Genomic DNA, 72,089 nt, shown 5'->3' with positions numbered 1-72,089 from the left:
GTGTTATAATACGATGAAAGAAATAGGAATACACATGTTTTGTATGAAACAACTTTGACAAGTTTTTATTCATGAACTTTAACAAGTTTTTTTGACTATTACATGTATTAAAATACATCTATAACTTTCTCGTAACTGTTTTTCTTGCAACAGATTTTTACATAATATAAAACAAACAAGGTTTTTCTTCATAACCTGTTTCAGTACATAGTCATGACCCTATCTTTATATATTAGGAAGGGTTTGAGAGGTGACTTCGTTTATGAGTTTGAAAGATGACTCTGTTGTTCTTATGGGAAAAACACTATGATGAATGTCTTGTGTTTGTTGAACACAATGATGAATGCTGAAGACTTCGTAACTTTTTCTCAACACTAGTCTTTTTGTGGCCGACTTTTGTTCGATATTCGTATCTGTTTTTCTACACATATCTGTGTATAATATGTAGTCCCCCAAGTATTTGAGCGGTGAAGTATGAAGCCTCGAGCACTTGTTTATTTCTTTCAATTTGGTCCTTTTTCCTGAAACAGAAAAATATACGGGACTCGAAGGTGCGATTATAGATGAAGACTGTCTAACTCGTGTGTATTTCCATTAGATTAATTGTAACCCTGGGCTAGGAATTTTAGAATACTCCATTTTGCCTTGCAGGCCGTGACTCATCATTTGGCACGAGTTAGGGTTTTTGCCTAGCATCTAAAATCGTTAGTAGAACTTTAATAATTCAAAAGAAAAATTTTAACATGGCGATACCTGACCGTGGGTACTTTCTCAGAAGTAATATCTCTTTAAATGGACGGCATTCCAATGTGAGGGTAAAACTTTGCCGTCCATTATCTCAAACTCGTATGCTCCTTTTCCCGCAATGTCACGAACTCTGTATGGTCCTTCCCACGTTGGACTTAGCTTTCCTGAATTAGTAGCCTTTGCAGATTGGAACACCTTTTTAAGTACGAAGTCCCCAATTTTGAAAAATTTGAGGCGTGCTTTCCTATTATAATATCGTTCAATTACTTGCTTTTGTGCTGCCATTCTTACCAATGAAGCTTCTCTTCTTCCTTCAAGCAAATCAAGGTTGACCCGCAGTTCTTCATCATTAGATTCCTCCGTTGGCTGAATGTACCGTGTGCTTGGTTCACCTACTTCAACTGGAATTAAAGCTTCCGCACCATAAACCATTGAAAATGGTGTTTCTCCAGTGCTCATTTTTGTCGTTGTACGATAAGCCCATAGTACTCCAGGTAATATCTCAAGCCAATTACCTTTTGAATCCTGTAACCTCTTATTCAAGTTATTGATAATGACTTTGTTTGTGGATTCCGCTTGTCCATTACCCACTGGATGGTATGGCGTAGATGTTATCCTTTTAATATGTCAACTTTGAAGAAATTCTGTGATTTGAGCTCTTATGAATTGTGGTCCATTATCACACACGATCTCCTGTTGGTGCTCCAAAGCGGCATATTATATTTCGCAATATGAAGTCCTTAACTTCCTTCTCTCGTACCTGTTTAAATGCTCCTGCTTCTACCCATTTAGTGAAATAATCTGTGAGTACAAGTAGAAACTTTACCTGATCCTTTGCTTGTGGTAGCGGACCTACGATATCCATTCCCCATTTCATAAAGGGCCATGAGGCTATAACAGGATGTAGTAACTCAGCTGGTCTGTGCATATTATTGCCGTATCTTTGACATTTATCACATTTGAACACGAAACTGTTTGCCTCTTCTTCCATCTTAGGCCAATAATATCCTGCTCGAATCAATGTTCTTACCAGTGACCTTCCCCCTGCGTGATTTCCACAATGTCCTTCATGCACTTCCCTCATCACATATTCTGTTTGAGAAGGTCCGAGACACCTTGCTAGTGGTCCAGCGAACATCTTTCGATAAAGATTTCCTTGATATAAACAATATCGAGCAGCTTTTTTGCAAAGCGCGTGAGCCTTCCCTTTGTCATTAGGCACGGTTCCGTGCTGTAAAAAAAATAATTTTGTTTCTCCAATCCCATGTTAAATGATTAAAATTTACCTTATTCTTGTCAGGTTCGAGAACGGAATGAAATAAATGTATGACTGAAGCATTTGTGTCATTTGCTACGTTAGCTGCAGATGCGAGATTAGCTAAAGCATCTGCCTCCACATTCTCATCTCTTGGGATCTGCATTACCTTCCAAGTTTGGAATTGCTTTATTAGTTCCCGTACCTTTTCGAGATATTCTTGCATTCGAGTTTCCCTGGCTGTATAAGTCCCCAGTATTTGATTGACCACGAGTTGAGAATCACTCTTGATTATAATTTGTGTTATGCCGAGTTCTCTTACCAATTCTAAACCTGCAATTACAGCCTCGTACTCTGCTTCATTGTTAGTTATATAATGATATTTTATAGCTTGCCTAATAGTTTCACCCGTAGGTGGTATGAGAACTATACCCAGACCTGCTCCTTTTACATTAGATGAACCATCAGTGAATAAAACCCAAGTCCCCGGGTTTGCACCATTAAAAACTTGTAATTCTTTTTCTGCTTCTAAATGCATCCCATGACTAAAATCAGCCACGAAATCAGCTAGTACTTGAGATTTTATTGCGGTCCTGGGTTGATAAATGATTTCGTATTCACTTAGTTCTATATCCCATTTTGCTAATCTTCCTGACAGTTCGTGTTTATGCAAAATATTTCGAAGCGGAAAAGCAGTAACTATAACAATGGGATGACATTGAAAATAAGGTCTTAATTTTCTAGATGCCATGATCAAAGCTAATGCTAACTTTTCTAGCTGTGGGTATCGTGTTTCAGCATCTAGTAAGGACTTACATAATAAATAGGAGATTGTTTACCTCGGTCCTCACGGACTAAAACAACACTTACTGCAACTTCAGACACAGCCAGATAGATGAGAAGATTTTCTCCCACCTTTGGTTTTGCCAATAACGGTGGTTTTGACAAATAAGCTTTCAAATTTCTAAGGGCTTGTTGACAATCTTCATTCCATTCAAAACAATCTTGCTTTTTGAGTGCAGAGAAAAACTTAAAACATTTTTCTGAAGATTTGGAAATAAATCTCCCCAAAGCTGCAATTCTTCCCGTTAATCTTTGAACTTCCTTTTTATTAGTAAGGATATCAGGGATTTCTTCTATTGCTTTGATCTGAGAAGGATTTACCTCAATACCACGGTTAGAAACAAGAAAACCCAAAAACTTACCTGATGAAACTCCAAATGCACATTTTTCTGGGTTGAGTTTCATATTAAATTTTCGCAAAATTTCAAATGTTACAGATAGATGAGAAATATGATCATGAGACTGCTGGGTTTTGACGAGTATATCATCTATATATACCTCCATTGTCTTTCTTAAATGTTCCTGGAACATTTTGGTGACCAACCTTTGATAGGTTGCCCCAGCATTTTTGAGACCAAAGGGCATTACTTTATAACAGTAAGTCCCCCTGTCTGTGATGAAAGAAGTTTTTTCTTCATCACTAGGGCCCATTTAATTTGGTTGTACCCTGAATATGCATCTAAAAAACTTAAAAGTTCATGTCCTGCAGTTGCATCAATTAATTGATCTATATGTGGTAAAGGAAAAGAATCTTTTGGACAAGCTTTATTAAGATCTGTATAATCTACGCAGACTCGCCACTTACCATTTTTCTTAGGTACAACAACTGTGTTGGCTAACCAATTAGGGTACTTTACCTCGCGGATTGACCCAATTTTTAATAGCTTTTGGACCTCATCTTGAATCACCTGGTTTTTGAAAGCCCCTTGCTTTCTTTTCTTTTGCTTTATTGGTGTAAAGGATGGGTCTTCGTTTAATTTGTGAGTCATCACATCCGGTGGTATCCCTGTCATGTCAGCATGGGACCAAGCAAAACAGTCCACGTTAGATTTTAGAAATTCAATTAACATACCTCGCATGTTTGAGTTTAAATTAGCTCCAACATAAACTTTCCGTTCAGGCCAATGCTTAAATAATATCACAACCTCGAGTTCTTTGATGATTGTTTTGATATTTTCATTCTCCTCAGGTTCTTGAATTGTATTAGGTCTCGAGTCTAAATCTGTTTTCTCTTGCTCAGTTGAGGTTTGATTGCTGGCACCTTCAACTGTTTCCTGTAATTGCTATTTTTCTTTGTTTACAGTGCTCGTATTTGTTACAGCGTTGATACTCCTGGCTGTTTGCTGATCCCCTCGAATTTGACAAATCCCCCACGGTGACGGAAATTTAACAACCTGATGTAGAGTTGATGGAACAACATCCATATCATGGATCCAAGGCCTCCCCATGATTATATTGTAGGCCATTTCCATATCAACTACCTGAAATTTAGTTTCTTTAACAACACCTGCAGCAAAAGTTGTTAGAATTACCTCTCCTTTTGTTACCACACTTGAATTGTCGAAGCCTGACAAGGTATGCGCCTTGGGTATCATTTTGTCTTCAGCTTGCATTTCACGTAATACCCTTAGTAGTATAATATTTACGGAACTCCCTGGATCAATCAAAACTCGTTTTACATTAGTATCATATACAAGTAAAGATATTACCAGTGCGTCATTATGTGGAGTTATTACTCCTTCGGTATCTGCATCATCGAATAAAATACTTTCATTTTCTAAAACCTGCCGTACCCGTTTCCCGTGTGTAATTTTTACTTTAGAAATCTTGTTGGAAGCTGTGTAGGTTATGCCGTGAATATCTTCTCCCCCACTTATCACATTCACTGTTCTCTTGGGTGAATGAGGCTTTGGTGGCTCTTGCCTATTTTTCATATAGGCTTGTTTACCTTTTTCACTAAATAACTCAGTGAGGTACCCTTGCTTCAATAGATGATCCACTTAACTCTGCAAGAATCTACATTCTGAAGTTTTGTGCCCGTGATCATTGTGGAATTCGCACCAATGATCTGGATTGCGTCTATTTGGATTTGCCCGCATCTTTTTTGGCCATCGTACCTTATCTCCCATGCTTCTCAAAACAGCCACGAGCTCGGAGGTAGTGACATTAAAGTTATATCTGCCGAACCGTGCCTTTAAACTTCTGTCATCATCTCGTGACTTTTGTCTGTTCCGATCATTTCTGAATCTTGATGAAGAACCAGAGTCCCTGTTCCTCGATTTTTGATCATATTGCTGGCTATCTTGTTTTGACCGTGAGTCTTTTCCCGCAGGTCCTATATATGGATCGTACCTATTTTTACCTGATCTTTTTTCGGTTTCTGATCTTCTGGAACCGCCCCTTTCTTCATGATGAAACTTAGGTATAATATCTTCTTTAATTCGCAGCTTCGTACTGTACCTGTTGTAAACATCATTCCACATGGTTGCAGGGAATTTTCAAAGGCTTTCTTTGAGTCTTCTCGTGGCTTTAGAACTTTTGTCATTTAAATTACTTGCAAAAGCTATTGCAGCCCGGTTGTCAGGTACACGGGGTAGAGTCATTCTTTCACGATGGAATCTATCAACAAAGTCTCTGAGCAATTCTGAATCCCCTTGTTTGATTTTGAAAATATCTTCCATTCTTTTCTCAACCTTTTGAGCTCCCGAATGTGCTTTAATAAAAGAATCTGCAAGCTCAGCAAAAGAATTTATAGAATTTTCAGATAAAAGAGAATACCAGGTTAATGCACCCTTGGTGAGTGTTTCTCCAAATTTCTTGACCAGTACTGATTCAATTTCTTGTTTGGTCAAGTCGTTGCCTTTAACGCCTATTGTAAATGCAGTCACGTGGTCACGTGGGTCTGTAGTACCATCATATTTCGGGATGCCATGCATTTTGAACTTTTTCGGAATTGGAAGGGGAGTAGCACTTGGCTTCCAAGGTTGTTGTGAGTATTTGTCCATGTTTACTCCTTTTATTACAAGCGGAACTCCAGGGATTTGCTCAATACGCTCATTTTGTTCCTTAATCTGTTTCTGCAAGGTTAGTACTAAATTTTGCAAATAGGAATTATCTGAATTACCTGGTCCCCCTTCCTGTGGTTCACTGGTGGTTCCTCCATTTCCAGAATTAACAATACCAGAACGAGGATTCTCCAATATATTATTATTAGGAGTTGGTGTGGGTGGTGCAGCAGGCAATCGACTAACTAGAGCCTGAAGAGCTTTGCCGACCTGTGCATCAATTAGCTTTTGTAAAGCTTCATTTGTACCTCCTTCAAAGTGTTCAGATTGTTCTTGTTGATCAGCACGGGATTCCGGAGCAGGAGTGCCTTCACGAGATTGACGTGGTGAATCCGGAGGGGAGGGAACCACGTCAATGTTCGGTTGGTCACCTTGATTTTGATGGATTTGATTTTCATGGTTCCCAATGTGTTATCACTGTTATTGTTGTTGTTGTTTGACATGTTGATAAAAGACGAATAAAGTGTAGCTTCAAAGAAAAGATTATCAGTTTTCCGGTAACGGAACCAATTTGTTTAACCAAAAAGATGAATCTTTGGTCAAAGCTAAAGACAAATAGAAATTCGGGCTACTGATAATCAGGAGACGAAAAAGAAATAATAGACTTTTTGAGAATGACAAATAAGCAGTAGATAAGTTTGTATTTTAATGTAATGTTGATGGTATCCTCTGTCTTTACAAATGACCTGACCTCCTCCTTTTATAGTTGATCCTAAATAAAGGAGTAATACATTAGCCTTAATGAGACAATTATGAGCAATAAATGACATTAAATAAGACGTTACACAATCATTCCTATTTAATACCAATTCTCTAACGTATTGGGTATTTAATATTGAATTTGGACTCCTTTTTGTCATCATATCCATGTCTTCAATGCCTTCTGATCTCTTGGCTTTAAATGACCTAAATAGGTACGAAGCTTGTATTATTCGAATTGCCTCTCGTGCCTATTTAGCTTTCCTTTCCCCGTATCTGTTGTCACTCGTGCCTCTTAACTGATTATCATGTTTTGACCAGTCCTCGTGTCATGCCACATCACCTTCAATGTAAATTCAGTTTTTTTCCAATACAAAAGGGACAACAAAATATGATCTCAAGGGGATTTGGAGAAAATCAATAAGAGGGATCAAAGGGAAGAAATGCAGGGAGTTCATTACAGCGATGATAGCAGCTCGGATATACAAGATTTGGTGGGCAAGGAATGAAGCACTATGGAACCAAAGAGTCCCTACACCGAGGATCATCTGGGCACAGGTCCAACAAGAATGTAAGGTTAGAGTAGTTCCTTCGTTAAACAGGAAATATAGTAGGAATGAGAGGGACTGGATAGACCAATTGTGTAGGAAACAATGACAGAGTAGAAATAGAAATATAGAATAGGGAGAGAGAAATAAGAAAAAGAGGAGAAACAGATATGAGCACTTGTATGCTGGGATAAGATATTGTACAGTTTTTTATTGGGTGTTGGTGATAAATAAAGATTTCTGTTTCACCAAAAAGGTATAATATAAAAAAAATGTCAATGGGAGTAAAACCAAGTAATTTGTTGTCATTTATCAAATAATTGATAAATATTATCAAGTAATTTCTAGTTTGACAAATTAATTGAGGGGTGTTGATGATTCTACTAGTGATGCGTACAATATCGTGTACAAAAAAAAAAAGGTTGGGTATACTCTATTTTCCATTGCATTTTGAGTGTACTTACAGGCAACTAAACTACTCAAATTAAAGTCTCTACACATATTTTCTAATTAAATTGTTCAATAGCTCCACAAAGACATGTCAGCATGATCAGATTCCATGACATATCCGTCTATACATTGAGGTGGAGGTAGCATTAGCCCCTCGGCCATATTCGCAAGTAATCTCGGCATGCAGAAAAGAGCCTCCTCGTCCATAAACAACACATTATCAGGCAATTCTGCAACCACCTCTTGTATGGCTTGGTCAACAATAATTTCCCTAGAGTTTTCTCCATCGGATTCTAATGGCCGAAATGCTTCGGCGGCTTCAGCGGCCGCCTTCTGAATATCCTTGGCGGCCGATGAAGCTGGTATTGGTAACCTCCAAGCCGAGTCAGCAAAGTTCAAACATGCAGACCGACCTCTTAGAGCTATCGCTGCCACGTCATGAGCTCGAGCCGCCATTTCTGCGGTAGGGAAAGTGCCTAGCCATATTCTTGATTTCTTATTGGGTTCTCTTACTTCACAAACCCACTTATTCGAATTTCTCCTCCTTATTCCCCTGTATACTGGATGTCGAGTTTCACGAAATGTTTTCCTACCTGCACGTTTCTTTGGATAGTTCGAAGCTAACATCACTTCTTCATCAGAATAACTAGGTGTCCCTGAGCTGCCATTATCAGACGATGTTGAAGATTCAGGCAGTATTTCAGCTGGCAACAAAGAAGTTGACAGTGTAGGAATTAGTAGGTCGAAATAGTAGTTTCCAAAAATATCCATTCTTGATCGGTGGAGAGTACGTATTGGAAGTTGGAAGTGTACTGAGGAAAGTTTGAGAGTGGATGATTCAGTTTAAGGTTTCCTTTTGAGTCAATAAATAACATTACGAAAAGCTATTTATAGTGATATGATAAGTGAAATGTTGCATGCATAGGAAGAAAGCTTACGGTTTAGACACGAAGGAACACGGAGTGAGTTAGTAGGAGACAGGCTGGGCGCCTATATATTGTGAACTGCATATATTCTTGGTTTTTAAAAGGTCAAAAGTATTACTGGGGCCTAGCTACTTTATGAGACAATCAACTAGGTTAGTTTCAACACAAGTTCAAGATTTAATTTGTCTGTTTGTTTGTTGAACACGTGTGATTTCTGCTGAGCTTCAAAACATAACAATATCTTTTTACCTTGTAATTACATGTGTATTTAGTAATCAAACAAAACCATAAAATATAATTCCTCCGTCTCAATTTATATAAACCTATTTGGGCACGGAGTTTAAGAAAAAATAAAAAACTTTTAAATTTGGGGTGTAAAATAGGTATAAATATTGTGTATCTATAAATCCTTGCATAAAGGTAAATTATTTTCAAATAAGAAAAATGGTTATTCTTTTTTGCACGAACTAAAAAGGAAATAGGTTCACATAAATTGAAACGGAGGAAATATATCCTTTCTGATTGAATATATGAGACATAATATTTTGTTAGTATATTAAAAAATAACATATTTTTATATGTTTAGATAATTTAAATTTAAATTTTTTATTTTACATTGAATAAGAAACTTTTATAATTATGCAAATATTATGAAATATTTAATATTATAAGTTTTAATGTATTATAATATACAAATATTATGATATATCTAAGATTATTAGCTTAAAAAGAAAATTCTTAAATTTTGTGTCTGATAAATTTCGTCATCTAAATTGAAACAAAAAGAATACGATTAAATTTTGAAGTCTAAGGATGAAGGGCAAGGTTGAAAATAGGATTTTTTACATTCATATACACTATATGAAACTATATTACCCTCCCTACTCTAGTTTTACTATAATTACATTTTATATACCTAATTACTATTTATGTATATTTTAAGGGAATTCATGATATTAATTAGTGTCCTAAAATAACTCTACGTATATTCCCACTCCTCCCACGTTTCTCTCTCCACATCCCACCCCCCTCACCCATGTATCTTGCACTCACCCACGATTTTCTCTTCACAAATCTCAGAAATCCTCCATTAACGCCTATTTCATCACTTTTTCAAAAATCAGATGAAATTTTTACTCTTATTCAAAATTCCTACCTCCATTAACGTCTCTGATTAGCTTGATTTTCAATGAAGAAGAAGATATCTACGTTAAGCAAATGAATTCTTTCTACGTCTCTCTCTATATCTCAATCCTTAATTTCAGTAATGTAAAGCAAAGGAAAAGAGAGCAGCAATTCCATCATTGACAACCATTAAAAAGCTTTGAAGCTTTGAATTCGAATTTGGTTTTTCAAAAACCATTATTTGTTTGGATTGGGTGTTGTTGCAAATAATTGAGAATATGATTTGGAATTTATATCTCAATTTGAGGATGTTTTGGTGAAGATTAGACTTGATTTTGGCTGAATTTCAGATTGAAACTCGAAGAAGAAGAAGAAGAAGAAGAAGAAGAAGAAGAAGAAGAAGAAGAAGAAGAAGAAGAAGAAGAAGAAGAAGAAGAAGAAGAAGAAGAAGAAGACGTGATATACATTATATTTACGTAATTGTAGAAAAATTGTATTCTGTTTATATATTAATTATTGTATGAAAGTTGAATAATATTGTATAAAAATTATATTTAAGTTGTATGATATTGTAGTTGTATATAACTGAGTAGAAATAATGTATGAAAATTGTGAATAAGTTGTAGATAAGCTGTAGATAAGTTGTATAATATATAATTAGTTGTATGAAATTTATTTTTACTATGTATAAATTAGATATAAAATATACAAAAGACATATTGTATAAATTTTGTATTTAAGTTGTATGTTATTGTAGTTATATTTAACTGAGTAGAAATAATGTATGAAAGTTGTAGATAAGTTGTATAATATATAATTAGTTGTATGAAACTTGTTTTTACTATGTATAAATCAGATACAAAATATACAAAAGACATATTGTATAAAATTTGTATAAAAATTGTGTTTAAGTTGTATGATATTGTATAGTTGTATATAACTGGATATAAATAATGTATGAAAGTTGTAGATAAGTTTTACAAGCCTATGACATAAGCTTTGGGATTTTTTCGGTATTTAGACGATTTGTTATTCAAAATTCATCCAGTATGAATGGACCCAAGTTCATCTGTTTTGGATTTCTGCTTCGTCTAATTTTGTAATTGATGATGGTACTTCTCATGCTTTTTCGGAAAATGTCTCACCTTCAAATTCATTTGGTTCTCATCAAGACAAGCCAAGTTATATAGATTGCTGGACTAGTGGCATGAGTTCCTCTTCATATGGTGGTAATTTTCTCGGTTATAATCTATCTGTTCTGCACCTGAAGGACCTTTGTTTCCATAATTTCTTTATCTCCTTTTCTCCATTCTTCTATGGTTTCTTTGATTCAGCGAACCGATTAGTATAGTACATCAGAAAAATAATAAAACTATACTTTATTTGGTTAACCTTTATAATTGGGCTAACCTTTCCCCTGTAAATAATTGGTTAACCTTTATAAATAACTCAGATCACTTCTTGGAATTTGTCACTCCTTAGCTTTATATGTTTTGTGTCTCTTCTTTTCGTAACTTTGCATCCCCTGGATGTTTTAATGATATTTCACTTCACGATTAGTATAGTGCATCAGAAAAATAAGGAAAGAGAAGAAGAGAAAAAAAAGGTAAATGGTGTAACTAAATCCCTTAATTGAAGGCACTAATAATAGATTGGGAGCCTTTTAAGGTGGAATGTATATATGTTGTAAACAAAATTTATACAAGTAAGATAATTTACTAAACATAAACATTTAGGGTAATAAAGTTTTCAATAGTGTATAAGAATAAAAAAAAATCCTTGAAAAAAAAAAAGACGTACTTTGATTGAGGACTGTGACGGTGAGTTGCTAGAGCCGCCCCAATGACTACATCTTTCGAGGTTAACCAAATCCAATTGAAGAGAAAAGCGACAAAATAAACCTTTTGAAAATGATTTCATTGATCCCTAACTGGGCTCCAACACACGGGATTGCCAGTTTAGACTTACTACTCCTTGATCACTTTCCTCTGGTTTTCCACGGAACGTGTTCACCATTATTTTCTTCTACTATCCCCTACACGGACTCACTAGTTGTACGGAATTTGGTAGGATTCCTGATAATTTGCTAGTATCCATTGTTTATTGAGTAAATTACTCTATGAATATTCAATCAAACATATATTTTTTGGTTTCAAAATTAGATACTTTAACCATTTATATAATGAAAACCTTCTGCAAAATATCATGTAGGGTTTCAGTAATTAGGTACGGTATTTAGATATTGCTCTTAAAATATAGCGGATGCATATATCCGTTATCAAAATAAACTAAAACAAATTAAAGAGAAATAAACAAAAAGAAGGATGAGATCGGAAATGAGAACTTTCTATGTTAAATATATTAGGGGCATTTGCATCTATACCCGCTTTTTCGGTCACGTTTTAACTTGTACCGCTTTGCAAAAATATTGCAAGCGTACCTACTTTTTTCGTTTAACTTCAGCATACGGGGCTGAAGTAGCAAAGACAATCACGCAAAACTTCAGCATTCTAGTAGATGAGACTGAAGTAGCAAGTGTACTGAAGTTTTTGTTTGTAATTGCTGAACTTAAGCATAGTAGCTGAAGTTTTGTTCTCTATTTGCTGAAGTTTTTATTTGTAATTGCTGAAGTTTTTGGTTTTCTAACTGGCGAAATTCAGCTCTAGAGCTGAAATTTTTGTTTTGTAACTAGCGAACTAGAGCTGAAATTTTTGTTTTTGTAACTGGCGAACTTAAGCTCTAGAGCTGAAGTTTTTGTTTTTGTAACTGGCGAAGTTTTGTTTTGTAACTGACGAACTTCAGTTCTAGAGCTGAAATTTTTGTTTTTTGTAACTGGCAAACTTCAGCTCAAGAGCTGAAGTTTTTGTTTTGTAATTGGCGAACTTCAGCTCTAGAGCTGAAGTTTTTGTTTGTAACTGGCGAACTTCAGCTCTAGAGAAGGAAAACAATTCAAAGTTGAATAGCTAGAGCTGGAGTTTTTATTTGTAACTGACGAACTTCAGCTCTAGAGAAGGAAAACAATTCAAAGTTGAATAGCATCACAATTTAACCAGCTATAATATTTTCTCCTCCAACATAAGGCGTGATACGAGGTCATTTACCCTTTGGGGGATGGGTAAGGTGGCGTTACAGAAGGGCAATGAACTGGTAACTGGGTTTGATGAGACATGAAAATGGTGGTTGAGTTGACTCCGTGCTGATAAAGAGCATAAAAATGAAGAAGAAGAAGAAGAATAAGATAAAGGTGACAACTTGATCAGTTATTGGGTGTCCCATTTGTATGTTTAATGGTGTTTCTACTCGCTTATATATTTGTGGATAAAATTAAAAATAAATAAAGATACCACTTAACTTAATTTAGCCAATGATGAATTTGATCCGTGATGCTTTTATTCTACTCCTTGTTCACAACAGACTTTAATGCGGTTCTATAATTAGAATATACAAGATTTGTTTGAGAAGGAGAAGGAGGAGGAGAAAGGGGGCTGAAGTTATTTAAAAAATGGGAAAAAATTAAAACTTTTAAAAAAAATGGATATAGGTTAAATGAGGGGGACAAAATAGGGCGCCCGTGCAATTTTTACAATATATTATTCCATCCGTCCTATTTTATGTTACAACATTTAATTGGATACCAAATTTAAGAAATTAGAGAAGACTTTGACACGTAAGTCTAATATATGCACAAGTTCTACAATTGTCCTTTCAAATGAGGGGCGATATGAGAATTTCACATGTCTTTTTATTTTTAATGAGTGATTGTGAGAGTCATTAATGATAAAACTAGAATGTTAAAACTAAATAATTTTCAAAAAGATTAATGTGCCATTGTTTTTAAGACAAACCAAAAAAAAGTTGTATCACATAAATTTGGGATCATCAGAGAGAGTATAAGTTTTAGAAAAGATAAAAATAACATACATGCATAATATGCAAAAAGAATATGTTAATGGGAGTAAAACCAAGTAATTTGTTGTCAATTATCAAGTGTAATTGATAAAGATTATATATCAAGTAATTTCTAGTTTGACAAATTAATTAAGAGGTGCTGATGGTTCTATTAGTGATGCGTCCAATCGTGTTAAATATAAATTCTTTTAAAAATAAAATTTAGTCTTTTGAAATTATATTAAAAGTACTATACATTCTATAGTTAAATTTTTGCAAATTTGAAGGAAAAAAATTTGTTTAACTTCTCAAACTAATTATGAGAAAATCTCACTTTATGCATATTAATTCCAAACTATTTACCCTTTAATGCCCAGATCCAAACTATTTACTACTCCTACCCATACTTCCCAAACTATTTACTCGCTAGTTGTTCTCAGAGTCAAGGCTTCAATCACAAAAAGCTTAGCTTTACTAAAACAAAGATTGGATACAAATTCTCTCTGAATAATCACTGTTATATACAAGAGAATTTTAGCATACATTGGAAGGTGACCAACTGATAATCGCAATCGAGGTTATTTGAAAAAATTGAACTAGGCTCTGGCCCCTTCCTCCTTTCTCTAATTGAGTAGTTTCCATGAACCATGCGATCAGAATTACATGTGGACAAAACTTACAAAGCCATGGTTTGGATACTTCATTAAGTACAAGAGCAGATTACATCCCAAATCTAAATTTTTGTGTGTATTTGAATATCCACCATTGTTGGGCTTGAAGCTCAATTTTATTTTTGAAGATTTTTTGTTTGATTCAAAGTGGGTGCTGTTAAATATTGCTTATAGTACCTTCTAGAAGTTCATACTGAAATTTGATAGCATTTGGACCTGATTTGAGGTGATTGAGATCGAAATTTTCAATTGAAAATCGAAGAAGAACACAGCTACAGTATACCTCTACGGTATACAATATGCTGTAGGAGTATATAGCTATACTGTAACAGTACACTATTATAATTTACAAAATAGTATACCACTACAGTATACTAATATACTATAGGAGTATATAGTTATATTGTAGTATACAAATATATTGTTATGGTATACTGTAATAATATGCAAGATATTGTAACAATATGCTGTAATAGTATACAATATACTATAATAGTATACTTATTACCCGTAAATTCACTTGCCTTTTCCCTTTTAATTTGTTTTAAGCTTTTACCTAGCGTGAGCGGCAAATTGAAAATGCAAAAATAAATAAATTATTGTATGTTATATAATATATATATATATATATATATATATATATATATATATATAGTATGCTATATAACGTAATGGTATACTCTTACAATTAGATCCTTTTAGAATTTTTTAAATTTTTTATTGACAACTGATATTATTTTAGTTTAATAATTAAATTAAATTTTCTTTAACTCATTGCGTATAATTGTATACCCTGTTGATATAGCTATATACTATACCGGTATCATGTGTTAGTTAATATTTTTTTAGTTGTATTAGCTACATTTAATTGGTACACAATTTGATTTTTCTTTAGTAATAATATAAAAAAATAATAAAAAATAGTGAAAACAGTAAATGAAATTAGATTATGAAGAGAAAAAGAATATAAAAAAAGAAGTTAAATGAAATTAGAAAAGGAAAAAATAAAAAAATAAGAAGAAAACGAGAAAAAAGAAAAGGAGAAAAGAAAAAAAAGAAAAAAGAAAAGAAAATAAGCATAGAAATAAAAAAGAATTGGAGAATAAAGAAAAAATTGCCCACAAAACCTACTATTGGTAGGAAATGTAATTAGTTTATGGGTAGGAAAACAAATGGGTAGACACAGATAAATAATTTTGTTTTTGTGGGTAACTTTGTCAAAACCTCAACTATTATAGTACCTCATAGCTATAGGCTCGTAGTCACTTACTTTAGAAAGTGTTGCAAGGCTGCAACCATCTTGGGCTTGAATGGCGGAGTAGTTACTTATAGTAAAAATTGTGTGGGGTAGTCACTTTTTAAAGTGGTATTTACTTTTTATCCAGTATTTTTAAAGCTTAGCAATAGTAGCCACTAGTCAATTAAAATTAATATGAAAAGACTGTGTTACCCTTTCTTCTATCTCTTTCAAGTTAGGGAGAAGAACTGTGCCGCCGTCTGTGAGACGGCGACTGCCGCGGACTCCATTGGATTCTCTTTTTGTAAGGTGTCTCTGACTTTGGATGATAATTTCTCATATAATTAGTGGGTTTACAAAGGATATCCACTGATGACAAACATCTTCGTTTTGCATACTGCTACTTGATAGTGTGTGCATAAGAGACTTGCTAAAAAAGATTCATTAGCAGAAGTCATTCTTTTCCCTTTGAATAAAAATTTATGGCAGATTGAAGCAACTTTTCCCTGGTGGCGGTAATAGTGTAGTTAGCTCTTGATGAGTGCAAGTGATCTTGTGTTCGCCTTTATATACAGAGGAAGATTGTAATCCAAATTAAGGTCGAACTAGGACTTTCCTAATCTAATATCCCTCTCCCTCTTTTGTTTGGTTTTTGTTTGAGAATGTTATTATTAACATTTGGAAATCCTTGCCCGACACAGAATAGGACAATAGTTAGTGGGGTTGATCAAAAATTACAATTACAACTTTAAAGTTACAAGTTCAAAAATTAAGGACACTTAGTCCTGAATTTCGAGTTCCAAGTTTAAAAGTTAAGGACAATAGGTCCTAAACTTAGGCTAAGAAGCCCAAAAGTTAAGGACAATAGATCCTGAACTTAGACTAACAAGTTCAAAAGTTAAGGGCACTTGGTCCTGAACTTACAATTATAAGTTCAAAAGTTAAGGGCACTTGGTCCTGAACTTACAATTATAAGTTCAAAAGTTAAGGACATGTAGTTGTGAAGTCCTGAAGTTAAGTTCAAAAGTTAAGGATATGTAGTCCTGAAGTTAAGTTCAAAAGTTAAAGACATGTAGTCCTGAAGTCCTGAACTTAGAGTTACAAGTTCAAAAGTTAAGGACATGTAGTCCTGAAGTCCTAAAATTAGGTTCAAAAGTTTAGGACATGAGCAGAAGGGTATTTTCGTCCGGGCAGTTAAAGTTTATTAAAGTAGTGGCTAAAGACTAAAGACATTTTAAACAGTGGCTTAAAAGTAAATACATGTGTTATTAGTGGCTAACCGTGTACTTCCCCTTACTTATAAAAGCACTACAGTTTGAAAATTCAAGTATTTTTTTCGGCATCCAATTCGTGGAATAATAACAAGCTTCATTCTTTGTTAAAAGGCCCAACGTATATGGGTAAAAACGGGCCCACTGAACATCTCGGTTTCCCGGTAAGTCAAACGGAGCAGGAATGAATCGAAGTCAGAGCAGAGCCCCGTATCAGGGCTAGGGCAAAACACCTGTCCTCGGGCATATCACGTTCATGCCCTCCGGGTCTGGTTCAATGATTAAGACTTCGGAGAGCAATACCAAACGGCTGCACACAACTAACAAAGGGATGTGATGTCCGTGCCCTACTGGATATCACGACGTGAATCTCGACCCATATCGGCAGAAAATCAGTGATTAGCGACATAGAAGATTTTTACCTTTCTTAAAATTTTACTTAAGGTAAAATTCCCCTACTATATAAAAGGGAAAGATTATTATCCATGGGACACATTGTAACATGCATATCAGGGCAATTTATTTCAATTCTCTTTGTTGTTCAAAGTTCTTATTTTTGTTCTTAAGTTCTTCGTAAGTGCAAGCCTGGAATCGAGGGTAGGTTCTTCATCGAGCCATCAACCGAGCTCAAAATCACCCTTATCATTGGTTTGGTCATTTATTACGTCTTTCATTTGCTTAATCTAATGTCATTAATCACTTGTATTGAATTAATCTATATATCCTTAAAACCACATATAAATTCAATTGTTATCTGTTTTTTAGGGTAAACAGTTTGGCGCCCACCGTGGAGCTAGGGATAATAGCGGTAATTTGATCCAAAATTTCATAACACACTCTATTTTATACTTGTTCTTTGAGATTTCGATTTCAAGTCAAGTTAAAAATGTCGAACTCTCAATCTGCTCATTTGAACGTCGATGTTGAGTCCGACCACTATGGCGAGAACAACAATGTAGTGCCAGCAACGAAGTGCCTCCTCTTGACCCTAATGGGATCAATTTACGGGTGATCTTCGAGATGTTACAGGCTCAACAAGCAGCGATAGCCCAATTGCAGAACCAAATCCGCGCCCCCAGTAGAGTTGAGCCCGAACTATCCCGGGAAAACACCATAGAAATGAACCGGCCACGGAAAGGCCGGGTGAAGTTTAACCCAGAACCAAACCCGAGATAATAAAGATGCTTGAGGAACTGACAAAGCGGGTGGAATCAGGAGAAAATAAAATCGAAGCCAACGATAAAAAAGTGGAGACATATAACTCCAAGGTTGATCAAATCCCAAGAGCTCCCCCGATATTGAAATGCCTGGATTCCAAGAAATTTTTTCAAAAACCTTTTCCTTAGAGTGTAGCTCCGAAACCAATCCTAAATATGTTCCGTACGCCCGAAATTCCAAAGTACAATGGGACTACAGATCCAAAGGAACATATGACCTCCTACACATGTGCCATTGAGGGAAATGGCTTAGAGGACAACGAGATCGAGTCGGTTATACTGAAAAAGTTCGGAGAAACCCTATCTAAAGGATCAATGACATGGTATCACAACCTACCCCCCAATTCCATTAATTCATTTGCTATGCTTACAGATGCTTTCGTAAAAGCTCATGTCGGGGCCATTTAAGTCAAGACGAGAAAATCAGTCCTTTTCAAAGTAAAACAAAGGGATAACGACATGCTCAGGAAATTCGTGTTGAGGTTTCAGATGGAACGAATGGACCTGCCTCCGATTGAGGGAAATTGGGTTGTTCAGGCATTCACTTAAGGGCTCAACCCCCAAAGCTCTTTGGCTTCGCAGCAGCTAAAATAGAATTTGATAGAGTACCCAACAGTAATTTGGGACGAAGTCCATAACAGGTACCAATCAAAAATCAGAGTCGAGGACAATCTACTCGGGGCCCCTTCTGGGTCCGTATATCCCATCAGAACTAATGACAGGTCTAAAAGAGTCGTCGATCATGAACCAAGACCAAGCAGAGATCGGTATCAACCATATAGCGGAGATCGTAGGGGCAACGGATCCTCACATAACCCTGCGAGGAATGAAGAAATAAGCGATCGAAGTCATAATAGCTGGGGACTCATGAGCAAAAACGGTTTTGACAGGCCGCTCGGGGATAGGGAGGCACCGAGGTTATCGGAATACAACTTCAATATCGATGTCGCCGACATTGTATCTTCCATCGGACGCATCAAAGATACCAAGTGGCCTCGGCCTTTGCAGTCTGATCCTGCCCAAAGAGATCCCAAACTGATGTGCAAGTTCATGACACTCATGGGCACAGGACCGAAGACTGCCGACAACTAAGAGAAGAAGTAGCCCGAATATTTAATAATGGACACCTCTAGGAAATTTTGAGTGATCGAGCAAAAAATCACTTTAGGAATAAGGACTCCAACAAGCAGACCGAGCAAGAGGAACCTCAGCACGTCATTAACATGATCATTAGTGGAGTCAACGTCCCCAGGGACCGATGCTAAAGCACACTAAGGTGTCCATTACAAGGGAAAAATGAACTCGAGATTACATATCGGAGAGGACCATCTCTTTCAATGATGAAGACGTTGAAGGCATCGTGCAACCGCATAATGATGCCATGATAATTTCTGTACTCATACATAAATCTCGGGTTAAGTGTGTGTTGATTGATCCACGTAGCTCAGCCAATATCATCAAATCGAGGGTCGTAGAGTAGTTGGGTCTATAAGACCAAATAGTGCTAGCAGTTCGGGTCTTAAACGGATTCAACATGGCATGTGAAACTACTAAAGAGTAGATAACCCTGCAAGTGAACACCGCTGGGACCATTCAGGAAATGAAGTTCTACGTCATCGAGGGGTATATAATGTACAACGCTTTATTCGAAAGGCCATGGATTCACAAAATGAGGGAAATACCCTCGACACTACACTAGGTATTGAAGTTCCCCATACCTTGAGGGATCAAAACAGTTTACGGAGGGCATCTGGGTGCAAAAGAAATATTCACGGTCGATGAGGTGATCCCAATATCCTCACTCTCAACATCAAAGAAACTGGAGTCGGTTAGTAAGGAAGAAATTAAATAGCAATTACCGACACCGGCCCCGATCGAATCGGAGAAGCAAAAGACAGGCGAGGGTCATGACTACAGAGTTCCTAGATCGTTCATCGCCCCTGGCGATTCTGATGCCACCAAGTCGATGGTTGAGGAGCTGGAGCAAGTCGTACTAATCGAGCACTTTCCCGATCGGAAGGTATACCTGGGAATGGGTTAACTCCCGAGCTTAGGAAAAATCTCATTGAATTCCTTATAGCTAACATAATTTTTTTGCTTGGTCCCATCTTGATATTGTAAGCACGTGATTTTTGCCCAATATGAGAATTACTCCCAAAAAATTCAAAAATAAAATGATTTTTCTTTGGTGTGCAATTTTGTGATATTTTATGATATTTTTGAATAATTATTTGTATTTGTCTGTGCATGTTTATTTGTTAAATTATTAAAAATACAAAAATATGTCGCATTTTGCATGTAGGATTTAATTCTACAATTGTTAGTAATTAAATGTGTTTTACAAAAATTAAAAATTACAAAAATAGGCATCGTTTGCATTTTTAGCATTTAATGTCCAAATATACAATTTTATGCTTAATTATTACTTAATTGTGCGTTAATTATTATTGGGAGTTAATTTGCGCTTTTATAACTTAATTTAGTTCTTAATAATAGTTTAAGTATTTTTAATTTAGTTTTAGAAAAATAAAAGAAGAAAAAAGAAAACAAAAATACAAAAAATCGGAATTGGGCCTCTTCTTCAAATTCAAGCCACAAGCCCAAAAAATACCCAATTTTTCAAAACGACCCAGTCCATTTCGAACTGGGTCGACCCAGTCCATAACCCAAAAGACCCAAACCCCCTTTGTCTTTCATTTTTTACAAAACAAAAACAAAAACATAAGAAAACCAAAAAAAACCCTAAAAACTAAGAATCCGCCCCCTCCCCTTGGCTCCTTCTTCTCAAAATTTTCCAAACACCCCAACGTCCATGGCTATACCCCAACGTCCATAGTTGACCTTCACCAGCCTCCCTTCCAACCAACTTCTGCTCCTCCTCCTTCGTTCTTCATTCAAACCACCAAACGACACAACCACTTGCAAGCTCGAGCTCGACATCCATGGGCGCCGCAGTCGTCAACAACTAGTCCGTCGTTGCTACTCCATTCCAGCTACTTCTGTGTCCTCACTCCAGCTGCTTCGTCCGCTTCTTCATCTGCGCCGTGCGTCGTCCATGAAGAATGCCACTGATTTGGCTGCAATGGTCGCTGCTACTGTTTCAGTTTTCTTCATCGACGACCTTAGCAACATGTCGACCTCCCCTACTGCTTCTGCCATTGTCGTCCATGGTGGCTGCTTTCAGCTCCTTCACGTGACCAAACGAATCCCCAGTTGCCTTTGTTCCTTCACTTCTACCGCGTCAACTGCCGATAGTGCTTCGGCGTGGCTTCAAGTTGTTTCTTAGGTTCGTGTTCGTCGTCGTTTGGTCGAGCTTTGGTCGAGGTTCGTCGAAACAGTCCATACATATTCGTGTCGATACAGTTAGTAGATTTTGAGTTTTATTTTTGTCCGTATTTCGTTTTGATATTTCTCGAATCTAAAATCGATAGATATTTGATTTCTGGTTTTGTTCATGTTCATATGTTTCGTTAAGTTAATTTTCAGATTTCAAAATGGAAGTTTAATTAGTTGTTTTTCATATTTATTTCATGTTTGTATTATTGTTTAAGTGAATATTTGTTAGTTTAATGTTTGTTAGATTCAAATTGAAATTTAATTAATTATTTCTTCAATTTGTTTCATGTTGTTATGTATTTTCCAGAAATTATTAATGTTGTTTGAGTCGAATTCGTCATGTTGTTTTTGTTTAAAACAAATTTAATTCATGTCCATACTTTGTTTGATTGTTCTTGAATCCGAAATTTGTATAGTTTGATTTCTCGTTTATCATTTATGATTATTTCTTGAATTTGTCTCATAATCTTGTTTAAGTTTAATATAGGAATTGTTTGTTGTAATGTTGTTAGAGTTGATTTGAAGTTCAATGTTATTGAATTTAGAAATCTGAATATACTTGTTTGTTGTTGTTGTTGTTGTTGAATCTGAAAATAGGTTTGTTTGTTGCTAAAATATTGTTCAATCAAATTTTAGTTGTTCTTTGTTGTTCAATTTGTGTTCATGTGATTTGTTGTTGAAATGTTGAAGAAATCATGTTCATGTGATTTGTTGTTGAAATATTGAAGAAATCATGTTCATGTGATTTATTGTTTAAACATTGTTAGAAATTGATCATATTGTCTATATTTTGGTTAAGTTTGATTAATTGATTGTTATAGCTGATGGGGGTAATTTGGTAAATCGCAGTACGTTTGGGGGTAAAATAGTAATTGTAATAAGGTCGGAGGGGTAGTTTAGGAATTGTACATATTTGTAATTTTTTATGTGAAGCATGGGGGACAAAATGTAATGGGGTGAGTTGTGATATAGTTGTTTAATATAAAGGGGGGACAAGACAAATTTTAGTGTGGGGGAATCTTATATTTGTTTATGTTAGGCATGAGGGACAAAATATAATGGGGTGGTGTGATATATTTATTTAATGTAATGGGGATGAGTGGAAGATAATGGGTTTGGTAGAGAAAATGGGTTGATTTTAATTGATTAAAAGATTTATGGGATGAGATATATATAGAAGTCTTGAATCTGATGTAGAGAACATACAGATAGACAGAATACAGATAGAGAGAACGAATCTGAAGATAGGAGAACATAACAGAAAAGAGAGAATACAGAAATAGAGAAAAAAAAGGGCTGAACATTTAAGAGAAAGAAAAATTCCGAAAAATATTTAAGCTTTCAAATAAATAAATAAAAAACTAAAAGAAAAAATCTTTTGCTTTCTTTCTTTGTTTGAAATCAGTATTAATTGTTGTTGTTTCATTCAAAGCTTGTAGCTTTTGTTTTTGGGATTACTGCTCTACTGGTTTGCAAACTCTTTTCCTGGATTGTTACTGTTGCTGGGCTGTTGTTGCTGTGATGTACTGTTATTACTGCTGCTGATTCTCATATTCATTTTCTTTTGCTTTCAATATCAGGTACACAACTGAAAAGCTGGTTATTGTAATCCGAATATGAAGCATGAATACATATGAAGAATGAATTTTGAAGTTTTAATTTCGCTTTTCTTTGTTCCTTTTGTTGATTGTATTTAAGCTATTTCATGTATTATTGAATAATAATTGGTAAGAAAAAATAACATAAGTTAGTCTTTAATCGGTTTGGAAAAATGGGTTAATTCATTAAGTTATGAAGGTTTCAAGATTATCAACAGTAGGTTAATCATGAATAAGTAGCTAAATTTAGCTAAGGCATGAATTTAAATTAAATTTCGTAAATTAGGCATTAAGGCATGATTTGAGTTCAAGCAAGATTAGAAGAACGTTTAAGTCTAATAAACTTTCTAATAAGCTTTAGTAATTATAGTTAAATCTAGTTTCAAATGGTTGTAAATAATTAATATCAATAATTTTTTTATAACAATGCTGAGTTGTATTTGATTCTTTTGGATATTAGTTGTTGAACTTTTATTTTTATTTATAATTTCGAAATTAAGAGTAAAATTCCTTTTTCATCAATATTTGTATTAATCTAGCAATTAGTATGTCATGTTTTCTTAAAATAAAAAAAGGCTAGTAATTCATTAGGATTTTCTTTCTTTATTTTAGAGACTAATTTTTATAGAAAAATGTAGTCGCTTTAAGATTTGTCCATTAAAAATAAATGAGATGAGCCTCGCTTAATAAAATATATAGATTGCGGGGTCCTCAATAAATGTACATTTAATTGCTTAGAATTAGGGAGGGGCCGTTTTAGCAAATTTCACGGCCCTACCCAAAATAATGATACGCTAGTCGCTTTAGGCGCGTATTTAATAATGTTATTTTCTTAAATACGGGTGTTCATTTATGTAACCCAAATCCAAATCTCAACGGAGTCGAAATGTGTTGATAACCACGGGTGCATTGATTGCGACGTGGTTTGAAATACGTTTTCACAATGTTGCAATTCTTCGTAAAATAATAACAATAAATAAAAAATAATAAAAGCGGCTAAAGGATAAAATTTGCACATAAGTTTATAATACGTATTACATCAGATAATCAAGCCGAATATAACAGTTGAGCGACTGTGCTAGAACCACGGAACTCGGGAATGCCTAACACCTTCTTCCGGGTTAACAGAATTCCTTATCCGGATTTCTGGTATGCAGACTATAATATGGAGTCATTCTTTTCCTCGATTCGGGATTAAAATTAGTGACTTGGAACACCCTAAATCTCCCAAGTGGCGACTCTGAAATAAATAAACAAATCCCATTTCGATTGTCCTTTAATTGGAAAAACTCCCTACGCCCCTCGCGGGGGCGGAAAAAGGAGGTGCGACAGATATGACAAGGAACCCGTCGGAAATAACCACTCATAAGCTGAGCTTGGATCCACAGTTCCACCTGGTTAAATAGAAGAGGAGGCCTCAGTCCGAAATCAATAATGCATTCATCAAGGATGAGGTATCCAAAATCCTTAAAATAGGTTCCATTCGGGAAGTTAATTACACGAATTGGTTAGCTAACGTAGTGGTAGTGCCCAAAAAGGGGAATAAATTTAGAATGTGCGTAGATTACAAAGACTCAAACAAGGCGTTCCTTAATGAATCTTTTCCTTTGCCTAACATTGATCGAATGATCGATGGGGCAGCCGAGCACGAGATACTCAGCTTTCTCGACACTTATTCTGGGTACAACAAAATTCGGATGGAACCGGGCGATCAAGGAAAAACTTCTTTTATCACTAAAATTTGGCACCTATTGTTATAACGTAATGTCGTCCCGATTAAAAAACACTGATGCCACCTATCAATGCCTAGTAAACCAGATGTTTGAAGAACAAATAAGAAAATCAATGGAGGTTTACATTGACGACATGTTAGTTAAGTCCCTGCGAGTAGAGGACCATTTGAAACATTTGCAGGAAACCTTAATATACTGAAGAGATACAATATGAAGCTGAACCTGGAGAAATACGCATTCGGGGTCGGATCCGGGAAGTTCCTTGGATTCATGGTGTCCAACCGAGGGATTGAGATCAATCCCGACAAAATCAAGGCTATAGAAGCTATCACTGTGGTGGACAGTGTCAAGTCCGTTCAGAGGTCCTACAATAAGAGCCATCAGTTCTTTTTGTTACTAAATAAGAAGAATAACTTTTCATGGACCCCGGAGCGCCAACATGCTTTGGAAGAACTCAAACGGCATCTCTCAAGTCAACTCCTTTGCCATACTCTGAAGGTGCACGAGCAATTGTACCTGTATTTGGCGGTATCCGAGTAGCGGTAAGTGGAGTCTTAGTCCAGTAAGAGGAAGGTACGCAATTTCCTGTCTATTATGGCGAGGCCGAAACAAGATACCCTTACGTAAAAAAATTGGCGCTCGCTTTGCTAAGCGTCTCTAGGAAGTTAAAACAGTATTTTCAATACCACCCCATATGTGTTTTAACTTCTTACCCACTAAGGAACATAATGCACAAACCCGAGATTTTAGGCCGATTGTCCAAATGGTCCGTAGAGATTAGCGGGTACGATATCGAATATCGACCCCAAACCTCCATCAAATCTCAAATTTTGGCGGACTATGTGGCTGACTTCATGCCTGCTTTAATACCCGAAGTCAAAAGGGAATTGTTGTTAACCTTGGGGTCTTCTTCTGGAATCTGGACCCTTTTTACGGATGGTGACTCAATCACCACGGGGTCCGGACTCGACATCGTGTTAAATCCACCTACGGGTAACGTAGTTAGGCAATCTATTAGAAATTTGAAATCGACTAGCAATAAGTCCGAATATGAGGCTATGATTGCAAGTCTTGAATTGGCCAAAAGCCTGGCGGTCGAAGCTAAGTGTGACTCCCTTCTTTTGGTAAATCAAGTCAACGAGACATTCGAAGTAAAGGAGGAACGAATGCGAAGGTACTTAGATAAATTACAAGTAACACTGCATTGATTCAAAGAATGGACCCTACAACACGTACCCCGGGATCAAAATAGTGAAGCCGATGCTCTGGCTAACCTGGGGTCATCTATTGATGATGACGAATTTAGCTCGGGAACGGTCGCAAAGCTCATGAAATCGGTAGTGGAAGAAGGGCACGTGGAAATAAACTCAACAAGTTTGACTTGGTACTAGAGAAATGAGTATATAGACTACTTGAAGACTGGGAAGTTGCCATCGAATCCTAAAGAGTCGAGAGCTCTACGCATAAAGGTGGCCAGGTTTAGCTTGCCCGAAGATACTTTGTACAGAAGAACATTCGATGGCCCACTCGCCATATGTTTGGGGCCGGGAGACACCGAATACATCTTCAGAAAAGTTCATGAGGGCACCTGCGGAAACCATTCAGGGGTAGAATCATTGGTTCGGAAGATAATCAGGGTCGGCTATTACTGGATCGACATGGAGAAAGACGCAAGGGACTTTGTACAAAAATGCGATGGCTGTCAGAGACATGCTCCGATGATCCATCAACCCAGAGAACTACTACACTCGGTCTTGTCACCTTGGTCGTTAATCACGCCCAACTATACCTTATAAAAAGGACACACAGACGTTGTAAATATAATCTGAGTATTTAGCCTAGAGTCGAACCCACAAGGAATTAACCTATCAATTACTCTCGTTAGACTTACTAAATTCCACGGAATCAACTTCCCAAACATTGTAAATAATAATTGAGAGTATTTCTGCTAACTACGAATGAAAGTAAATAAGCAACTAAAAACTAACTATGATTAAGTGTAAACAATTAAGAGAAGGTTCTAAGGTTATGATTTCCCCTATTGATGGAATTCCTTCCGGTTATGCTTCACATAGATTCACCAAATATTCTCTGTCAATCATGAGCACTCTTATTACCGTAAATCTCTCCCAAGTAATCACGACAATTTACTAGACGCACTCTCCCGAGTTACGCTAGCTAGCTTTATTTATTACAGCTCACTTTAGATTGCACTCAAGGCTTTGTTATCCCTAATCCCGCCTTTAAACCCTCGGTTATTGATCCCTCATATACTTTGGGAGTGGTGTTGTTCAACAATTACCTAATATGCACTCTTTCCCGAGTTATGCACACTAAATAGGCACAACTAATTGAGGATCCTATCAATTAACTACAACAAGCACATAGTTGAACAAATAGAGATTAAACTGGGCAAACTATATTAACATAACAAGAAGTTCATCTTTCAATAAGTTCCATCAAAACCCTAGACTAGGAAATTAGCTACTCATGACAAAACAAGATAAAACTACTAAATTATTCATAATGGGTAATTGCAGTAATAAAGAGAAGATAGAAGAACTCTAATGTTTTGTTACTCTTCACATACTTGTTCTTGCCTCCAAAGTAGTCTAAAAACAAGCTTAAACATGTCTTGGGCGAGCTTTTAAAGTTTATAAGGGTTTGGAACAAGTTTTCCCCGAATTACACTTTGGTCCAAAATTTTGTGGTATGTGAACAGTTCACCGTGGTCGCGGCAAGACCGCGACTCGACCGCGGTGAACGCTGAACATTCTGACTCGAGTACTTGATCTATCGCGGTTCCACCGCACCTCAGTCCATTTTTTGCTTCTTTATGCTCGGGTACTTCTTGGTTGGGCGTTTTCTTCACCTTATTGACTCCAAAACACTCTGTAGTGCTTCCTCACTTAGATTATTCCCTGCGAAGTAAAAGAACACCATTTAGAGCATTTTGTTATCAATTCGCCTATAAAACAACAATAAAGCATGGTAATATTAAGGTGTAAATATCATCTATATAGCCTAATATCAACATCCCACACTTAAATCATTGTTAGTCCTCTAGCAATCCACCACACTCTATCAAAGTTCCTTCCCTAAGCTTTTTTCTTAACGACTCACACTTTGAACAATTTACCAAAGTTGCACCTAGTTGTGAACAACCTTTGCCTCAATAGTCGAATCTTTCGTACCATGAAATATTCGCACTTACTCAAACTACTCTATACAAGAGTCAAGACTTGCCTTTCCTTTGTGAATCACATGCCCTCACATCACACAAGGGAGTAGTTAGACAATCGATATGATTAAAAACAATTAGGAACTCAGATGGACAAAATTTGCTCACTCTCCAAAAGAACATTCACATGCCACAAAGATGCACCATAGGCTTGCCCGTAGTGTAATACTCTACTAATCGAGCCTATTCAGTCTAAGATCAATTAGGACTTCACTTGGTTGTAATGTAGGCCAAGGGATGGGTAGGATATATTTGGATATAGTGACTAGCCTCCCTAAGCACTTTTAATACACAACACATTAACATTCCAAATCATTCTTATGCCAACCAGATATTCCCCACAATTCATTTATAACAACCCATTCCTTTAGGTGCATTTGCCTCAAGCTACCACTTATCAACTTCTACATTTATTTATTTTTTTTTCTTTTTTTCATGGCGCTTCTTCTTTTATTCTTCAAAACTGCACCTTTCCTCTATTTCATTGGCTCCACTCAAAACCAAACCACCACCCCAAACTTTAACTTTTGCATATGTCAAACCCATTCAAGTGTTCATGGGAGGTAAAAGGGTTCAAACAGAAGGCTATTCAAACAATTGGGTAAGGTTCGCAATTTGGTTGCCAAAGAAACAGGCTTATAGGCTCAACAGGGTTAACTAAGATGTATTCCATTCAGGTGGGTTTACGTTATATATATCTGGCTAAACAAAAAAATGCCTATATCACTTCTAAGACTGAATGAAGCTACTATTTCGCTTTGCAAATACACAGGGCAAGTTCTAGGCATCAAATGTAAAGCATAGAATACAGTATAACTCACACACACATGGCACATGATTCACTTCGAATTGATTTATCAAGACATTCTCTTTTGAGTGTTCAAGTCAGCTACAAACACACAACTTTAAGGCACTTTTAGCTAGAGTCAACCATTGAGACTAGGCGCTACACTCTAGTGTCGATTGTGTTCAGGTGTACTAATGCCAAAGGATTCTCTTTCTATTCAGCTCGTAGCCTATCAATGCTAAATAAAACTAAAAACAAAATAAAAAAACTACCTACACATGGTTCAAGCTAAACCCTTAGAAAAGAACCGTGGCCCAACGAAAAACCAAGGGGGAGTTACTACACTACCTAAAAATAAAATAAAAATCATTTTGGTATTTTCTCTAGACTAACTTCCTTCAAGAACTATCTCAAATATCCGTCATCAGGAAGAGTCCTTATATATATATATATATATATATATATATATATATTTTGTTCGATTTATGTCCCTCAAGAGACCTGTTGAAAGGTATCCGTCGTTGGGCCAAGTCGAAGTTAATTACATGATCCTACCCTACTAATCAATCAAAAACAAAATTAAAGCAATAGCATGCAAGGTTACACAATCTATTTACAACACAGCCATCCCCCACCCCACACTTAAAAATATGGCATGTCCCCATGTCAACAAATAAAGAGCAGATTAAGGAGGGGGACTTCCCTGAAGATCAATCCTGAGCAGAGACGGTACCAGGATCGAGGTGACATGCTCATCCTAGCGCTCGAAGCCATCCCATAATCTTCTTCTCCGACTCTGCCTGTTGAGTGGTCAGAGTCTTAACTCTGGTGCCCAAGTCTGTGACAGAAGTGCGGAGACAAGCCATATCCTGCTCCAGGGCTGTCATGCGGGTACTGCAGCGGGGCTGTGAAGGGCCCACCTCATCAACTCTTGTAGGTGGTGGGATCTCAGCTACCTCAACATCATCATCATCAGATTCATCATCCGATTCATCAACATTCACTACCGGCTCTATCCCAATTCTGATTTTTCTTGCGAGGAACAGGTCTTTCAGTGGCAATTTCCCATCAACTCTAGGGTCTTCAAGGACTCTAGCAAGACGGCACAGCCTGGTGACTAGAGAAGGGAAGTAGAAGCCTTTGAGCAACTCAGGTGATCTAATGAGCATCTCGTATGGAGGAGCCGGGCCATATCAAATCCCTATGGGCCATGAAGCAGTAGATCGCCACCGCTCGTGGTAGATTGACATCGGTCGTATTGCTAGAGGGCAACAACCGACTGTTGACAATTGTTAGCCAACACTTAGCCTCCCAATTGAGAGACTGGGAGTTAGGTATGATCCTGTGCTTTATCCATATGTAATCTCTGTCTGGCACACAAATAGTTTCAAGAAGAGTTGCCCACAAGGCACTTGATTGGTTAAAGGTACGATAAGCATCAGCTTCCCCCCTGAACACTGGCAGCCGGTACACCCTGCGGATGGCCTCGATGGATGCATTTACCCGGGTATTGCGTACAGTAACAACCCCATTCTCATGTTCCAGGCAGTTAGCATAGAACTCCCTTACCATCTGAACATTGGCTTCCTCCGGTACCTCAAAGAGGATGTCTAGCTGACACCTCCTCAACTCATTGAAGATATTCGGGCATTCCACCTCTAAGGCTTCTCGGTCAATATGTACCTCATGTAGCAATTTCTTATCTGCCTTTGCATTGTACTTATCCTCCGACGGTTTGGAGACAAACCTGGTGTTGTCAAACTGTGGTGCACTGGCTTGACCCCTGGCCCTCGAGAGCTTCCCGGTTCACTAGCGGAGGACACAGTGTTGCGTCTCTTCCTACTACGGTTATGCCCATTTTTTTTATTTATTAATTTATTTTTTTATTTATAGGAAGTTACATAAGAAAACACTAACAACAATATTAGTGGGTTGCCTCCCACGCAGCGCCTGATTTAACGTCGCGGCACGACGCAGACAAGCGCATTTAAGGCTCGCTCGGCCTCTGAGGTTCCGTCAGGTGGATCTCTGACACTTCCTTTGGTTCTTTCATGCCTATGTATAGCTTCAATCTCTGCCCATTGACTCTAAATGTGTGAGAGTCTTTCTCTGAGGCAATCTCTACAGCTCCCTGAAGGGAATACGTTGACCACTCGAAATGGACCAGACCATCGTGACTTAAGCTTACCAGGGAACAACCGTAATCTTGAGTTATAGAGCAATACCATGTCCCCAGGTTTGAAATGTCGCTCAACAATGTTCTGGTCGTGCAACCTCTTCATTCTTTCCTTGTACAACCTTGTGCTCTCAAAAGTAAGATGTCAGAACTCGTCAAGCTCATGCAATTCAGTGATTCTCGTTGTGCCTGCAGCCTTAATATCCAGGTTCAGCCGTTTTAGTGCCCACCAAGCTTTATGTTCAAGTTCCATTAGTAAGTGGCAGGCCTTCCCGAACACCAACTTATATGGTGACATACCAATTGGTGTTTTAAAAGAAGTTCTATAAGCCCAGAGTGCATCATCTAGCTTTTTTGCCCAATCAGTTCTTGTGGCGTTCACAGTCTTGGTTAGCACACTCTTTATTTCTCTATTAGACACTTCCAGCTGTCCATTGGTCTGTGGGTGATAATGGGTAGCCACCTTGTGGCGTACATCATACTTTGCTAGCAACTTCTCAAAGGCTCTATTGCAGAAGTGGGTGCCTCCATCACTGATAATTGCTCTTGGGGTCCCAAAACGGGTGAATATGTTCTTCTTCAAAAACCCCACCACCACTCTTACATCATTAGTGGGCAACGTTGCAGCTTCTACCCATTTGGACACGTAATCCACAGTAACAAGTATGTACTTATTGCCAAAGGAGCTGACGAAGGGTCCTATGAAGTCAATCCCCCAGACATCAAACACTTTCACCTCTTGAATCGGGTTCATGGGCATCTCATGGCGACAGGAAATGTTCCCGGTTCGCTGACATTCATTGCAGCCCTTCACCCATTGGTGCGCATCTTTAAACACTATTGTCCAAAAGAAACCGGCCTCTAGCACTTTTGTAGCTGTCTTGACTCCTCCAAAATGCCCTCCATACGCTGACGCATGACATGCCTGCAAAATAGAAGATTGTTCTATCTCGGGGACGCACCTCCGGATCATATTATCAACACATATTTGAAATAGGTAAGGTTCATCCCAATTATACATGCGGCAGTCACGATAAAACCTTTTTTTTTGCACAAAGGAAAGGTCATAGGGAACTATACCGCTGGCTAGGTAATTTGCAAAGTTTGCATACCATGGCACTTCCTCAAGACTAGTAGCGAGCAGCTGCTCGTCTGGAAAGGTTTCCAGAATATCCTCAACCTCAACTGAGTTTTTAGCTCCCTCAAGTCATGATAAATGGTCAGAGACTTGGTTTTCTGTGCCCTTACGGTCATGAATTTCGAGGTCGACTTCTTGCAGTAGCAACACCCAACGAATCAGGTGCAGCTTAGACTCCTTTTTTTAAATCAAATACCTGAGAGCTACATGATCAGTATATACAATTACCTTAGAGCCAATCAGGTGCGATATGAATTTGTCGAAAGCAAACACCACCACCAACATCTCCTTCTCTGTCACAGTGTAGTTCAACTGGGCTCCACTCAACGTTCTACTGGCATAGTAGATTGGATGCATTAGCTTGTCTTTCCACTGCCCCAGCACTACCCCCACTGCATAGTCACTGACATCACACATGAGTTCGAAAGGTTGCTCTAAGTTGGGGGAAACAATGATGGGTGCTATGACTAGCCTCTTTTTCAACTCCTCGAATGCTACCCTGCAATCATCAGAAAACAAGAAACGGTGATCTTTTTCTAACAACTTACAGAGAGGGTTTGCGATTTTTGAGAAGTCTCTTATGAATCTCCGATAAAAACCGGCATTCCCGAGGAAGCTCCTGATTGCCTTGACTGATGTTGGAGGTGGCAGCTTTGCTATCACGTCAGATTTCACACGATCCACCTCAATTCCTTTACTGGACACCCGGTGCCCCAAGACTATGCCCTCTTGTACCATGAAATGACACTTCTTCCAATTAAGAACCAGGTTAGTCTCAATACACCGCTTCATCACATGAGTCAGATTTATAAGGCACTCATCAAATGAGTTCCCCACCACTGAGAAATCATCCATGAATACCTCAATTATGTCCTCTACCATGTCAGTGAATATGGCTATCATGCACCTTTGGAATGTGGCGGGTGCATTGCATAGGCCGAATGGCATCCTCCGAAAGGCATAAATGCCATATGGGCAAGTGAAGGAGTATTCTCTCTGTCCTCTGGTGCAATGGAGATCTGATTGTACCCTGAGTAACTATCCAGAAAATAGAAGTGTGACCTCCCTGCCAATCTGTCTAGCATCTGATCAATGAAGGGAAGTGGGAAGTGGTCTTTCCGGGTGGCTAGATTTAACTTTTTGTAGTCCATGCAAATTCTCCAGCCCGTGACGGTTCGTGTTGAGATCAGTTTATTCTTATCATTTTTTATCACCATCATGCCACCCTTCTTAGGCACACATTGCACTGGGCAAACCCAACTGCTATCAGAGATTGGGAAAATGATTCCCGCATCTAACCACTTTATCACTTCTTTCTTCACCACTTCCTTCATGTTGGGGTTCAGCCTTCTTTGGTGTTCCCTGAAAGGTTTGTGTCCCTCTTCCAGCAGAATCTTATACATACAGTAGGCGGGGCTGATCCTCTTAATGTCTGTCATGGTCCACTCAATGGCAGTCTTACACTCCTTGAGTAACTGCAAGAGTTGTTGTTCCAGCACATCTAACAAACTAGATGAGATAATAACAGGTAATGCGGAGTCAGTTCCAAGGAACTCATACCTGAGATGGGCGGGTAGTGGCTTCGATTCCAGCTTTGGCGGTTCTTCAATATATGGCTTGGAGGAGTTTCTCTATTTTCCAAGTGCAAGGGCTCAAATTCAAGAGTTCTATCCCAGAACCATCTGCCCTCTAATGTCAATACCTATTCTGCCAGTTCTTCTCCATTCAGCTCATCTAAGTTCATCAGACATGCAACAAGAGGGTCCTCAATAGTTAGCATCTCATCATCAGTTTCCACAATTACATCCACGACATCAATAAGAGAGCAATTGGCAAATTCACTTGGTCGCCTCATAGATTTGTGCACATTGAATGTTATCTCTTCATCGTTTAATCTCATCTTGAGCTCCCCAGTCTCACAATCAATGAGAGCTCTTCCAGTGGCCAAGAACGACCTTCCCAAAAGTATGGGAATTTCTTTATCTATCTTGCAGTCTAAGATCACAAAATATGCAGGGAACACAAATTTCCCTACCTAAATCAACACATCATCCAGGATACTTGAGGGTCTTTTTACAGTCCTGTCAGCCAGCTGCAACAACATAGAGGTGGGTCTAGATTTTCCAATCCCCAGCCTCTTATAAATCGTTAGGGGCATAAGATTTATGCTCGCCCCTAAATCACAAAGTGCTTTGGCGAAAGCGAAGTTACCAATAGTGCAGCAAATTGTAAAAATCCCTCGGTCAGATAGCTTCTCAGCAATTGGTCTAGTCACCACTGCACTGCAGGTATGAGTAAGAGTCACCGTGGACAAGTCTTGGAAATTGAATTTTTGGGGCATTAAGCCCTTCATCATATTTGCATAACTAGGCATCTCTTTCAAAGCATCTATCAATGGAATATTTACCTGGATTTGTTTCAGCATCTCCAAGAATTTCTTGTATTGCTCCTCTTTTTGGTACTTGGCCAGCCTCTGAGGGAATGGTGCGGGAGGTCTCTTCTTCCCAATGATTTAGGATTGCTCTTTATCAGCTGCTACCTCAACTACTTGTTCCTGGGCCGTCTTAGCTTCTTTCTCAGTCTCAATCTGAATGTTATGTTCTTCCTAGGCAAACTGGACTGTCACCTCTGTCAGTTTCGTTGACTCATCTAGCTTAATGGGCACTTGTATGATTGTCTCAACCTGTCTGCTTTCTCGAGCCCTCTCTTGATCCACGTCCAAATCTATGCCATTACGTAAACTCATGCCATCAACTGCTTCGGCCCTTGATCTTTTGGATTTATTTGGGTGTTTGTAGGTAATGTCCCATGAGGATGATTGTTTAGAGACATCGAAATCTGGCCCATTTGTACTTCAATATTCTTGATAGCTGAATCCTGTGCATCTACTCTTTCACTGATTTTTGCATTAGACCCAATAACCTGCTGCATCATTGCCTCAAGTCTAGCAAACCCATCTTCCTATCGTCCACCATGCTGCTGCTGAGGATGATGATACCCCTGCTGCTGATTTTGATTGTTATATCCCTGTGGCCTTGGGTAAGGTGCCATATTGTTAGGAGGTCTCATACCTCCCATGTTCCCATTGTTGAACTGTGGTTGAACTGGCCTGTACGACTGATTTTGCTGGCCCCAATTCTGACCACCCTGTCTCTGGCCTCCATAATTAGACACATAATTTATGTCTTCAAGGTAGTGATGATGATCATGTTCTGCATTCCACTGGTTACCAATTGGCTGACTAATGCAAGATGTGCACAAGCCCCCATTGGTAGTATCTACGATGTGTACCTTCTGCTTCTGCCCTGACTCTTCCATATTTTTAGTGAGTATACTCATCTGTATCAGTAAGGTGGCCATATTTTCAGCCATAGAGTTGGATGGATCTAAGGAAACTGAGTGAACCATTGGAGTGATAGGTTCATTCCTGGTTGTCCATCCCAAATTCTATGCCATCTTGTCAAGTAGACTCTGGCCTTCTCTCCATGTTTTGCTCAAAAATGCTCTACCAGCTGAAGCATCAACATTACCTTTCATGCTATCTGACAATCCAATGTAAAACTGCTGCCCCAACATCAGATCCGGAATACCGTGGTGCGGACAAATAACCAGCATCCCTTTGAATTGTTCCCATATTTCATGCAGTGTCTCCATTTGTCTCTGTTTGAAACTCAAAATTTCATCGATTTGTTGTGCAATCTTGTTGGGCGGGTGGAACTTGTTCACGAATTGCTTGACTAACACCTCCCAAGTTGTTATGAAATTAATGGGGAGTGAGTTTAGCCAGGTCTGGGCAGCTCCTGTCAATGAGAACGGAAATAATAATAGCTTGATTGCTTCCGGAGTTACGTTGGGCTGCCTTTGGGTTTTGCAGATTGATAGGAAATTCTTCAAGTGATGTTGAGGATCTTCGACTTGTGACCCCGAAAATAGTCCCTTGTTTTGCAACAAGTGCAACATGTTATTCATGATTTGGAATGATTCAGCCTGTATCTGCGGGACTAAAATCGTTGTGGCCATATTTTCAGCTGTGGGTTGTGCCCAGTCATAGAGAGCAGCCTTTGGCATAAGAGGTTCCACTGGCGCTATTGGTACAACTGGGTCTTCTTAGTTATCTCCCATGTCTGGTTCGAATTGTTCAGTTGTTTATTGTTGGTTGTTTTTCCGGTTTGCCCGATTCAAGGCCTTGAAAACTTTCTCGGGATCTGATAATGCTTCAAATACTTCACCAGTTCTCGATGAGTTTCTAGGCATGCACCTGTACAACCAAGTCAACCAACATTAAAATTTCAATGTATAGGTTGGGTGTAGAGAAAACTGACTACACTAAGAATTTTGTATTTCTTTCAATCGTAATTATCGGTCCCTGCCATGGGCACCTAGTAAGGCTCAATTCATATTGTTTATGACTGGTTATTTTTCTAAATAGGTCGAAGCTCAAGTGTTTGAGAAAGTCCGAGAAAAAGAAGTCATCGATTTTATTTGGGACCACATAATATACCAGTTCAGGATATCGGCTGAAATCGTATGTGATAACGGGAAGAAGTTCATTGGAAGCAAGGTAAGAAAGTTTTTCGAAGACCACAAAATCAAAAAGATTCTATCCACACCCTACCACCCCTGTGGAAACGGACATACGAAATCTACAAATAAGACCATACTTCAAAACCTGACGAAAAGGTTGCCTGATGCCAAAGGGAAATGGAAGGAAATTCTGCCCAATATCTTGTGGGCGTACCGTACAACCTCAAAATCTAGTACCGGGGCCAAACCATTTTCGTTGGTCTGCAGTGCCAAAGTGCTAATACCGGTCGAAGTGGGGGAGCCGAGCCTCAAGTTCTGATTTGTGCCTGAAGAATCAAACTGTGAAGCCATAAACACGAGCCTAGAACTATTGGACGAGAGGCGCAAGGCTGCCCTAGTCCGGTTGGCTGCCCAAAAGCAACATATAGAAAGTTACTACAACTGAAAACCCAACCTCCGACACTCCAATATCGAAGACCTGGTGTTAATAAAAGTAACACTGCACACCTGGAACCCAAATGAAGGAAATCTGGGACCGAATTGGGAAGGACCATATCGAGTCGTCGGGATTACCGTCAAAGGTTCATACAAACTCGAAGCAGAAAATGGTGCACAACTACTGAATAATTGGAACGTGACACACTTAAAGCGGTACTACTGCTAAAGTACGACCTCATTCACCTTTTTATAACATTATGAATCGGAGAAAACTTTCAGGCAACAACCAAACGGGAGTGGGACTATTAGGTCTGAAAGTACGCGTTGTACTCTTTTTATCTTGAACCGGTTTTGTCCCAAATGGGTTTTCCGGCAAGGTTTTTACAGAGGAAACAGTAAATCGTGCAAACTTAGAATTGAAGATCGGTTTTTAATCGGAATCAATGGTCGTATCAACTGTATCCGAGCCCTCACTAGATCGACCTCGAATACTAGGTGCCATCACCCTTGATTTGGACTTCTTAACAAGATAAGAAGGGGACGTTGTAATTAAACAGTTTAAGCCTGGTGGTTAAGATTTATTATAAGGGCCAAACGTCCAAATGAACCGTGCTCGCATAGCACACCATAGCCATAATCCAAGATTTGCACGCTTTCAACCATGTACTTTACACACAGAAATGAAAGAAAGTTCCCACTTTGCTATTACATATTTTTTCCTTTTAAAGCATCGAGCCTAAGGGCTAGCCCTGTTCGAGGACTATCAAGCCCAAGGGCTACCCTTATCCGATCCTAAGGGCTATTCCTATTCGGGGATTATCGAGCCCAAGTGCCACCCCTATCCAAGCCTAGAGGGCTACCCCCACTCAGGGACTGCCGTCCGAGACAAGTTCGGGCGGCTCGGGTTATCGAAACCCGGAGGCACAAAACCTATGAGACAATGCCCAAATCTAAAAGGCTACGACCACCCTAAAAAATGGTCCGGAGACGTCCGAAGCCCGTAAATCAAAATATAAATCCTTCAATAAAAATTCAAACCTACCAAAATGTTACCCTCGATAAAAACATCGTCTAAAAATACTTATGCATTTTTGAAAACTCCCGGTCACTCCAAGTTTCCAAAACATCGAGCAGATAAAACATTGCATCAAGGTCGGTTTCTTTTTGAACATCCGAAAAAAATGACTTGTTATTACATTAGATCTTATGCTAAGGCATTATAAATATTTGCAAAAATGAGTATTATGAAAAGATGCTGAAACAGTTGAAATTCCCAAATGAGGGAATTTTATATATTCCAGAATATCTTAAATAGGCCCAACAAAAACACCCTCAAAATAAACAAAAAGTACGTACCCCAAAAACTAAAAAATCCTAAGGCATTCACGCCTGATCTTCACCGGAGCTCAAGTCATTATCGGAACCATCGGGGCCTTCGGAGTCTTTAGAACCCTCGGAGCCCTCCTCACCTTCAGGTTCGGCTAATCTCTTGGCCTCGACCTCAAGTCTTTTGGCCTCCTCGATCTCGGCACATAGATCGAAGCCTCGAGCATGAACTCTTCGAGGGTCTCCCTCCAAGAAGTCGCCTCACGTATTTGACAGTGGTCTTCAGGTGGGCCTCAAATGCCTCAACATCGGTTTTGTATTGGGTCACCATCTCCTCGGCATCAACAGAAGTCATATCCAGTTGGGACTTCACTGCTTCGAGCTCTTGTCCGAGGGCATCCAATTTCACGACGACCGAGCTCAACTGTACTTAGAGATCTTTACTAAGCTTAGCCCATTTATCATCTTTCTCTTGTGCCACCCGGAGGTGAACTTCTACTGAAGAAAGCTTTGCAAGATCAATTTCTTTCTCCAAGGCCAGATGATCAATTTTGTTCCTCCACCTGTGACCATGACTTGGATCTCGTCCATCTCCTTTCGAAGCTGGCCGATCTGATCATTTTTTTGCTGGACCTGCGAGTTTTGGTCGTTATCCACTACAACTAGTTCCTCGTTCTTCAATTCGAAGATTTTTACCTTTTCGGTCAAGTCGGCATGCTCCTGCTACAAGACCGATGCCTCTCTCTAAGCCCGACCAAGCTTGGCCTGAAGGTTCTTAATGACCCCTTTTTCTTGCTCCCTAAGGAGCTTGTATGAATCCCTCTTCTAGGATAACACCTTAACCTCGAGTTCAAGCTGGTTGACCTCGACTCGGTACCGCTGGAAACTCTTATGGTGAAGTACCGACACCTGCAAAAAGGCAAACAAAGTGTAAGAAACATCAAATAAAGATAACTATGGATAGATAGAAGGAAACGAGGCCTTACCCGATTCAGCGCCTACTACGCCTCATTGAAAAGGCATGGCACGTTCACCACATTCATTTTTGCCTGGTCCTCCTCGGTTACCGGGAATCTGAGATAGCTAGCTACCCCCACAAAATCGGACAAAACCCGGGCATCCTCTGGGATGGTCAGTATGATCGACCTCTTGCGACCAGGGTCCACACCCGAAGAAGGGATTTGATCGATCAAATTCGGGCTCGAGCTCAGCCCGCCAGCTTCCGACCAAGTGTCTTTCTCGTACCTATTGCAGAACTCCAGAACTGGTTCGCCAGAACCAACGTGAATGGATAAATGTAGACACTTATGTACCCATCCACATGGGTAGTAACGACATCCTTGAGCCCGGGGACTACTACGTCCTTGCCTTCCCAATTACAGTCTTTACAGATTATGGGAAGAACATCCTCAGTCACGGAACATATGTATCTAGAGACCCATTCGCCCCCGTCCTATTTACGCGAGGTTTTCTCAACCTTAAATTCATCAGCGATAGAGCAGCCCCTAGGAATGAACTCTTTCAAAGGAGGCTCGGTGACCGGTTCGTTAGTAACCATAACAGGGGAAGTCATTTTAAGGACGATCACTTCAGGGGCAACCGGTTCAGTACCAGCGGTCGGTTGAGAAGATGAAGATGCAACTTGTTGAGGAACGATTTTTGATATTTTGGCCATTGTGATCTGGGGGGGGGGGAGTATTTGAAAATTTGAGAAATGAATGCAAAGTTTTGACGAGTTTTGAAGATGGAGAACATGGTATGAAGAGTTGAAGAAAATTTGGGCAGAAATCTGGAGATTGCTATGGAAATTGAAGAATAAGGATGCAGATATAAAGGTTTGAAGAAGGTTTGATGATGGCTGGAAAGCTCGAAGGAAGTAATTTGGTTGAAAGATAGAAAAAGGACAAAAAGAGGAAGCTTTTATAGGGAAATAGCCAATGCTTCGCATTCAAAGGCAACTTGTCGGTGAGCGACCCGTGTCCGAAGTCAGAACGACGCAATTGATGGGACATTTTCGGCTCCCTTTTCGTAACGTAAAAAGAAAGGAACCAGAGTCATCTGTCATTTCCTATCATTTCAGCAAGCCTACTCTCTGAGAAACGAGGGGACTATCTGTATACGGGTAAAACCGGGCCCATTAAACACCTCAGTTTCTCGGTAAGTCAAACGGAGCAAGAACATCACTGTAATGAATCGAAGTTAGTGCGAGGAGCCCCTCGTATCGGGGCTTGGGCAAAACACTTGTCGTCGGAGATATCAGGGTCATGTCCTCCTGGTCCGGCTCAAGGATTAAGACTTCGGAGAGCATTACCAAATGACTGCACATGACTAACAAAGGGTCGTGATGTCCATGCCCTACCTGATATCACGACGTGAATCTCGGCCCATATCGGTAGAAAATCAGTGATTAGCGAAACAGAAGATTTTTAGTTTTCTTAGAATTGTGCTTAAAATTCCCCTACTATACAAAGAGGAAAGCTTATTATCTATGGGACACATTGTAACACACATATCAAGGCAATTTATTTCAATTCTCTTTGTTGTTCAAAGTTCTTATTTTTGTTCTTAAGTTATTCATAAGTGCAAGCTTGGAATCGAGGGCAGGTTCTTCATCGAGCCATCAATCGAGCTCGGAATTACCCTTATTATTGGTTTGGTCATTTATTACGTCTTTTATTTGCTTAATCTAACATCATTAATTACTTATACTGAATTAATCTACATATCCTTAAAACTATATATAAATTCAATTGTTATCCGTTTTAAGGGTAAACACCCTCAATTCTCATTAAGGCGAAACTATTTTCAACTGCTAGTGCTACTACGAATACATAATCCCAAAAAATGTTTAAGTTCGAATATCCACACAAAAAAGGGATTGATATACTCAATTTTCCATTGCATTTTAATTTGACTGTACTTACAGGGAACTAAGCTACTCAAAATTAGTCTCAACAACTATTTGCTAATTAAATTGATCAATAGCTCCATAGAGACATGTCAGCATGATCAGCTTCCATTCCATATCCGTCTATAATACATTGAGGTGGAGGTAGCATTAGCCCTTCGGTCATATTCGCAAGTAATCCCGGCATGTAAAACAGCGCCTCCTCGTCCAAAAACAACACATTATCTGGCAATTCTGCAACCACCTCTTGTATGACAAGGTCAATAATAATTTCCCTAGAGTTTTCTATGTCTGATTCTAATGGCCGAAATGCTTCGGCGGCTTCAGCAGCCGCCTTCTGAATATCCTTGGCGGCCGCTGAAGCCGGGATGGGTAACCTCCAAGCCGAGTCAGCAAAGTTCAAACAAGCTGAACGGCCTTTTAGAGCTATCGCTGCCACGTCATGAGCTCGAGCCGCCATTTCTGCGGTAGGGAAAGTGCCAAGCCAGATTCTTGATTTCTTATTGGGTTCTCTTACTTCACAAACCCACTTATTGGAATTCCTCCTCCTTATTCCTCTGTAAACTGGATGTCGAGTTTCACGAAATTTCTTCCTACCTGCACGTTTCTTTGGATAGTTCGAAGCTAACATCACTTCTTCATCAAAATAATTAGGTGTCCCTGAGCAGCTGCCATTATCGGACGATGTTGAAGATTCAGGCAGTACTTCAGCTGGCAACAAAGAAGTTGACAGTGTAGGAATTAGTGGGTCGAAATTGTAGTTTCCAAAAATATCCATTCTTGATCAGTGAGGAGCTAGTACGTACTCTTGGCAGTTGGAAGTGTACTGAGGAAAGCTTTGAGAGTGGATAATTCAGTTTAAGATTTCCTTTTGAGTCAATAAATAACATTAAGAAAAGCTATTTATAATATATGATAAGTGAAGTGTTGCATAGGAAAGAAAGCTTACGGTTTAGACATGAACACGGACTGTGTTAGCAGGAGACAGGCTGGGCATATATTTTTGATTTTTAAAAAAGCAAAAGTACTACTGGGACCTAGCTACTTTATGAGGCAATCAACTAGGTTAGTTTCAACACAAGTTCAAGATTTAATTTGTCTGTGTTTGTGTGTTGAACACGTGTGATTTCTTTTTTGGGACAACTTGTGGGGTGAGGTCGTTTTCCACCTTCTTCTTACCATCCTTATTGGGTTTTATAGGACACTGGGGTACCGTTTAGGATTATAGAACCACAAATACACAAGAAACGATAGGAATCATGTTGCATCTATTTGATACTAAATAATTCGTGAATTTTGGGGATAAAATTTATTAATAGCTGTCAAGTCAAAAGTTTGACAGAATATTAGTCCATCCATGCCAATTATGCTACGCAGCTTGACTTGATATAATAAATTTAAGTAAATAAAGGCTTTGACGATATACATATTTTATCTTAAATATGATGTGATTTACATATCTATAAAACTATTAAAACTTGTAATCTTAAACATATCATAATATTCAAGTAGAAATAAAAATTTCTTATTAAGGGATCGTTAATTTAGTTCAAAGGGATAAGAAATTATAATGTTGAGATAAATTTCAGAATCATTTAATTGTGTCCTTAATTGGGTTTTTGTTTCCGTTACAAGGGATCCAAGGATTAATTATACCAAAAGAATCTTTAATATGCTTGGCAAAGTTGTTTCAAGTCAAAAGGGGTGGTAACCTCTTTCAAATTAGTTTGATCAGTTTATGTTCAAGGTGACTTCGTTCTAAAAAATGATCTTTTTAATGTAAGATTTTCTTCACACACTGACACACGTTGTTGCTTGCACTGCCCTCAAATTTTCGTTGACATTTTGCTTATTTAGCTTTCTTTTATAAAAAATCGTCGATCACATCTTTTTGAAATTTTGTGCTTGTAAATGGTTTTGATATTTGTTAAATATATTATTCCTTGCGTCTTCTTTAATATGACGGAGTTTGAAGTACTGTTTTCCCCTAAAAAAGTGTATAGTTGAATTTATACGTTGTTTATGGACAAGTGAATTGATTTGATCCTAAAATCATAAATGATTAGACAAAAATGTAAGGCTTAGCGTTAAAATCAAGATAAGACGATAGAGATCTTGAGCTCGGGAACAGAGCTTCCGGAGGCAGTAAGAACAATATAAATAAGCAAGAAAGTAAAATGTTATTGAGCTTTGAATAAAGTCTAGTGTATGCTTGTCATAAAATTCGCCCCCTTGCAATGATGGTAGAGCTCACCATTTATAGCTGCACATAGGAAACAAGGTCTTAGGATCAAGCCCTTTTTAAATGACAATTATGAAGACTATTGAAGAATGTGTAACGGCAGGCTGTGAAGGCCTTTATAACGAACCACACACTTAATGCTATAAAATATTCTTCATTGAATGTTACCGAGTGACAAATATTTATTTCGCCTTTATGAATGTCATTTTCTCTGGTAACAAATGAGATCGTTGCCCTCAGGCCCGACTATTTCCTGTCTTCGGCTCCACGTGTCTCTTTCTCATGCGATCATCAAATATGAACATATTTTACCCTATATAGATAGTCTCCCTACGTTCTGGTGGCATAACTTTCTGTCACCGGGAAGTTGGTAGAGATACCTTTTTTTGGCGGAATATTTTCTGACCCCCTCTGAGAATTTTCTGACGGTTGATTAGACGCACGTTTCTCCGCATTTAATGCCCCGAACACGCGTCATCCCATGATTTTGCATCATTTTTGCCAGGTATCGAGGTAATTATGGCCACGATTTTAACCGTCTATTCTTTTACTTATACGAATCAAACTTCTTCATTTACACTTCATAATTCTCCAAACTTTCTCAAACTCTCTTTACTTAACACGTACTTTGTCTTCAACCTTTATTTAACCTTCGTCTTCAGAGAAACCCTTCCTTTCCATTCTGATTAAAATGACTTTTTCTTCTAGAAACCCTAGTTTGTCAAAAAATAAAGGTAAAGCTGATGATGATGCTCCCCCTACAGTGAGCACCATTATCCCAAGAAGTCTGATCACAACTAAAAACTTCGAAGAGAAATATCCTTCCGGTAACCCTCGAACGTGAGCAATTGGCGTGTACCCTTCTTCCATCCATCCTTTCAGTATTCCTATTATGAATAAAGATGACCATTGCCAAGATTTAGACATTATCGCTCCTGATCTGGCGGAGCGGATAACCTTACCCAATATGGGTTTCACGTATTTTTATACGTATCCCTTTTACTTTGGGGTTGTTCTCTTTGAGTGGGAAGCTTGACTCCGTTATTGTGGAGTTTTGCATCCCTTACTAGGTATGCCTGGCACAAGTAAGTCCTTCTGTGTGGAGGACAGTCATTTGTCTTTGGCGTCTGTGCTAGAAGACGGGAGAGGAGCTAATCCTAGCTCGATTAATGAACCTTTTTTACCCCAAGATTTTTTGCAGTGGAATGATAAAATTTCATCAAATGTGGCCACCATGCTCTGCTAGCCAGTATGGATGATGATAACAACTGTGGGTATAGATGGAACAGTTCATTGCAGTTACCAATGGGGACATCATTCCAGCCACGACTTTATCCTTTCCGGAATTGTGGAACCATACTTGTAAGTTCATCGTTTGTTTCTTCTTCTATCTAAAGATCATTCCATGCTATTACTGATTCCTCGTCTTTTACTTATTTCAGCAACTTGGTGGATACCACCTAGGGTTGAAAGTTTGGACAAGTGGGTCCAGAAAACTTTAGATGTCACTATACCTGAGACCCGCACGTGGAAAGAACTATCCCTTAAGTTTGGGTGGAAGGCCAAATATCATGGTAAGTCGAACTCGTTATTTACCTTGAAAATGATAATTACAATTAAATTTGATTTTTTAGTTCTAAAAATACGTGATTTGTTTTAATGCCAGTTGTTAAGCGATAGATGCTAAGTGTGAGTCAAGAAAATTAGATAAGAGCTTGAGGATAGTATGTTAGCAAACCGAATGGCCGTGAGTCGGGGTGAATCAGGGTCTCGAGTTAGCCTACGCTGGGCCTCGAGGTCGAGCTAAAATACCTGACTGGGGATGATCGATGAAGGACTAACAGTTCCAAGGGCCTCAATGATGGCTCTTTATGATCAATGATGAGTAATAAATGAGGAACAATCAATGAAACACAATAAATGTAAGCAATAAATCAAAGGATAGACAATGGATAATGATTAAGTTAGAGAGCAGAGAATATTCTTGTTCTTGTATTGAATATCATGTATGTTTACAAAATGACAAGGGTCCCCTTAATATAAGAGGAGGAATCCCAACATAGTACATATGCATTTATTATAAAGATATACAACTAGTATAACTATTTAATGTCAATGTACTCACTTGTACTATTCTTGTGGACCTGGTCAGCTTTAGCCACGTGCCTTTGGGAATTTCCCGCTTGTTTAAGATAGCCACCGATTTGCACTGCCCCGAGGTCGAGCATAGGGAACCCTCGGGGTCAAACCTCGAGCTGTGCTTCGAGGCTTCTGAATACGGGCTATGAAATGCCATAATGATCACAAAATCAAACTCTTTGATTTTAGCCGTATATAGATAGTCCCCGCATTTCTTAGAATAGAATGATATGAAACGACTTTGATCTCGATTTTCTCGAGCCTTTTATGATGATGTCATGCTTGTGACGTAAGCTTTGGGGTGACTAAAACATCCCATCGATTTGTCTCCCTAGAAGTATTGAATATACTGCTAGTTCATTTTCCCAAAAGCGGTGATTACACCACCGATCCGTTTCCCCAAAAACATTGATTGCGACATTGATACGTTTCCCCAAAGGTATTGATTGCGCCGTCGGTTACGTTACTGTCTCTGTATAAATGGGGGATTTCTTGAACCAAGACTTCATTCAGCCCTTCTTCAAAAACTTTTAGCACTCATCCAAACTCCTATTTCTATGGTTCAAAAACCTTGACTGTAAGGTCATACGGCAACAGCTTTATCAGTTATGCCATGGCTCTTTTTCAGATCCTTTTCCCACTGAGTAGGATTATACTGGATTTTTTTTATTGTTGTTGTTCCAAAATAATGAGAGAGAGGCCTCATATCCTTCTCGCATCAGAAGATATGTGGATTGTAAATCGCTGCTCATCTCTCTTAACTTCAACCTGGTGTGGCGCTCCATTCCCTTTGCCTCCCATGGAGCGAGTTGGCACTATCTACTAACTTTTGCATCCTACAGTGGTGCAATGTCTCAAGGAGTGGCTTCACAATAGTAGTGCTGACGAGACCCATACTCGCCAAGTTTTTCACCTGGCCATAATTTTCCTTGCTTGCAAAGAGATTTTGCTCTTTGATATGCTATAGCCTCTTCCTTATCTATTGCTGCTTCGGAGGAGGTCCTCCAAGAAAATGCTCTGAAGATCGAAATGGGGTCCCTAAGGAAACTGTTTTCGAAGATCCCATTCCCGAGGATATACCCTCGGAAGTAGATTAGGCTTTTCAGTTGTTGTTTTTGCTTCTTTGTTTCTGTGTAAGGACCCTTTGTGGGTCTTTGTTGTGAGCACATGATTTTTGCTTCACAAAAACAACTCCCAAAGAAATCAAAAAATAAAACAAATTGCCTTTGGGTACAATTTTGAGAACTTTGCGTGACATTTTGGATAATTATTTTTGTCTGTGCATATTTATTTCTACTTTAATTAAGAAAAATACAAAATACATGTTGCATGCATATTTAGGATTTAATTGTGAATTTTTGAATTAATTAAACCATGTCCTATTTTTAAGAATGAAAATCACAAAAATAGGAATTTTGGTAGCTTTGTCATTTTTATTGTTTAATTATGTGATTTTATTTTTGTTTGATCTTGTGTGTTAATTATTGTTAAGGGTTAATTAATATCTTTTTAAAATAAGCTTGGTTTTACAATTTAATTTAGGAATTTTGGTTTTTAGGAATTAAAAGAAAGGAGTGAAAATTGGTTTTTAGAAAGGAGTGAAAATTGGACCAGATCGGAACTGGGCCGTCTTGATTTTGACCAAAACCAGGCCCAAATATCACCCCTGTACTCGGTCCAGTCAATCTGGCAAAACGACTGCTCAAATGGCGTCGTTTCTGTCACGTTCAATCTGGACCGGTGATTTGTTTTGATTGAACGGTCCAGACCACTCCTCTCTTACCCGTTTTGACCCAACACGGACCGCCCCAATACTACTCCAAATGACATTGTGCCTATTAAGTGAATTGATCCAGGCCGTTGATCGTACTTGATCCAACAGCCAGGATTAAAACACCCCCTTCGTATATAACCCCAATCCCTTACCCCACACCCCAAATCCATACCCCCACCTCTTCGTCTCTGAGCTTCAGAGACCAAACAGATCCCCCGCCTTTTTCCACCGTGCACCGCCCACCGGAAATCGCCTCACGGCGGTTCCGGTGGTCCAAACGACCCCATCTCTTCACCACTGATTCTCCTCGACCTCCCCATCCCGAATCCCTAACTCTTATCCCTCGAATTCCAGCCGTGTGCTTCGAATATTAGATCGAAAATCAGGCTGGAACCCTATCTCGTCCAATGGCCTCCAATTTCACACCACAACTTCCCCAAGCCTTCCTCGTTCCAGTCCCATACTCACTTCCCTTCGAATCAAGCCCAAGAGTTTCGAATATTCATTCAAAGGTCCAAACCCTAGCGCCACCACAAGATTCTGTGTTGGCAACGCCACCTCCCAAGCCATCCCTAACGTTGTAACCTCTTTGACTCCCTCACCCCAAATCCCACCCAGGTTCTGTCCAAATCTTGTTAGAGCCTTTCGAATTTCAGATAGAAGGTAAACCCTAGAGGAACCAACTTTAGACTGGTAAGAGGTTAAAGGTTTGAGGTCTTAACCGACTTTAGTCTAGTGTTCTCACTTGATAACACTCGATTAAGGTCCGTTTTGGCTTCAAAATTTCAAAACGAAGTGTCAATGAGAATGGGGTTCATTTGGGTTTCTGATGTTTGAGGTATTCCTCCTCTTTTCCTTGATTATTGTTTGTTATTTGCCTAATTAGGTTTCCTTTTTATGTTTGTCAATTAATCCTCCTCCTCTTTCGGACCCTTTTCTGGTCCAGTTTTTCTCGTCCTGGTCAATTGGCATATGTTGCATTGTTTAAGTATGTTTGTCTTTTTAGTTTGGTTGTAAGGATCAGTGCCCGTAATGTGCGCGCACAAAAACTGTGTCTAGACTTGTAATTGGTTACTAGTATTACTAGTTCAAATGATCTCACTTTCGGTGATGTCTGATTCCTTGTTTGTTTTATTGTTCATCATTTCACATATAAATTCAGTTATGTTCATCCAGTGTGTGACAGTATTTCATTCATTTTTGTTTGATTTAGAATTGTGAACATAGTTAGTCATTCCTATGTATCTGTGTCAATCATGGTCTGAAATTTGACCTTGGTAGTTCAATATGATTTTGTTCAAATGCATTGGTCTTTATTTATATGCTATTTGATCTGACCTGAGTTCTAGTTTGAATTACTGATTGAATCTAACTTAGCTGAATTGGTTATAGCTGATGAATTTGGTATAGATTGAAAAGGGCTGAGGTAGGATAGTAATTTCAGGGGCTTTAGGAGGGTAATTTAGGAATTGAAAAGTTTAAAAATGGCTAGTTTAAGTGGGCTGTCAGTAACATACTTAATTAACATTAAACTAATGCATTTGTTTAGTGCTAATGGGGAACAAGACATAGTGGTAGGGAAAGGTTTAAAGGAAATGGATTAAGAATAGGTGCCCATACCTGTTTGAGCAATTAAATAAGGAAAAACAAGGGTAGTGGGGAACAAGTGAGTTAAAAGAGAACAAAACATGTAGTAGTGGTGGAGGAATATCATGGGCAGAAAATCTGATAAGGCAGGAGGGGCAAGCCTGTTTTGGGGGTTATATATAAAGTCATTTTTAGACAGAAGAAAAGGTTTTTTTTACACAGGGAGGGGGGCTGGTTTTTTTTAGAGCAGAAAATTAGTTCTTTTTCAAGCTTTTGAGTCTTGTCTGAGCTTTCTTGGGAGTTTCACTAGTCCTGAAGAAATCAATTGATTGCTAGCTACTGGAATCAGTAGTTGTTTTCTACTTAGTTTTCCAATGAACTTTTGGTTTCAATCGAGACCTTCTCGGATCAGTTTGAGTGTTCTGTTGCTATGGTATGTTTCTAGGGTCAATTTGAAGGTCATTTGGGTTTTTTCGAATCGGTTTTGGGTTAATCTATTCATCTTGTTAGTTCAAAACATTTCTGAACTCTTCCTGGATTGAAAAATATGTTTCTGGGCTGAGCTGGTTCTATTTGTGGCTGTTTGGAACTTCAAATTGCTGTTGTGAATTGCTGTTGTATTGCTGCTCGCATTACTGCTGCTGCTGATCTTTCTTCTACCTTATCTCTATTCCAATTCCAGGTACATTTCCTTGATTTGCTTCCATGTAACTCCAAGTTGAAGTTGAAATGAAAATTGCTATCAGTTCTCCGCACTTTGGATGTTGTCTAATATAGTTTAAGTGTTTTAAATTATCACTTGTTGCTAGTTGATTAAGATGGTATTGATTTGAGTAATAGACATACTTGTAATAATGTGGAATGTTAAGTGGGATTTCCTTAGGCTAATCTGAATTATATGTTGCAACTAACTGTCAGTCAGCTTAAGGATCTCGAGTTTGTTAAGTGGTTAGATCGATGAGTGTGAAATGAAATTGGTTGTGGCTAATTTAGTTTGTATGTTTAGTATAGAGTTCTCGAACATGTAGTAATGTGAGCTGAAATTATCCTTCAGTTTGGCTAGTTTAATTTTGTGCCTGATAATTTGATTAAAATCAGAAGGCAGTTGAAATAGGAAATCACTTCGAGTTCTTGAATTCTCATGTGTACTGATAGTAAACTAGCATGAAACCCTGAATCGTTTGAACATTGATTTAACATCCTCAATATATGCTTTCTTTCACCTTAATAGTATCCAATAGCTCATCAAAAGATAAGTAGAAATAATCTGAGCTTTAAGCTGAAATCAGAAAGGTTAGTTATTTCATCAATCAATAGGTGAATCACGTTTTCCTTTGTTGTAAATGGTGAAATATGAATAACTTGAAGCTGTCCATGAATACATGAAAGTCATTTTTGAATGAGGGATCAAGGCTTAACATCCTATCTCGAATGGGCTGGGCTCCGATGCATTTCAGGCGGCCCAAGTTTGGTTTTAATTAAACACCCGTGTAAACCTGGGCTCAAGTCTACGACTGGCTTGCTCTCGTGTGTGCCTGGATTTTGGTCCATTTAAACGGGCTGTGCTTCAGGCCCAAGCTGGCTGAAGTAGCGTGAACCCATTGACCTCAAATATAGTCGTTATTAATTAGGATTTCTTTCCCTTATTTTTAGAGACAAGAATAATTAGAAAAATCATAGTCGCTTAGGGATCAGTATTTAAATAAAAATGAGATGAGCCTCGCCAAATAAAAAAAATGGAAATTGCGGGGCCCTCAATAAATGGGTAAAGTAAAACATTTAGAATTCGGGACGGGCCGTTTAGTGAATTTTGCGGCCTTCCCCAAAATAATAATGCTTTAGTCTCTTTAGGCGCGTATTTTAAATAATTCTACCTTCTTAAACTCGGGTGCACACTTATGTGACCCAAATCCAAATCTCAACGAAGTCGGAATATGTCGATAGTCACGGGTACATTGATTGTGACGTGGTTCGAGATGCATTTCCATGACGTTGCAATTCTTTCTTCTTTTTAATAATGAATGAGACGAGCCTAGATAAACAAAAATACATAAGCTGCGGGGCCCTATATAAGTGTTTGTAAAATTCCTTAGACATCGGGATGGGCCATTTAGTAAAGGTTCACGGCCTTCCCCAAAATGATAATACGCTAGTCGCTTTAGGCGCGCCTTTAATAATTTACTTTCTTAAACTCGGGTGCACATTTATGTGACCCAATTCCAAATCTCAACGGAGTCGAAAGGTGTCGATAACCACGGGTACATTGATGTGACGTGGTTCGAGATACGTTTTCACAACGTTGCAATTCTCTGTTAAAATATTAATGATAATAATAAAAGCGGTTAAAAATTAAAATTTGCACATAGGTTCATAATTGTACAAAAATCAGAAAATTAAGCCGAATACGACGGTTGAGCGACCGTGCTAGAACCACGGAACTCGGGAATGCCTAACACCTTATCCCGAGTTAACAGAATTCCTTACTTAGATTTCTGGTTCGCGGACTGTAATACAGAGTCAATCTTTTCCTCGATTCGGGATTCAACCGGTAACTTGGGACACCATAAATCTCCCAAGTGGCGACTCTGAATTAAATAATAAATCCCGTTTCGATTGTCCTTTAATTGAAAAAAACTCCCTTTTTACGCCCCTCGCGGGCGCAGGTGAAAAAGGAGGTGTGACAGCTCTGGCGACTCTGCTGGGGAGTGAACCCAGAATCTCTGGTTTCGCAGACCCGAATTCGAGCTTAGATAAATTGTTATATTTGGCTTTATCTGATTTTGTTACATGTTTGGGCCTAATGTGCTAAATGCTGCTTTTACCGCTTTGATATTATCTGAACTGTATATAAACTGTGCCGAAACCCTTCTCTTCTTACCCCGGGGATGTGCTTGAGACTCCCTATTCTGTTAGTGTCATACCTGAAATAAGAAAGAGGCCGGACAAGTTACTAAGCCGGATGGCCTTTTGGTTCCCGGTAAGTATGCCCCCTCCTCGACTCGAGTTGTCCGCTCGGGTACACAGTCTAGAACAAATACCTAGGTTATGAACCTAGAATAACTCAGCTTCATACTGGATCCCTAGTAGGAACGTTGTTTGTATCACGTGCATTTGACTTTGGAGGCTCAACACAGGGGTTGGGTCTGTCTAGGACAGGTGTACCAAAAAATGGAAATGACCATCCTGATGCATCTTACTTGCTACCTGTGCATTTATTTGCTTCGGACTTGCATGCTGACCGACTTTTGAATACTTTGAGGAAAGAGAGATAGAGATGGTTAATCGCCTGTTTTGAAAAATCAATAGTGTCGAAACTCTGTCGATTTTTTGAGAAAATGAAAAAAAAAAAAGAAAGAAAGGGGGTTTTGTTTATGAAAAATGGTTTTATTTGCCATTAAAAAGAGTCTTGTTTTCAAAAGAAGTTTGTTTTATCGACCCGAACTACGCCGGTTTAATTCTCACAGGGTGCGGGATACGTAGGCAACCCTTATCGGGTCCAACCTCCCCTTTACAAAAATGTCAAAATTTTAATTTTTCGTCATAAATAAGTCGGGTGATGCCATTTTTGCCAAGAATAGCCGAATGTTTCCGAAAGGGACGCCGGAAAGCTGACTTTGCATAAACGGCCACTTTTATTCATTTTTGGATTTTTGACCGGTCGACTCACCCAGCTTTAAAATCGTCGTTCCCGAAGTGCTGAAAAGCCGTGTGCGGAGCCGGATCTTCCTTTTAATCTATGAAAAATTAAAAAATAGTCAATTTGTTGAGTTAAATAAATTTTATTTCTTAATCACCTTAATAAATGTGCAGGATGAGCACGATGCAAAATGAACCTTTTTCAATAATGACTAAAATCCCTTTCAAGTTGCGGCTATGGTGGGATGATTTAGGTGGTGAAGGGCGAGACGAGGTCAAGAAATATCTAAAAGGTCTTACGGGTTTATTGGAAATCCAGCATCGGGGGGATATCATAAGAGCTTTGGTCACCTGCTGGGACCCAGCACACAATGTCTTCCACTTCTCCGATTTCGAACTCACTCCGACCTTGGAGGAAATAGCCGGGTACATCGGAAATGCTGAAGTTCCGTTGAGGCAAAAATACCTGGTTGCTCCAAGAGCTGTCACTGTACATCGATTTTTAGATTCGTTTAAGATACCCAGGACGGTCCATAACCCAGATTTGGCCGCAAGTTTTTGTAATCCGCGCTTCATATACGACATATACAGTCATGTCGGAGGATTCAATAACCCGGGTAACAAGTTATGCAGCAAAAGTAACCGTCAGAAGTGGGACAAGCATAGACGAGTGACTTTTATGATAACCTTTTTGGGCCTTTTGGTATTTCCAAGGAAAGACGAAAACATTGATCTGAAAATAGTCGGGGTCGTCAGTACCTTGCTTATTCAAGATGAAAGCACTCTTGCGCCTATGATAGTATCTGATATCTTCCGAGCTCTCACAGCCTGCAAAGCCAGAGGGAACTTTTTCTAGGGGTGTAACTTGTTGCTACAAATATGGATGACTGAGCATCTCTGCCACCGTTCCCCGCTCTTGAGTTATGGTTCCTCGAAGAAAACTTTCATAGAAGAGTTCTACATAAGAATCAAGGGGGTCAGTCTACCCGAGGGAGTTACGGCGTGGACATCATTCTTTTGGACCCTCACCCCCAACCAAATACAGTGGACACTAGGATGGTTGCCTGTGGATGAAATCATATATATGCTAGCCACTGGACCCCATTTCCTTTTGATGGGACTCCATAGTATTCAGCCCTATACCCCGTACTGAGTCTTGAGACATTTGGGGAGATGCCAAATAGTTCCGAAAGATGAAGATCTTAGTGACCAAGTAGTCGAGATTGGGCCCAACGAACAATTTCCTGAAGCAACAGTCCGACAAATTTGGAGCGAGTGTCAATACTTAACGGCCAATACATGTGTACATGATCGGTCCAAGGGTGAAGTTTCGCCGGGATACCTTGCTTGGTTTAGGAAAGAAATTGAGTTTTGGAGACCGACCAAAAGGCCCCATATCTAGGAGTTCGTCCAGGCGTTGCAAGAACAGTGGGATTGGTTGGCTAAAGAAGAAAGTTACAGTGCAGAAATAGACAAGCTGAGGCAACTAATTAGAGACTTGGAATTTGAAAATAGTCTGCAAGTTGATGCCGATCGGGGAGAAAAGAGCAAATTGGCCCAAGAAAACGAGGCGCTGAAAGCCCAAATCTGACAGATGGGGAGAGATGCTGACAAACAACAAAGGAGTCGGTCGGATGAGCTGTTGATAAAAGGGTTAAAAAAGGAAATCGGTGAGTGCCGGGATGATTTGAAGAAATCTGAGGATACCATAGCATAACTCCAGGCACAATGTGCAAAGAGAATGAAAAAGCGCACACAGCAGGCAAGGAAAGATCGTGAAAAGACCATTGTCAGTCTAAAAAGGAAGGTGACCACCCTAGAGAGCGAGACGGCTAAACAAGCCAAGACTTTTGAAACCGAGAGTAAACACTGCTATAATCTGATGGCCTCAGTGGAAGATGAAATACAGCAGTTACGGAAACAACATCTGCATGATTCTCGGGTTTTGAAGGCTAGAGGGGATCAGATGGAACGCCTACTCCTAGAGAAAGACCGAACCAGGAACAAGATTCTGACTATTGCTCATGCTATTACCAGGAAATGTCGGCAGTGTGAAAACATGACCCGTACTACCTTCTTCTCAGCGGTGATGATATTTGTGAAACACGTCATGTATGAATTGGAACAACTAGAAAGGAACCTTGCATCTAAACCCGCGGCGAGGCCGAATGACGCCCCGCGGGCACCCAAATTTAAAACTTTAATGTGTTCATAGTTTGAACCTGCATTTTCTTTTTCTTAGAGTCTGTTGTCGGTTAGAGTCTATCTTTATTTCGCATCAGAGTATGTCAGTAGTTATTGAATTCGTACTTGGTTTGGTTTCGAGTCTGTTATTTTCCTTTCCAAGAAGCGTCTGGTCTGTAATAGAATGTCTATTAATGAAAAATCGAAAATTTCCAAAAATTATCTTTTTACTTTTCGCACTTATAGGGCAGAACTACGCTCGGTCTGATTCATGCGGGGACATGATATGTAGGCAATCCACATAAGATTCGACCACCAATAAAAAGAAAAAGAGAAAAGGCAAAGTGAATAAAATAAAGGAAAAGAAAGAAATAAAAAGAGAGATAAAGAAAGTTTCAGAAACACTTAAACGAGGCACAAACCAAGTAAGCCGGAATGACGCATGCGGTCGGAGCAAAGATATGTTAGAAATGGTTAAACTGTTTAGGAACATTGCATCCCCCAACGTGAAATTGCAATATGTGTTAAACTCTAATGCTAACAAGTTTGTTGTAATGCCAGAGATTTCGAACCAGTTAGTTTGTTAGAACGTTCTGGCAGATTACCATTACCAAACAAGATCCAAAGGGCCCGTACTAAAAAGCATGACTAGTTCAGACCAAAGTGTCGAGGATGAAAGGACGGAGAATCAAATGCTGAAGGAGGAAATGGATAAGATGAGACAGGAGATGAAAAAAATGCAGCTGGCCTTAGCTAGGGTACAAAAAGTGCCTAACCCTCCGGTTATTCCCACTCTTCCACCAGGACACACGCCGGAATACCCTCCCCCCGGCCCTTCGACAAGCTTCCCCAGTCACCAATACTATCAGGGAAGAAATGCCTATGACCCCCAAGCTTCACAACCCAATCAGAACCCTCCTCCACCAAATGTTCCTGTTTTCGTGGCACCCCCACCAGCCACGCTGCAAAGATCATCCAGCGAGCCGTTGTTTCAGGCTCACGATAACCAATATTACCCCCCTGAACCAACCTTCAAAGCACTCGAGCCTCATACTTATAATACTCATTTCGAGATCCCGGTAGAGACTGAAAACCCGGCTAAGGGCCCAGAGCAAGACGAAGTGCTTTGAAAGTTTAAAAGCCTGGAGCAGTCCTTCAGGAATATCTATGGGTTAGGCAACCAAGTCAGTATGGCCTACAAAGATCTGTGCCCATTCCCAGACATTCAATTGCCTGCAGGGTTCAAGATGCCAAAGTTTGATCTATACGAGGGGCACGGTGATCCAATGGCACATCTGCGAGGGTTTTGAGAGGGGCCGGGGGAAAAGAAGAGTTGCTGATAGCTTACTTTGGTCAGAGTCTGAGCGATTCTGCACTGGAATGGTACACAAGACAGGATCCGAGTAGGTGGTACACCTGGGACGATTTAGCACAAGCATTTGCAGGTCACTTTCAGTACAACCTTAAGATCATCCCAGACCGTCTCACATTGCTGAAACTTGAGAAGAAGCCTGGGGAAAGCTTCCAAGAATTTGTGTTCCGCTGGAGAGAGCAAGCGGCAAGAGTTGATCCTCCGATGAGAGAGGGGGAAATGGTGGACTACTTTCTACAGACTCTAGAGCCAACTTACTTTGGTCACTTGGTGACGTCAGTTGGCAAATCTTTCAACGAAGTAGTAAAAATGGGCGATATGATTGAAGAGGGACTTAAGTCCAACAAAATCTTGAGCCATTCGGCGATTAAAGCAACCACTCAGGCCATCCAGAGCGGCACGGGAAGTACGCTCGGAAAGAAGAAAAGGGAAGATATTGCAACAGTCGAGGCAGGTACTTGGTCCAGATCCAGAGGTCCCCCCCTCACTACCAACCTAGACCCCGTCACTCAAATTACCCACACATTCCATACGGCCCTCCACAGCCCTACTACCCACCACAAGAGCCACATTTCTCTGTCCATCACGCCCAAACTTACACCCAGCCTCCGGCTCGCCCGTAATTGCATGCGCTGGCTCCCCAGAATACATATCCACCTCCACAAAATACATATCCACCCCCACAAAACGCATATCCACCTCCACAAAACACATATCCACTACCAAGGGCCTACAGGAATCCTTCGGGACCAGGTTTCCGTGGGAATCAGACTTTCAGGAATGAAAGGGTGCAGAGGCAGAGAACATTCACTCCGCTGGGAGAAACTTATACTACTCTGTTCGACAAATTGAGGCAGTTAGGCCTATTGAGTCCTGTGGAGCCCAAATTGCCAAATCCCCTTCCCAAAAATCTAGACCACTCGGTAAGCTGTGAATATTGTTCGGGGGCTCCCGGGCATGATACTGAGAATTGTTTGAAGTTGAAGACTGCCGTACAAGATCTTATTGACACAAATAGGATCGAGGTCCAGGAGCCAGAGGCACCTAACATCAATCAGAACCCGTTGCTGATGCACCATGAAGCCTACATGATCGAACTAGTGCACGAAGGAGGGAAGCTCACGAAGCCCTCACAAACGGTAATGATGATCCGTGCCAGTCCGAAAGAAAAGTCGGTCAGTGGAAAAGCGATAGTACAGTCGGAAAGGGTAGAAGGCAAGTCAGTGGTGGTGATGGGGAAGAGTTCGTCTGATGTTTCCAAGAATCCAGAGCCGGCCAAAGTAACGGTACAAGGGATATCAAGCAAGCCAGTAGCCGTGAAGTATGAAGACTCAGTAGTCACTCGAGCACTGATTGATAATGGGTCCAGTGACAATATCTGTCCTTTGGCCACATTGAACAAACTAAAGGTCGATGATGACAGGATTCACCAGAACAACATCTATGTGTGAGGGTTTGATGGCGGTGGTACAGACACAGTAGGTGACATCATACTCGAATTAACAATTGGTCCAGTCGAGTTCACCATGGAGTTTCAAGTGTTAGACGTGGCAGTGTCATATAATCTTCTGTTGGGGCGACCCTGGATCATCGCCGCCAATGCAGTGCCTTTTACATTACATCAGATGGTCAAATTCAAATGGGATAGGCAAGAGATCATAGTACATAGGGAAGATAATGCAAGCGCCATAAGGGATGCCATCGTACCCTTCATAGAAACTGATGATGATAAGGGACCATGGGTTTACCAGGTTTTCGACACGGTTTTAGTGGACAAAGTTCCCGAAGGTGAAAGCATCCCACTTCCCAAAATAGCAGCTGCAACTGTCATGGTAGCCTCGGAGATGTTGAGGAACGGGTTTGTGCCAGGCAAAGGTTTAGGGGCTGATCTTCAGGGTATTGTTCAGCCGGTTTCTTTGCCCAAAAATCTGGATACCTTTGGGTTGGGGTTCAAGCCTACAACGGCGGATGTGAGACGGGCCCGCAAGTTGTAGAAAAGAGTCTGGGTCCTTCCCAAGCCAATCCCGCGCCTATCCAGATCATTTGTCAGAGCAGGTATCAGAAAGTTGTCGGTCCCGAAAGTTCTCGGACCACTGATTAGGCCACGTGGAGATTTGAATGAGGGCTTTGAAAGGCTGTTCACCGATGTCAACATGATAGAAGATGGAGAATGGTCAAGTAGGTTAGATGTACAGTTTGTGGGGCCTAAGGCAAATACCAACAATTGGATGGCTACTCCCCTTCCTACCTGGAGGGAGTCTTGGTAGTGGGCTCTGATTTTTCTTTCTTGTCTTTTCGGATTATTCCTGGGTTGTAATCCAATTTTGTTTTGTATTCGGCAAAGTGTGAAACTTTGTTATCCCGTATTTTAATAAAGTGAAAGCTTTTGTTCTTCTTATTTTGTTTTAACTTTGTTTTCTTCTTTTCTCTTTCTGAACAGTTCTCTTTATAATGGTTCTAATGACATGGAATGCACAACAGATCTTCAACCCAGTCTAAGAAATCAATCTGATTCTGGACTAATTGTACAAGAGGCCGATTATGATGATGAATCGGAATACGATGAGGATGAAGCCTTCGAAGAGATAAACAGAGAGTTAAGCCAGTTTGAGGAGAAATCCAAACCCAATTTAAATGACACATAAGCCATCAACTTAGGGGATGCAATTGATATCAGGGAAACTAAAATAAGCATCCACATTGCACCGAATATCAGGGAGGAACTAATCAAAGCACTCATTGAATTCAAAGATGCTTTTGCATGGTCGTATGATGACATGCCGGGCTTAAGCACCGATCTAGTGGTTCACAAATTAACCACTGACCCGGCGTGCCCTCCCGTCAAGCAGAAATTGAGAAAGTTCAAGACAGATATGAGTGTGAAGATTAAAGAAGAAGTAACCAAGCAGTTGCAGGCAAAGGTTATTCGGGTCACTCGATATCCTGATTGGCTGGCTAATGTGGTGCCAGTGCCGAAGAAAGATAGGAAGATCAGGGTGTGTGTCGTTTACCGCAATTTGAACAGGGCAATCCCCAAAGAAAACTTTCCATTACCCAACATCCAAATCTTGATCGATAATTGTGCTGGACGTGAGATCGGGTCTTTTGTGGATTGCTATGCCGGGTATCATTAGATTTTGATGGATGAAGAAGATGCGGAAAAGACAACTTTCATTATGCCGTGGGGGATTTATTGCTACCGGGTAATGCCATTTGGTTTGAAGAATGCTGGGGCAACGTACATGAGAGCAATGACTACTGTGTTTCATGACATGATACACAAAGAGATTGGGGTATACGTGGACGGTATGATCATAAAATCCAAGCATCAGGAAGACCACGTAGCCGACCTAAGGAAGTTTTTTCAAAGACTTCGAAGGTACGATATTAAGCTCAACCCGGCCAAATGTGCATTTGGTGTTCCATCTGGAAAGCTGTTGGGATTCATCGTCAGTCGACGAAGAATTGAGTTGGACCTGTCAAAGATCAAATCCATCCAAAATTTGCCACCGCCGAAGAACAAGACAGAAGTAATGAGTATGTTAGGGAGGTTGAATTATATCAGCAGGTTTATTGCGCAACTCACAACAACTTGTGAACCCATTTTTCGGCTATTGAGGAAAGATGTTGCGGTAGAATGGACGACAGAATGTCAGGAAGTATTTGACCAAATCAAAGGATATTTATCAAATCCACCTGTATTAGTTCCACCTGAACCGGGACGACCGTTAATTCTTTATCTAACGGTCCTGGAGATTTCGTTTGGCTGCGTACTGGGGCAACATGACATTACAGGAAGGAAGGAGCAAGCCATCTATTATCTCAGCAAGAAGTTTACAGGCTATGAGGTTAAGTACACTCAACTCGAGAAGACATGTTGCGCCCTAACTTGGGTGGCCCACAAATTGAAGCATTATCTGTCATCATATACTACTTACCTCATTTCACGCTTGGATCCACTGAAGTATATTTTTCAGAAGCCTATGCCCACAGGAAGATTGGCAAAATGGCAGATATTACTCACAGAATTCAACATCGTCTATGTGACGAGGACGACCATGAAGGCCCAAGCATTGGCTGATCACTTGGCCGAGAATCCTGTTGATGAAGAATACGAGCCCTTGAGGACGTATTTTCCTGATGAAGAAGTGATGCATGTAGATGAGTTGGAATTATCTGAGGAACCAGGTTGGAAGCTCTTCTTTGATGGAGCCGCAAATGCGAAAGGAGTTGGAATAGGAGCGGTACTTATTTCTAAAATAGGACATCATTATCCTGTTACGGCACAACTACGTTTCTATTGTACCAATAACATGGCTGAATATGAGGCATGCATTTTGGGCTTACGGTTAGCTGCAGACATGGATGTCTAGGACGTCTTGATCTTGGGAGACTCGGACCTCCTGGTGCATCAGATTCAGGGTGAATGGGAAACAAGAGATTTGAAGCTCATACCATATCGACAATGCTTGCTTGATCTGAGTAAACGATTTCGATCAGTGGAGTTCAGACACATCCCAAGAGTTCATAATGAGGTTGTCGATGCTTTGGCCACTTTAGCATCGATGTTGCACCACCCATACAAAATTCATGTTGACCCATTGCATATCCAGGTTCGTGATTATCATGCTTATTGCAACATGAAAGAGGAAGAAATGGATGGCGAGACGTGGTTTTATGATGTCAAGGAATACCTCAGGATGGGGATATACCCGGAGCAGGCCACCGGATATCAAAAGAGAGCCATTCGTCGATTGGCAAATGAATTTTTCCTCAGTGGAGGAGTGTTATACAAAAGAACACCAGATTTGGGATTGCTGAGATGTATAGATGTTGGTCAAGCCACGACAGTGATGACAGAGGTACATGCGGGAGTTTGTGGGCCACATATGAGCGGATATGTATTGGCAAAGAAGATTCTTCGAGCAGGGTATTATTGGCTCACTATGGAGCGTGATTGTATCAATTTCGTGCGAAAATGCCATCAGTGTCAGATACACGGAGATTTGATTCATTCTCCGCCAACAGAATTACATACAATGTCAGCACCATGACCATTTGTTGCATGGGGCATGGATGTCATTGGACCGATTGAGCCGGCAGCTTCTAACGGTCATAGGTTCATTCTGGTCACCATCGATTATTTCACCAAGTGGGTTGAGGCTAAAACTTTCAAGTCGGTAACCAAGAAGGCAGTGGTGGATTTCGTTCATTCCCATATCATCTGTAGATTTGGGATCCCCAAAGTGATCATCACGGACAATGCCGCTAATATTAACAACAGTTTGATGAAAGAAGTATGTCAACAGTTCAAGATTACACACTTTAATTCCACCCCATATCGTCCCAAGGCGAATGGAGCAGTTGAGGCAGCCAACAAGAACATAAAGAAGATACTGAGGAAGATGATAGAAGGATCCATAATGGCATGAGAAATTACCATTTGCATTGTTGGGTTATCGCACTACTGTCCGTACTTCAGTAGAGGCAACTCCTTATTTGTTGGTATACGGAACTGAAGCAGTGATACTGGCAGAAGTAGAAATTTCGTCCCTCCGGATTATCGCTGAGGCTGGGATTGATGATGACGAGTGGGTTAAAACCCATTTGGAGCAGTTGAACTTGATTGATGAAAAAGATTGGCAGCTGTGTGTCATGGCCAGTTGTATCAAAAGAGAATGGCAAGAGCATACAACAAAAAGGTGCATCCCCGGAAGTTTGAAGTAGGCCAGCAAGTGCTGAAACGCATCCTCCCTCATCAGGCTGAGGCAAAGGGCAAGTTTGCCCTGAATTAGCAAGGGCCATTCATTGTAACCAGAGTGTTGTCCAATGACACTTTATGTTTAACAGATATCGAAGGGAAATGCGTCGACATGACTATCAATTCGGACGCAGTTAAGAGATATTATGTATGATTTCTTTTGATTGTAATTGTTATTTGGTTGCACTTGGCATTTATCGGAGAATGAAATGACGGAGGCAATTCTTTCGTCGCCTTAGACTTTTTACCTTTACAACCCAAGAGTTAGCCTAAAATCCCCCCTCTTTTGGAATCAGTAATGAAAGTGAAAGAAAAGAGAAGAGAAAATAATGATAATAAAGACAAAAGAAAAGTCACAAGAAAAACAAAGGAATTGGAACTACGTTTGACCTGATTCCTCAAAGAGGATACATAGGCGCCTCACGGCTCGGTCATAGTGTAATAAAAAACAAAAATCCCCAAGGAAGAAAAATTGGGGCAGAAGTTGTGTTTATAATTTTAGGAAAGAAAGTTGATTCCAAGAGTTGTAATGTTTTACCCATCAAAATTATTTTGAACCTTTTACCCTTTTTCTTTTAGCCATACACAAAAACCCATATTGATGTCCAAAAAAGACATCCCGATCAGTATCTGAGAAGTGCCAAGTCATGCAAATGGAAGTCGGGAATAACAATCTGATCCCCAACAGAGAAGAGGATCATAAGCTGGAAATGAATTGATAGCCGAAAGAATCCCCAGCTGAGAAAGTCATATCGGTAACACTCCGATCCCTAGCTGGAAAAAATAAAATAAAATGAGAGAGTCTTATCGGTGAAAACCTCTACAGGCACCATAAGGCGACGTAAGTTGAGAGAAATAAAAAGAGAGAGTCTTATCGGTGAAAACTTTCACAGGCACTATAAGGCGATGGGAGTTGAGAGAAACGAGATAGTCTTATTAGTGAAAACCCCTCGAAGGTCACTATGAGGTGACAAGACAAGATTGGCGGAAAAGATCCGCATTTGGCAAAGAGTTGAGTGCATGTTTATCCCCAACAAGATGAGGCCGTCCGAAAGATTGATTGATACAAATAGACTGGGTTAATTAATCCGGAATGCACGACATGATCGTTGTGATCGGTTGTATCATTCAGACAAGTTCTTTTCTTTCCTTTTCCCCAGCATTTGTTCAGAAAGATTTCTTCTTTTTCTATCTTTGGAAATCATCACTTTTTCATTTCTTGGTCTAAAGACTTTATCTCCACAGCAGTTCGTTTTTGAAAAGGATTTTCAGAGCTTATTACCAGTTGCCAAGATGGTGCAAAAACACAATGTGGATAGGACGGGCCAAAGATAAGGCAACAAAATGAAAAGAAGTTTGTCGCAAGACCAAATGATGAATGGGTCTAGATTCCAAGAGGACCGAATTTCCAGGGGAAGTTGGAGAAAAACAGAAAAAAACAACAGTTGAAAAGTTATGGATCAAATTCCAAGAGGATCCCCAGCAGATTTGCGAGATGCAGGAACAACTCCGACAGATTATCGACCAAGTTCCACGATGGTCGGACAACACAGAGAGGGGAAGGAAGAGAAAAGAAAAACCATCCCCGGCAGGAATATCGTCCCCAGCAAATAATATCATCCCCAGCAAGTTTTGTAATAAAGCGCAAAGCAGGGAAAGGAAGAAGGGAAAAACCATCCCCAGCAGGAGTGGCACGACCACTCACCACGTTTTAAACTAACAAAATTTTCTTTTATTTGAAGCAGGGAAAGGAAATTATTGACAACGGGAAGACATAGCCACAAAGAAAATTATCAAACTGGGGCAGAAAATTTTCTCTCATTGCGAAAATTTTCCTAAAATCAGATAGCCACTTGGGGGAAGATGGAAGATAACACAAGTTTTGAAGGAAGTGAAATCCCCAGCAGTTTACGAGAGAAGGCAATACAAGTTTTAAAAAAAGCAATCTTGGAAGAAGCAAGATAACCCAAGTTTTAAGGGTAGTGGTCTTTGAATCAGTATCATCCCCACCATTGTTAAAAGGAGGAAAGTAACTAGTCTTAAAGAAGGAAGATAATTCCCCAACAGTGTTATCCCCGGCAGGTTTTAGAGAAGTGAAAGCACCAGCTTTAAAGGAAGTAGTCTTTGAAGAAGGAAAATAACATATTTGTGAATAAAATATCGGTGTTATCCCCAGCCATTTTCAGAGGAATAAAACACCAGTTTTGAGGGAAGCAGTTCTGAAAGAGGATGATTCAAGTTAGAAGGAAAATGGTTCAGGAGGCAGGAAGGAACAACAACAATAAAACGCATTGTTTAAGAAGAAGATGAAGTCAGGAACCCTCCTGGAGAATGGAGGTATTACATTTTACGAAATAGTTGAAGTCAGGAGCCCTCCTGGAGAATGGAGGTGTTATATTTTAATGTTTATTGAAGTCAGGAGCCCGCCTGGAGAATGGAGTTGAAGTCAGTAGCCTGCCTGGAGAACGGAGGTTGTTACAATTTCAAGTCGAAGTCATGAGCCCGCCTGTAGAATGGAGGTATTATATTTTGGGAAGTAGTGAAGTCAGGAGCCCGCCTGGAGAATGGAGGTACTACATTTCGAGTTGTAGTTGAAGTTAGGAGCCCGCCTAGAGAATGGAGGTTGTTGTCATTTCAAATTGAAGTTAAAGTCAGGAGCTCGCCTGAAGAATGGAGGTGTTACATCTTAAAGTTTATTGAAGTCAGGAGCCCGCCTGAAGAACGGAGGTGTTACATTTTAAAGTTTATTGAAGTTAGGAGCCCGCCTGGAGAATGAAGGTGTATATTTTAAAGTTTATTGAAGTCAAAAGCCCGCCTGGAGAATGGAGGTATTATCTTTAAATTGTTTATTGAAGTCAGGAACCCTCCTAGAAAATAGAGGTTGTTATATTCTCAGGTTGTAGTTGAAGTTAGGAGCCCGCCTGGAGAACGGAGGTTGTTACAATTTCAAGTCGAAGTCAGGAGCCCGCCTGTAGAATGGAGGTATTATGTTTTGGGAAGTAGTAAAGTTAGGAACCCGCCTGGAGAACGGAGGTGTTATAACTTTAAGAAGTTGTTAAAGTCAGGAGCTCGCCTGAAGAACGGAGGTGTTACATTTTAAAGTTTATTGAAGTCAGGAGCCCGCCTGAAGAATGGAGGTGTTACATTTTAAAGTTTATTGAAGTCAGGAGCCCGCCTGGAGAATGGAGGTATTATCTTTAAATTGTTTATTGAAGTCAGGAACCCGCCTGGAAAATAGAGGTTGTTATATTCTCAAGTTGTAGTTGAAGTCAGGAGCCCGCCTGGAGAACGGATGTTGTTACAATTTCAAGTCGAAGTCAGGAGCCCGCCTGTAGAATGGAGGTATTATGATTTGGGAAGTAGTAAAGTCAGGAGCCAGCCTGGAGAATGGAGGTACTGCATTTCGAGTTGTAGTTGAAGTCAGGAGCCCGCCTGGAGAATGGAGGTTGTTGTCATTTCAAATTGAAGTTAAAGTCAGGAGCCCGCCTGAAGAACGGAGGTGTTACATCTTAAAGTTTAAGTCAGGAGCCCGCCTGAAGAACGGAGCTGTTACATTTTAAAGTTTATTGAAGTCAGGAGCCCGCTTGAAGAACGGAGGTGTTACATTTTAAGTCATAAATTAAAGTCAGGATCCCACCTGAAAAATGGAGGTGTTATGTCTTTAAGAAATTGTTGAAATCAGTAGCCCGCCTGAAAAATAGAGGAGTTATATTTTTAAGAAATTGTTGAAATCATGAGCCCGCCTGAAAAATAGAGGAGTTATATTTTTAAGAAGTTGTTGAAATCAGGAGCCCGCCTGAAAATTACAGGTACTTTATTTTTAAGAAGCTGTTGAAGTCAGGAACCCGCCTGAAAATGGAGGTGTTTATCTTAAAAGTTGTTGTTGAAGTCAGGAACCCGCCTGGAGAATGGAGGCCGTATTATCTTTTAAAGTCAAGTTGGAGTCAGGAGCCCGCCTGTAGAACAGAGGAATACATTTCAAGATTGAGGTCAGGAGCCCGCCCGTAGAACGGAGGCGTTACTTTTAAGTTGCTAAAGTCAGGAGCCCGCCTGCAGAACAGAGGAATACATTTCAAGATTGAATCAGAGGTCAGTAATGCGGAGGGTTACAACAAAATACCACCAGCATGTATCCCATCGCAGAGATCAGAAGGAAGACTACAAGAGCAAGTTGAAAATAGATAAGATGTTGTAATCCCCAGTTTAGTCTAGCTTCTTGTTTTCTTTTGGCCCGATGTAATAAGGAGGTCGGAAAGCAGTAGTAACAGCATGCAACAGCAGTAACAGCAAAAATGCAGTCCCATGGTAGTCCCAGCTACCAAAACTTCCCGAACTACATTAACCTGATTCCCTTCTAGCCAGGGATATGTAGGAAACCTTTGAAGCAAAGGTTCGGTTAAATCTTTTCAAAAATGCTTCACATGGAGTATTCCAATAGGCAAAAATCGCTCGTATCCGCTCACTTTATCTTTGCACGAAAACTCTTTGTGTTTTCGGACAAAGAGGGGCAGCTGTGAGCACGTGATTTTTGCTTCACGAAAACTACTCCCAAAGAAATCAAAAAATAAAACAAATTGCCTTTGGGTACAATTTTGAGAACTTTGCGTGACATTTTGGATAATTATTTTTGTCTGTGCATGTTTATTTCTACTTTAGTTAAGAAAAATACAAAATACATGTTGCACGCATATTTAGGATTTAATTGTGCATTTTTGAATTAATTAAACCATGTCCTATTTTTAAGAATGAAAATCACAAAAATAGGAATTTTGGTAGCTTTGTCATTTTTATTGTTTAATTGTGTGATTTTATTTTTGTTTGATCTTGTGTGTTAATTATTGTTAAGGGTTAATTAATATCTTTTTAAAATGAGCTTGGTTTTACAATTTAATTTAGGAATTTTGGTTTTTAGGAATTAAAAGAAAGGAGTGAAAATTGGTTTTTAGAAAGGAGTGAAAATTGGACCAGATCGGAACTGGGCCGTCTTGATTTTGACCAAAACCAGGCCCAAATTTCACCCCTGTACCCGGTCCAGTCAATCTGGCAAAACGCCCGCTCAAACGGCGTCGTTTCTGTCACGTTCAATCTGGACCAGTGATTTGTTTTGATCGAACGGTCTAGACCACTCCTCCCTTACCCGTTTTGACCCAACCCAGACCGCCCCAGTACTACTCTAAACGACACCGTGCCTATTAAGTGAATTGATCCAGGCCGTTGATTGTGCTTGATCCAACGGCCAGGATTAAAACACCCCTCCGTATATAACCCCAATCCCGTACCCCACACCCCAAAGCCATACCCCCCACCTCTTCGTCTCTGAGCTTCAGAGACCAAACAGATCCTCTGCCTTTTGCCACTGTGCACCGCCCACCGGAAATCGCCTCACGGTAGTTCCGGTGGTCCAAACGACCCCATCTCTTCACTACTGATTCCCCTCGACCTCCCCATCCCGAATCCCTAACTCTTATCCCTCGAATCCCAGCCATGTGCTTCGAATATTAGATAAAAAATCAGGCCAGAACCCTATCTCGTCCAATGGCCTCCAATTTCACACCACAACTTCCCCAAGTCTTCCTCGTTCCAGTCCCATACTCACTTCCCTTCGAATCAAGCCCAAGCGTTTCGAATATTCATTCGAAGGTCTAAACCCTAGCGCCGCCACAAGATTCTCTAGTGGCGGCTTCACCTCCCAAGCCATCCCTAACTAACACCCAGTAACCTCTTTGACTCCCTCACCCCAAATCCCACCCAGGTTCTATCCAAATCTTGTTAGAGCCTTTCGAATTTCAGATATAAGGCAAACCCTAGAGGAACCAACTTTAGACTGGTACGAGGTTAAAGGTTTGAGGTCTTAACTGACTTTAGTCGAGTGTTCTCACTCGAGAACACTCGATTAAGGTCCGTTTTGACTTCAAAATTTCAAAACGAAGTGTCAATGATGTTACGCCCCTCAATATTACGTCGATATTACGTCCGGCAATATTATATCATGACGATGTTATGGTCTGCAGTATTACATTACGGTGATGTTACGCTTCGCAGTGTTAAGTTGCGATGATGTTGCACCCTATAGTATTGTGCATTGAATTTGTTGTAAGGTAATTGGCATCAGTCCACGGAAAAGATTATTTGGAGATTATAAGGATTATGCTATTTCACAAGTGATTAATAAATTCATGAAGGTGAAAGGGGGAGCAAGTCTAAGAAAATGAATTTTGTCAAAGTTTGGCATTTTGGGATAAAATACGGCCCGAGCTAAAATACCTGGTATTTATTGACTAGGGCCTTACAAGGTACTACATGGCCATGATAGAAAGGCATATAAAGTATGTGAACAATGAGTAGTATTTTAAGTAAGTGGGAATAATTCTCAATTTTTTGGGTGATTGGTTAATTACCGGGTAGCGGGAAATTACTTAGTTAATTAATTAATTATTTGTTGGATAAGATTAAAAATACACCACCCCTACCCCAACGTGGCAGTATGGAACCACTCCAAAGAATGACTCTTAGTTAAAGTGAATATGTGGCATGATCAACAGGGACATGGAGAAAGGTATATATATCGGCAGTATAAGACTAGGACACAATAGTCATTCCCCAATAACTATTTTGATAAAATTAACTTAAAGAAGTTGAAGATAAGACAGACTTTTCAGCACTTTTATGCTAATTTGGAGCAATTTAAGATTAGAAAGGTAAGTTATTGTCAGATTCTTATACCCAATTTGCTTAAATCAAAGCATAAGAAGAAAGTTTACTATATTCCTTTACTACACTTTGGCTAAGACAACTCATGAAGAAAAGGAAATAGATACATAATTATTATGTATTGATTCTATTGGTACCATCCAAGAGGTGAAACAGAGCACCTGAGTACCTTGAGAAAAGACGACCTGGTATGAGTGCCATTTTGCGTTGCACTACACACAAGTGTGTTATCCGCGTTGTCGCAATCAACGATGTTAGAGAAATTGTTAAGAGAATCGGCTCAGGTATGTTAAGGCCCTCCCTTCTTTCTCTTGGCATGATCTATACGATATGAACGAAACGTGCAAATGCACAAACTCCATAAGTGACTCTACTCATAGAAGTAATAGAAATATCTATGTTCTTTAATTCCCATGGGTCATAATATTTTATCATCTGTTCATGGGTCTCAGAAAAATACGAAAGTTGAAAAGATGTTACTTTATGATATTGCTTAAGAGGCAAAGTGGTCTTATCACCTTCTGAATGATTTTATTGACGTACTTTTCATGCATTGCATTCATGTGCATTGACCCATGACCAGATGGCGTTATATACGCGTATATATGTAAATATATGTATATGAGATATGGGAAAATGTTACGGCGTTATATACGCACCGCCACCTGATCAGCTGGTATATGATGATGATGTTGCCCACAGTGGCCGAAATATAATTCAAACAGCGTTATATACGCATATATATGTAAATATGATTTAAACGGCGTTATATACGCATATATATATATATGCATATATGTATATGGGATATGGGAAAGGTTATGGCGTTATATACGCACCACCACCTGATCAGTTGGTATACAATGATGATTTTGCCCGCAGTGGCCGATATGATATGATGGGATGCCCTCAGAGGCTGATGATGTTATGAAACATGTACCAATGCACGATATGACATTCATACGCATACGCATTACGCTAAAAGTAATTTATGATTTACAAAGTTATTCAGACTTACAAGTTGAGTCATGTACTCTATATGTCTTCCATGTCTCTTATGTATTTATTTATGTGCCTTACACACTCAGTACATTATTCGTACTGACGTCCCTTTTTCCTGGGACGCTGTATTTCATGCCCGCAGGTCCTGATAGACAGGTCGAGAGCCCTCCATGTAGGCTATCAACTCAGCGGAAGATGTTGATGCGCTCCACTTGCTCTGGAGTTGCTTGTTTGGTTAGTATGAGTTAGACGTATATTGTTTGGTATGGCGGGACTCTGTCTCGACCTTTATGATATTTATGTATTCTTAGAGGCTTGTAGACATATGTCATGTACGTGAAAGATTGTACGGCCTTGTCGGCCTATGTTTTGAGTTTATAAATGATTATGTTGGCCTGTTAGGCCCGTATGTCCCGTGTATATGATGATGTAATAAGAAAGATGCATTATGTTGGTATTCGGTTGAGTAATGTACCGGGTGCTCGTCACGGCCCATCGGTTTGGGTCGTGACAAATGAGAATGGGGTTCATTTGGGTTTCTGATGTTTGAGGTATTCCTCCTCTTTTCCTTGATTATTGTTTGTTATTTGCCTAATTAGGTTTCCTTGTTATGTTTGTCAATTAATCCTCCTCCTCTTTCGGACCCTTTTCTGGTCCAGTTTTTCTCGTCCTGGTCAATTGGCATATGTTGCATCGTTTAAGTATGTTTGTCTTTTTAGTTTGGTTATAAGGATCAGTGCCCGTAATGTGCGCGCACAAAAACTGTGTCTAGACTTGTAATTGGTTACTAGTATTACTAGTTCAAATGATCTCACTTTCGGTGATGTCTGATTCCTTGTTTGTTTTGTTGTTCATCATTTCACATATAAATTCAGTTATGTTCATCCAGTGTGTGACAGTATTTCATTCATTTTTGTTTGATTTAGAATTGTGAACATAGTTAGTCATTCCCATGTATCTGTGTCAATCGTGGTCTGAAATTTGACCTTGGTAGTTCAATATGATTTTGTTCAAATGCATTGGTCTTTATTTTTATGCTATTTGATCTGACCTGAGTTCTAGTTTGAATTACTGATTGAATCTAACTTAGCTGAATTGGTTATAGCTGATGAATTTGGTATAGATTGAAAAGGGCTGAGGTAGGATAGTAATTTTAGGGGCTTTAGGAGGGTAATTTGGGAATTGAAAAGTTTAAAAATGGATAGTTTAAGTGGGCTGTCAGTAAAACACTTAATTAACATTAAACTAATGCATTTGTTTAGTGCTAATGGGGAACAAGACATAGTGGTAGGGGAAGGTTTAAAGGAAATGGATTTAGAATAGGTGCCCATACCTGTTTGAGAAATTAAATAAGGGAAATACAAGGGTAGTGGGGAACAAGTGAGTTAAAAGAGAACAAAACATGTAGTAGTGGTGGAGGAATATCATGGGCAGAAAATCTGATAAGGCAGAAGGGGTAGGCCTGTTTTGGGGGTTATATATAGTCATTTTTAGACAGAAGAAAAGGTTTTTTTTACACAGGGAGGGGGGCTGGTTTTTTTAGAGCAGAAAATCAGTTCTTTTTCAAGCTTTTGAGTCTGGTCTGGGCTTTCTTTTGAGGGTCAGTGTTACAAAAATAGAGAGAGTTCTTGGGAGTTTCACTAGTCCTGAAGAAATCAATTGATTGCTAGCTACTGGAATCAGTAGTTGTTTTCTACTTAGTTTTCCAGTTGACTTTTGGTTTCAATCGAGACCTTCTCGGATCAGTTTGAGTGTTTTGTTGCTGTGGTATGTTTCTAGGGTCAATTTGAAGGTCATTTGGGTTTATTCGAATCGTTTTTGGATTAATCTATTCATCTTGTTAGTTCAAAACATTTCTGAACTCTTCTTGGATTGAAAAATATGTTTCTGGGCTGAGCTGGTTCTGTTTGTGGCTGTTTGGAACTTCAAATTGCTGTTGTGAATTGTTGTTGTATTGCTGCTCGCATTACTGCTGTTGCTGATCTTTCTTCTACTTTATCTCTGTTCCAATTCCAGGTACATTTCCTTGATTTGCTTCCATGAAACTCCAAGTTGAAGTTGAAATGAAAATTGCTATCAGATCTCCGCACTTTGGATGCTGTCTGATATAGTTTAAGTGGTTTAAATTATCACTTGTTGCTAGTTGATTAAGATGGTATTGATTTGAGTAATAGACTGGCTTGTAATAATGTGGAATGTTAAGTGGGATTTCCTTAGGCTAATCTGAATTATATGTTGCAACTAACTGTCAGTCAGCTTAAGGATCTCGAGTTTGTTAAGTGGTTAGATCGATGAGTGTGAAATGAAATTGGCTGTGGCTAATTTAGTTTGTATGTTTAGTATAGAGTTCTCGAACATGTAGTAATGTGAGATGAAATTATCCTTCAGTTTGGCTAGTTTACTTTTGTGCCTGATAATTTGATTATTAAAATCAGAAGGCAGTTGAAATAGGAAATCACTTCGAGTTCTTGAATTCTCATGTGTACTGACAGTAAACTAGCATGAAACCCTGAATCGTTTGAACATTGATTTAA

The 72,089-nt window shown here is 39.5% G+C and overlaps 2 protein-coding genes across 2 annotated transcripts; both read right to left on the bottom strand.

The window, feature by feature from the left end:
• Positions 1 to 7,436: 7,436 nt before the first annotated feature.
• On the bottom strand, positions 7,437 to 8,481 carry LOC107811321 (dehydration-responsive element-binding protein 1A-like). The gene has a single exon (XM_016636228.2). The coding sequence runs from the start codon at positions 8,376 to 8,378 to the stop codon at positions 7,677 to 7,679; it is 702 nt and encodes a 233-aa protein (XP_016491714.1). The 5' UTR covers positions 8,379 to 8,481; the 3' UTR covers positions 7,437 to 7,676.
• Positions 8,482 to 41,117: 32,636 nt separating this feature from the next.
• On the bottom strand, positions 41,118 to 42,042 carry LOC107811322 (dehydration-responsive element-binding protein 1A-like). Its single transcript, XM_016636229.2, has one exon. It carries the CDS (start codon positions 41,923 to 41,925, stop codon positions 41,218 to 41,220), a length of 708 nt encoding a protein of 235 aa, XP_016491715.1. The 5' UTR covers positions 41,926 to 42,042; the 3' UTR covers positions 41,118 to 41,217.
• Between the last annotated feature and the right edge of the window lie 30,047 nt (positions 42,043 to 72,089).

Source organism: Nicotiana tabacum, chromosome 18, assembly GCF_000715075.1.
Source record: "Nicotiana tabacum cultivar K326 chromosome 18, ASM71507v2, whole genome shotgun sequence".
NCBI classification, from domain to species: domain Eukaryota; kingdom Viridiplantae; phylum Streptophyta; class Magnoliopsida; order Solanales; family Solanaceae; genus Nicotiana; species Nicotiana tabacum.
The sequence above is the reverse complement of the archived record's forward strand: the minus strand, read 5'-3'. Positions and strand labels throughout refer to the sequence as shown.

Bases quoted from the DNA above. Each gene is read 5' to 3' on its own strand.
- LOC107811322 (XM_016636229.2), bottom strand. From the start codon at position 41,925: ATGGATATTTTTGGAAACTACAATTTCGACCCACTAATTCCTACACTG.
- LOC107811321 (XM_016636228.2), bottom strand. From the start codon at position 8,378: ATGGATATTTTTGGAAACTACTATTTCGACCTACTAATTCCTACACTG.